This window comes from Vanellus vanellus, assembly GCF_965231255.1.
Source record: "Vanellus vanellus genome assembly, chromosome: 1".
NCBI lineage: Eukaryota > Metazoa > Chordata > Aves > Charadriiformes > Charadriidae > Vanellus > Vanellus vanellus.
The window spans coordinates 188,754,964-188,815,911 of record NC_138905.1 but is presented as its reverse complement, the minus strand read 5'-3'; the positions used below and the strand labels follow the sequence as shown (position 1 = coordinate 188,815,911).

The window sequence follows — 60,948 nt, the reverse complement described above, 5'->3', positions numbered from 1 at the left end:
GGTGCAGGGGACTATCCAGCAGCTCATCCCTTTGCAACACACAGCCAGTTGCACTCCAGAGTCTGTGCAAAATGATTCGTGTACAAATGAAGATCATCCCTGCTGCAGAGCATGTTAGGAGGGATCGTGGGAGGGAGAGAGCACTGATGCTGCCTTCATCGGGTAGCCCTAAGGAGGGAGATACGTGCTGCTGGATGTGGCAGCTCTTGGGGTCCCATACAGCACCCCAAGGAGCATCACGAAAACCAGGCAGTCTGTGGCTCTCCATGGCGTATTTTATCTTGCTACTTTCCCAGCATGTGTGGGGTGTGCCGTAAGACATAGACAATCTGGACAGTCAGGAAACCTGGCCACAAAGGCATCCCTTCAGCAGTATGGTTTTAGTGCAGCTTGAGCAGCTGAAGACAAAAAGTGACAGGATCTGCAGGTGTGGAGCTGAATTTCCCCAGCTCTGCTGCGTAAAGTTTGAGTAGCATTACTAGTGTTGGGGTTTTTTTCTTGGGTTAGGAGCTGCCAAACATCTTTATTTTACTAGTGATATTAAGAAGGTTGCTGGTTTTCCCCAGCCCTGCAGGTGCCACAGTACCGCTGGTTAGATGTCTTCACTGAAGGGATCTGCATTTTCACTTAAGAGGATCATGTATTTGTCTTCTATTCATCAGGTAGAATTAGGAAAGTCAAAGTAAAAGTTTTCTGATTGAGCAGAATTGAAAGGCAGAATTGGAGCTGTGCAGGACCATTGCCTTAGGATTTATCCAAGGGTTAGTTTTTAGTTTCACTTTCATCTTTGTACACTCCTGCAAAATAGAAACCAGCAAACCCCCCAGAGTTTGCCCCTCTGTTGTAGAAAAATTTGAAGTGCTGGGGTAAAATATTGTCAGAAATCTGGCTTTTGGCCAGACCTCACCGTGCTTATGCTGAAGCAGTCTATTCCAAGTCTGCACAAAGTGGTGTTGACTGTTTTATTAGTATAGATCAGATTTGCTGTCACCCCATGACTCCAGTCTGATGGGGTGTTGTGGCTGAGATGATCAAACTGAGCTTCAGCTGGAGGATGACTCAGAAAGCAGTGCATGTGTTTGTATGTCTTACAGCTGAGAGTCCAGTAGGGGCGGGTCTTACAGGGAATTGAAACCAATTACACTGAAATTGAAACCAGTTAAGAACTCTTTCCCTAGCCGCAATACTGTTTTCTGACAAGGCAAGGTACTCCTGAAGCAATGTCTGGGGTCCGAGGGTGGAGGGAGGGCAGCAGGTACAGGATGGCTGCTTCCTCCAGTACCCCATTTTCATGTCAAGGTTACCTCTGGGATGGCAACGATAAAAGAGAGGAGGCTGAAAACCCTCAGAAGCTGACAAGATCTGAAGAGGAACGAAGTGGCCAAACATCAGTCTACCAACAACAGCAAGAGCAGTAGTAAGTAGCAGAGAGTCTGGCTGAGATGGTTGTGCGTTATTGGGTGCCTGTTCTCCACCTTATGCGAGGTGTGCACTTTCAAAGGCAGAAATACTTTATACAGCGTCTGTGAATGGGACTGGGCACACAAACAGCTTGTCCTCGTCTTCTCAGAGCCACCTGAGGTCAGCCTGACGCCTACCTGTGAACAAAGCTTCCTCCGTGGGACCTGAGTTGTTCTGTAGGCTTTGTGATGGCATGGCTTACACCTCATGTCGTGGTAGTGGTTGGTTCTGTGTGTTTGATATTGCTGTATGTAGCATCGGTTTCTTACCATCTTTTTTCAAAGTGATATTTCAAATCTGTTTCTAGCTCCCTGTTTTCTGTCTCCTAATATTTCATCTTGGAAAGTCTAAAAATGCTTCTTTTGGCTTAAGAGGTGGGTACAGGCTGCATTCCAGCACTAAGCTGAATGCAGTCCAGGACACAGAAGAGCTTCCAACAACTTCATGCTGACAAAAGTAAAGCCACAGCTTCAGCCCTCAATTTTATTTTAGGCTTTATTGAGATCTATGCTCAGTCCACCTCTGGTTTTCCAGTGACAATTCTTAGATAGCTTGTATAAGCTCTAGTTTGCAGATATAACACAGAATAGAAACTGACAGTAGTGTGTGTATTTTATGCACATGTGCTTAATACATATATGCTTAGCTGACCAAAGAAATGGTTTACAGTCTTCTTCCCCAAATGTGCTTTTTCTGAGCTGTTAGTAACAGTGCATGTAATGCTATTATTATTATGTGCTGGGTTCTCTTATCTTGCTTTTTTTTTTTTTTTTTTCCTCCCTGCCTTTCAAAGTGCAGCTGAGGGAAACTGAAGGCTGTTTCAGTTTCTTTTCCCTTCTTTCTGGATGAAGAAGGTGGAGCCACGCTGTGAAAGAGGTGGCAGGCAGCTGATCACAAGCAGCAATCAGCAGCTTTCCATTGTAACCCATGAATGCTTGCCTACTAGGTAGTAATGATACAGGGACTATTAAGAGCTGGGTAGCTTTGAAATCCGGCAGCGCTTTAATGACTGACTTTCAGGAGAGCAAACAACCATTCCTGGGTTACAGTCTATCTTTATTTTCTGCCACTTCCAAACATGAAAGACCCTCTGTCTTGCCTGCCCTCACACTGGCTTGTATCCATAGTACAGCAGGAGCAGCCCCAGTTAGCTTTTGTATTTGTGCTATGTGCATTTCCCCCCCCCCCCCCCCCTTTTTTTTTTTTCTTTGAGGGGGGAATAGCGGGAGTTTTCCCATTGGTATGGTCTTTGCCTGGATTGAGTCTGGGATACAAACCCCCCAGTATACTTTAGGTTAATACTTAATCAGGTGGTTAATCTGAGCTCCCTGAGGCTAGAGCAAATATATCCACACTGATTCTGACCAGACGGTGGGATCCCCCATAAAACTCAGTAAGCTTTTGGGGAAGACTAATTTAAAGCCCTCTTCCCTTTTTCACTTTTACATGATGCGTGCAGAGAGAAAGCTGTTGTGCATCTACTGCAAGGACTGTGCGCTTAATATTTTTTGCTACATGATACAAAAGATTCTCTCTGTGTCTTCATAAAGCTGTAACAAAGAATTCATTCCTAAACATGGAGTGTACAATTTAAAGTCTGCAGTAGTGTGTAGTTAATGAGAAGGAGGAATGAGGGAAAGACAGGTTCAAACAAACCATGTAATATGAGTGAGAAACAAATACTCAAAAAAAAAAGAAGTGAACAAAACTGGGGTTTGCTCCCTTCCCTTGAGAAGGGGGATTGCTAGCCATCAGTTTGAAGGAGATGAAACCACTTAAACTGCAATTTCCTTGACTAACCCCAATTAAAGTGGTAGAAAGTATCCGAAATGCTGAAGCAGACAAGGGAAGATTTTTATTCCTAAAACAAAAATTAACTGTTACATTCATTGTTATATCTTTGATTTGTTATATCAAGTTACCTTCCAAGAAAGGTCTCAGATTAAGATACATTTCAGCAATGATAAAGCTGACACAGACTTTTGGCCATCAATCCTTTTTAACATGATCCTTAAAACTAATATACTAGGACACCTTAAGAACAGCCCAGGTTTTCAGGGTCTGGGATAACCAAGGGTTGAACAGAGCAGTTTGAGAGCTAAAGTCATAGGCTGTCAGTAGAAGAAAAAATGCACAGATTAGCGTTAACCTAGAAAGCTTTCTGGAATATGCATAGCAGAGGGAACATGAGGGGCCCAAGCAGGATACCTCTGTGCCAAGGAGTGGCTCTATTCCAACTTGTGTGCTGCTTGCTATTTTCTGGAAATAGCTGGGATATAGTTTTACTGCCAGCAAAGCGGGAGTCGGAATCTCTGTTGAAGCCTCTGAGTATGCATGTGAGTTGTTTCCACGCAAGCTCTGTATTTGGGCTGTGCTTCAGAGCAATTGGGAATGGGGAAACACCTTAGCGGCATCTTAGGGAGGGATCAGGTGACATTTCATGTAGACTGGGCACATTAAATGCGTGGGACGTGGTATGTTGTAGTCTTCTCCACTAGGCGATATTCAAACTTGACTATTAAAAAGTACAAGGTGGGCAACTGGTATTAGAGAGTAATTTTTCTCTTGCTTTGGAAAAGCCCTTATATGATATGTCAAAGCTAAGAAGTGATAATAAAATGATCCTAATTAAGTTAAGAAAAATACTTGTTCAAATGCAAAATTGAAATGAAACTTCTTGCATCCCCCTCCAGTTCAATATAAGATGTGGTTTCAGGCTGTGGAGAAAAATATCACCAGGATGACAAGTGCTTGAAACTACTTATAATACTAAGCTGGCATTTAAGTTACTTCACTTTGTCTGCTAAGTGCCATGAAATTAACTTGTAGAAAGTGATTTTCCAAATTGCCCCCGTTCTTGTCTATTCAGAAACAAAAGTGTGCACAGCAGAAAAGGTTGAGGAAAGTGGGGAAATTAAAGGCTGAACTATAGCTAGCACCTGAAAAAGAAAATGCTGCCCCCATTCAGTAGTCTGTCCTTGGCGCCTTTAAAGCTCGCAAAAATAATATTGGTTCTGGTAAAATCCACTAAAAGAAATCAAATACAAAATAATAAAATGTGAAGATATATTGTTGCACAGCTGGTAATGGTCCCTCATCATTTTGTGTGAAAGGAGAGCAGAGTTACTAGAATGCTCGACACTTGAAACTGTATTCTTTGACTGCCAGAGCCAAATCCAGGGCTTGCTTTCCTTCCTTTTCCAATCTTCATTCTGAATTAAAAAAAAATAAATGTGTATAGAGTTGTAAAAACCTCTCAGTCTTTTGCTATTAGAGTATACTTAGCAGTTCTTCTGAAAATTCTATTTTCTTTCATGATCTGAAATTTCTTTTTAAAAACACCAAATTAGTCTATGAAACTGGAGGCAGATGCTTAGCAAAGTGCTTGTTTTGCCCACTGCCCTGCCACTGGTGGGCATGCTCAAAGGGTAATCTGAATTATGGACAATCTGTTTAGAGATGAGCCCTGCATTTGCTGCACAGGAGAAATGGCCTAACTCTATTTTTCAGGCTGATGCACTAATCTTTACAGCCCAGCGCGGTGATTCAGAGATGCTTGGCTCTGCTGCGGTCAGCAGTCAGCCTTGTCTCCAGCCAAGTGTTTGGTGGCAGGGTCTATGTAAGAGGACAGCTACGCGGTAAGATTTCTGATAGTCTGGATGATGGGGGTTGCTCTGTTCCTTGTAACGTGTGTGTGGGGAAGGAAGTCCTTCCAGCTCCTGTATTAGAAGGTTTTCTTGGAAGAGCTTGACTTGCACGGGCCCCAACATGTTTCCTTGATGCATAGCTTGGTAAAGAGCTTTGTTGAGATAAGAAACATATGGGAGGATACGGTGTAGGATACTGTGTTTGGGCAAGGGCAATAATAGGACAACAAATACTGTGGTGCAGAGGAGGAAATACGTTGTTGAAAAGAAAGTGGGGGAAGCAGAGATGAATATGCCCATAGCTTAAGTCTTAATCTTCATGTGACACAGAGTCTGACCTGCACAGCTCTCCAGGAATGCTGGCAAGCCTGATTTGCAACACATGGATGTCTCTGCGAGGCTTAGCTCGGCTCAGTGCTGATGTTGCCAAGCTCAGTGCCTGGCCTGCCCATGTATGGATGCTCTGTGCCCCTCACGGCTGGTGATTCCCAGGTGCTCCAGCTGGCCCTGGCGTGCTTGCTGCATCCCTGGCACTGTGCTGCACTGAGGTAACTGCGCTGCTTTTGGACCTGGGGACAGCATAAACAGGGCCACATCTGACTTCATAGACTTTGTTGGGTCCAATGTTGATCTACCACACTGCCATGACAAACTCTCTCCCGTTGGTGTAGTCTGCCCACAAGCATATGCTGACTAGTGGCACGTTAGTGTTTTCAGGGAAGAAAGCAAGCTGTGCTGTGAGCTGAGTTTGGGCTGAGAGCTATCCTTTGGCTCCCTGATTTGGTCCATCACTGTGACAATTTCTTTGGAACTTTAGAGGGTGGTTAAGATCGTCTTCCAGCACTGTTCTTCCCACTGTGCTACGGCATGCTGAGCTCAAGCAACCTGCTGAATCTGAGCCCCATCTTAACTCTTGGAAATTCAGTTCTGAGTTTCAGGTTTACTCTTTGGACCAAATTTTAACTTCACGAATTTCTCTACAATTTTTTGGGTACTGGAGAATTGAGATTGGAGTGCCTGCAGAACTGCAGGTCTGTTTCTTTCCTGCTTGTTTCTCCTGGGCCCCTCTCTGCTGCTGTTTTCCTTCTTGTTCTTTTTCTGTGCAAGTTCACTTCTGCAGAACTTAACCCTTTGTTTTATCCCGAGGCCTCACTATGGCAAAAATGTTGACTGTTGTAATGAAAGTTTTAGCTAACCAGAGGGACCAGATACAGAAGTGAGTTACCCTGGCTTAATAAGCTTCCAGACATCAGCTGAACTGTGGTAATTAAGTGCACTCCTAGCCTGTGGCAAACACAGGACAAAATCCGTGAATGCAGACTTTTGATGATAAACATTTTCTGCTAATGCAGTTTTTCTCCCTCTCGTGTTAAAAGCACACTCGCAGCTAGGATTAATCAGGCAGTGTATAATGTTAAGCCCCAGTAATTCACTTTTGTCTCTGAGCTGTAAACTAGTAAGACAGTGCTGCTGATAAAGATGGAAAACCAGAGCCCCAAAGCTGCATGCAAGGCTTATACAGTCTCCCAGAGCTCTGCTTATGGCACCACCAGGGCACAGAGCATATTGCTCAACTGAGGTCTAGAACTGTGGCTGTCGGTTATCGTTAGCATCTGGCTGCGTGCGCACTGCAAAATAGAGATACCTACAGGACAGTTGTCCACTCGCTGGGTGGTAGAGCACTGGAACAGGCTGCCCAGGGAGGTGGTGGAGTCTCCATCTCTGGAGACATTCAAAACCCGCCTGGACATGTTCCTGTGCAACCTGCTCTAAGGTGGCCCTGCTCTGGCAGGGGGTTGGACTAGATGATCTCCAGAGGTCCCTTCCAACCCTATGATTCTATGATTTGGCATCTTGTAGCCCTCTGATTTGGCAGCTTCTGTGGTGCTTAGCAGCATATGGCAGCTCCATCCGGCATGGGAGCCTTGGTGAAAAAAATAGAATCATAGAATGCTTTAGGTTGGAAGGGACCTTGAAGATCATCAAGTTCCACCCCCCCACCCCCCCCCGCCATGGCGCCATGGGCAGGGACACCCACGAATACTTTGTGGTGGCGTGGACTTGACTGCTGCTAAAACAATTCCTGATAATTGAATGCAAAGCTCAGCATAGCCTATCTTTGAAGGAGGTTCGACAATTGTCTTTGGCAGTTTAATCCTTTTCTCTTTTAAATTCAGTCTTAACATATTATTGAATGCAGTATTTCACCTATGTCTTCCCTTGAGTCCTTCCTTCAGACGGAACCTGCCCAGGTCTTTCTCCCAAGCTTGTCATTTGTGTTGCTCTCCAACTACACTCTCCTTGGTTTCTGTCTCTTACAGAGAGCACATTGCCCAGCAGAGCGAAATATTTAGCTCTCAGCTTTGTGGCATTCATGTACCAATGCACTCGCAGTATAAAACACAGTGGAACTGGAAATAGTTTATAACAGCCATTACTTTTGTAACTCTTTAAACTATTTCACACTTCATTTGGAAGGCTCCCCAGTGGTAGATGGCTGGAGCAGGCTTGAGGAAAAACTGAAGGGCACAGCTCTGCAAAAAACATCATTGAATGGCAGTTCTTGTGTGTTTATTCAATTTTAGAAAGAAACTATTTTATATATGCAACCCAAAAAGAAAGTAGAACAAAGGTTTATACAGTCTGTACCCTGAAAGCATTGGAAACATGTCCTTGAGCAGTGCTAGTTAGATGAGCAGAGTTACACATAGGCTTAAGAATTTAAGATTGCAGATCTTTGCAGATTTTTATATGTCTGTATTGCATGCTTCTCCTAACTGAAATGTTTCTATATCTGTCTATTTAAATATATTTTTATATAGGTATGTATCTTCCCACTACTATGGTATTTGATGTCTATCTGAAAAATCATATGCTCAGTCTGCGTAATTAGTCAATACGTTCCCATTTTCTGTGGAGAAAATAAGCCAAAAAAGTCTCATCAAGATTAATATGATCTGTAAAGGTAGAAGACAATTTTTTTTCTGTATTTTGAAGAGCTATAACCTGGGTAAGATGCTATGCTTCCCACCCCCCCACCCCCCCCAGTGACTTCTGTATCTTTATTTATAAAACAACCCTACCTCAAAGATAGGCTTAAGTCATATAACAATAAGAATTATTATTAGGGAACTTGAAAAGTTAAATTCTTTATCACCTTTTCTGGTTGTGGATTTTGAAGCACTTCATATATTTGTATAAAGTACAAAAAGTCTGCACATCACCGATAGCTTCAAATCTTCACATTTCCTTAATTGCTACCCAGGTAAGTAGGATAATTTGCTCCAGACTTATGGCTACTGTGGCAACTCAAAAAGTGACTGGAATATTAAACTGACAGACTGTAGCGGGTTTTATAGGCTTTACTGGATCAGAGGTTTTGTCTGAACAAAGAAATGACATGCAATATCCTGCAAACTGGCTAAAACACAAGGTGAAAGCTGGTGGTGGGTTTTTGCGTTAACTTTCTTTCCTTCAAAAAAAAATCTCGATAAAATGAGGGATGCTAGGTGTGGATTTTAATTTTAGCATTAGAAGTGGTAGGGCAGATGGAGTCTTTCAGGTGACAGCTCATCTGGCTGTTCTCTTGCTGTAGGCTTGAAAAGCAAAGACCAATTCATACCCTGACTTTTACCAACCCCACAAGAAATTTAGCATGGGCTCTCTCTTCCTTCCCCCTGATTCCAGTACCCAAAGCTACACTCTTACATGTCTATCCTTCCAGAGACCAAAGTGAACATTATAAAATTAGATAAACTCACTAATGTTTGTTTGTGTTTTTGTTTTTTGTTTTTTTTTTTTTTTTGTTTTTTTTTTTTTTTAAAAAAGCAAAATTGGTCTAAACTAAAGTATGTAGTATAAGCACTAGGTAAAAGACAACCAAAAGTTGGTATTCTGTTTCCCTTTCTGTCCCCGACTGGAGACTTGAAATCCTCATTTTATTTTAACTTTGCCTTTATTTCAATAACATGGAAGCCAAATTGGCCTTTAAGTAAGCACTCTTTTAACCACAATGACTCTTACACTGTTTTTTTTGAAAACAGAGCTGAGTTTTCCCTGGTGGTAAGTGTAGCATCACCTCTACACCTTTCATAAACTGATGGATCTTTGCTGTATTTCATGTGCTGTCTTTCTGAGCTCCTGGATAACAGCCACGGTCAGATGTCAGAAGAGTGGCCCTCACCTGCCCTCCTGGCTTCAAAGTCTTGCAGCCAAAAAGCAAAAGCAGAGAAAGGAAATGATTCACAGCATAAGGGCTGGATTTGATATTGTGATTTCTCGTACGTGTGCAGACATGCGGAGGTCCCTGCTTTCTTTTTAATTTGATCGCTAATTTAAAAAAAAAAAAAAAAAAAACCACGACCAAACCCCAAAACTTAAGTCGTCAAAATACATCTGATGATATAAAAACTCTTCTGCCCTCTAGTGCTGTGAAGCAGTGGAATGGCTGAGATGCATGGGTGTTGTTTTGGGGGAAAGATATGTAGTCTTGCAACTTACAATTCCAGCCATTTTTTTCACTGGTAAAGGGGGGGGGGAGTGTAAAAGGTACTTAACAATTATTGTGTATGAACTTGAGAGAAACATGATCTTAATATCTGAAACAGCCAAGAAAAACTACTAAAACAAATTCTTGAAACTGTACAGCAGCTTCTCAAAGGCAATTTGGGATAAATTGTAAATGGTACTACGCAGTGAAATAAAAAATCTGAAAAAACATCAGTGATGGGGAACGTTATGCCATAAGCAAGATGGGTTGTCAACAGTTCTTTTAAGTAACTGTTGCACTTGTGCTGTGGATGCCAGAGGGGTGTTGGTGCTCTCTTACCTCCTGCCTTTGAGGATCTGGAATTCGGTGGAGGGGTGAAGAACAGTCTCACGGGCACCAGAATAAGCTGGCAGGAAGGGAAGGATCATATTAAATGGTACCATTAAAGCTCACAGCTCTATCTTTACAAGCTTAATCTCATAAATTTATCCACATCGGCCTAGAGTAAGTCTTCAAAGAGAAAGAGGTAATTGGATATAAATACTTTCCTTCCCAAACCCTGAATTACAGTGATACGGCAGCAGGCAGCTTTTTGCACTTTGATCTCTTTGCATGATTTTCATTCCCCTTTTTAGCCTTAGTCTTGAGCCTTATCCTCTCATTACTTTTCCACAGCCAACTGTGCTCTCTGTGCTTCCTAGCTTGTCCTCTGGCCACCCCCTGTGGCCCTTTCCTCTTTTAAGAGGCTCAGCCTTCGCCCTTTGTTATTCTCTGTTTTCTCCTTGGGCCTTTGCTGTGATGAAGTCAGATGAAATATTTGTGCCCATGCGTGCTGATAAAGCCCTGCCGAATGCTGCAGAGAGCTGTGAGCTTACTCTGATATGTGAAGCCAGCTGCTGCTTAGTGCATTTCTGGTGAACCTGCTCTCCTATGGTTTAGCTTCTGCTGAGCGGGAGCAGTGTAAACTCATACCCAGACAATACACCGTGTAGATAAACCCTTTGTTTTCTCCAAGTGGAACTGACATGTTTTCATCACTCTTTTGATCACCTCGAGTCTCTAAAACACTCTGAACCCTGTCCTGCTTCTTTGCTGTCATATTAGATTGATAGCTCCTTGAGACAGCTACTGCTTTTTGAATTAAGTCTAGCAAAACAGGGCCTTTGTCCTGATTCAGTGAGTCGGACCTTAGGCATGACAGCAAGATAAATATGCCCAAGGAATTCCCCGTGCCTGACAAATACAAGGCTGACAAGGAAACTGAGGCTCAGGCTGAGAGCAAGTCATATAATCATGGAATTGCTGAGGTTGGAAGGGACCTTCAAGATCATCAAGTTCAACCATTAACCTACCTTGACAAAACCACTTCTAAACCATGTCCCCAAGTACCACATCTACCCTTTTTTTAAACATCTCCAGGCATGGCGAATCCACCACCTCCCTGGACAGCCTATTCCAATGTTTAATAACCCTTTCAGTGAAAAAAAATGTTTCCTAATATCCAATCTAATCCTCCCCTGACATAACTTGAACCTATTTCCTCTCATCCTATCACTTGTCACCAGGGAGAAGAGGTCAGCCCCCACCTCTCTACAACTACCTGAAAGGAGGTTGTAGAGGGTGATAAGATCTCCCCTCTTCTCCAGGCTAAACAACCCCAGATCCCTCAGTTGTTCCTCATAAGATTTGTTCTCCAGACCCCTCACCAGCTTTGTAGACCTTCTCTGGACATGCTCCAACACCTCAATGTCCTTCTTAGTGAGGGGCCCAAAACTGAACACAGTACTCGAGGTGAGGCCTCACCAGTGCCGAGTACAGGGGGATGATCACTTCCCTAGTCCTGCTCACCACATTATTCCTGATACAGGCCAGGATGCTGTTGGTCTTCTTGGCCACCTGGGCACACTGCTGGGTCATATTCAGCTGGCTGTCCACCAATACCCCCAGATCTTTTTCTGCTGGGCAGCTTTCCATCCATTCCCCTGCAATCCTGTAGTGCTGCATGGGGTTGTAGTGACCCAAGTGCAGGACCCGGCACTTGGCCTTGTTGAACCTCATACCATTGGTATCAGTCCAGTCTGTCCAGATCCTTCTGCAGAGACAACCTACCCTCAAAAAGATCAACGAGCCCGCCTAGCTTAGTGTCATCTGCAAACTTACTGAGGGTGCACTTGATCCCCTCATCCAGATCATTGATAAAGATATTAAAGAGAATCAGCCCTAGCACCAAGGCCTGGGGGACACCACTTGTAACCGGACACCAACTGGATTTAACTCTATTCACCACCGCTCTCTGGGCACAGCCATCCAGCCAGTTATTTACCCAGCGAAGAGTACACCTGTCCAGGCCATGAGCAGCCAGTTTCTCCAGCAGAATGCTGTGGGAAACAATGTCAAAAGCTTTGCAAAAATCCAGGTAGATAACATCCACAGCTTTTCCCTCATCCACTAAGTGGGTCACCTTATCATAAAAGGAGATCAGATTTGTCAGGCATGACCTGCCTTTCACAAACCCATGCTGACTGGACCTGTTCTCTTGCATGTGCCATGTAATGCAACTGAGGATAATCTGTTCCATGACCTTCCCAGGCACCAAGGTCAGACTGACTGGTCTGTAGTTCCCTGGATCCTCCTTCTGGCCCTTCTTGTGGATGGGTGTCACATTTGCCAACCTCCAGTCAGCTGGGACCTCCCCGGTTATCCAGGACTGCTCATAAATGATGGAAAGTGGCCTGGTGAGCACTTCTGCTAGCTCCTTCAGTACCCTTGGGTGGATCCCATCTGGCCCCATAGATCTGTGCACCTCCAGGTGCTGAAGTAGGTCCCTCACTATTTCCCTTTGGATTACAGGGGCTTCATTCTGCTCCCCATCCCTGTCTTCTAGCTCAGGGGTCTGGGTACTCAGGGAACAACTGGTCCTACTGCTGAAGACTGAGGCAAAGATGGCATTAAGTACCTCAGCCTTTTCCTCATCCTTGGTCACTATGTTACTGGCCCCATCTACTAGAGGACAGAGATTATCCTTAGTCCTCTTTTTATTGCTAATATATTTATAGAAACTTTTTTTGTTGTCCTTGACAACAGAAGCCAGGTTTAGTTCTAGCTGGGCTTTGTCCCTCCTAATTTTTCCCTACATAGCCTCACTACCTCTTTGTAGTCCTCTTGAGTGGCCTGCCCTTCCTTCCAAAGGCCATAAATCCTCTTTTTTTCTCTAAGTTGCAACCCTAGCTCCCTTTTCAGCCAGGCCAGTCTTTTTCCCTGACGGCTTGTCTTTTGGCACACGGGGACAGCCTGTTCCTGCACCTTTAAGACTTCCTTCTTGAAAAACATCCAGGCTTCCTGGACTCCTTTGCCCTGGAGGACTGCCTCCCAGGGGACTTTGTCAACCAGGCTCCTGAGAAGCCCAAAGTCTGCCCTTCGGAAGTCCAAGGTAGCAGTTCTGCTGACCCCTCTCCTTGCTTCTCTCAGAATCGAAAACTCTGTCATTTCATGATCTCTGTTCCCAAGACAGCCTCCAACCGTCACATCCCCCACAAGCCCTTCCCTGTTTACAAACAACAGATCCAGCAGGGCACCTTCCCTAGTTGGGTCTCTCACCAGCTGTGTCAGGAAGTTATCCCCAGTACCTTCCAGGAACCTTCTAGACTGTTCCCTCCCTGCTGTATTGTATTCCCAGCAGATATCCGGCAAATTGAAGTCCCCCATGAGGACAAGAGCTCACGATCTTGAGCCTTCTCCCAGCTGTTTATAGAATATTTCATCTGCCTCCTTATCCTGGTTGGTCCATCATGAACAGTATGATTTTGTGCACTCCTTGGACAACTCTTGGGCAGATTGCTTAAATCTACAAGGTGCTTAGTGCCCTCAAGGTATGGGGTGGGACTGCCATCCCCAGTGATCTTCCCAGGTCTTCCTCTGTACATGAGCAAGCTGTGGAAGCAGTTGTCTACCATGTGGAACTGTATGATTCGAGGAAGTGGTTTGGTTTGAAATGGCTGAGATTTGAGGTCAGCAGTCTAGAGTGTGACTTAAATAAGAAAAGTGAAGATTAAGCTAAAAGTGTCTGAAAATATTATCCCTGGTATTTGCAGCCAATTCCAAATATAACAAGTATTTCTAGAGTATTTACCAAAATTCCTGAAGGGCTGAAGAAAAATAAATACTGGTTTTGATGTGAAGTTGTTTACTACAACAGCAGAAAACTGATTTTGCTGATTAATGAAACCCTTTCTAGTCCTGTCTTTCTGTAGACAAGAAAAATAAGAGTGTTCTCTTTCATTTTAGTGTCGGCCCTTATGTCTTGATAACGCCAAATGAAACCAGAAGAAACCAGTTGCAGCAAAGTAAGTTGAGTTTTCTAATATGGTAATACATTATTTCTACTTGAATAAGTTTAGGGGGTTGTGTGCTTTATCGCCCTTGCAACTTTTATCCTCATTTTTACAGTGCTTTTATATGTGCAGCTGTGACAGTAAAATCAGTGCGATGAGCATTCTCCATCATTGGGTAGGCTTTTCTTAAGATTAACTTCTCATCTGGCTAAACTTCATGCAGAATAAGTCTTGTTCAGGGAAAGGTTTTCGATAATTTGAGTGCTGGAGCTATTCTAGCTGGCTTCTACAAGACTCAGCTGGAACGAGCTCTATTGCACTTTTACAGGATTGAATTCAGATTGGTGAACCCAACTTTCAAAGCCCTCTGGGTTTAGGGGGAAGAAAAAGAAAAATATAAGTAAGAAATATAGTAAGAAATATAAGTAAGAAATGAAGTACTGTCACGTGGAGACGAAAGCAACTAGAACCGCTGTTGGTTCTTCAGTCTCCATTTAAGGATCTTTTAATGAAGATCTTGAAGCCCAGAAAGCCAATCGTATCCTGGGCTGCATCAGAAGAAGTGTGGCCAGCAGGTCAAAGGAGGTGATTCTGCCCCTCTACTCCACTCTTGTGAGACCCCATCTGGAGTACTGTGTCCAGCTCTGGAGCCCCCAGCATAAGATGGATGTGAACCAGTTGGAGCGGGTCCAGAGGAGGGCCACAAAGATGATCCGAGGGCTGGAGCACCTCTCCCATGAAGACAGGAGAAGAGAAGGCTCCGGGAAGATCTTATTGTGGCCTTCCAGTACCGAAAGGGGACCTCCAGGAGAGCTGGAGAAGGACTTTTTACTAGGGGATGTAGTGATGGGATGAGGGGGAATGGCTTTAAACTGGAAGAGGGTAGACTTAGATTAAATATTAGGAAGAAATTTTTCACTTTGAGGGTGGTAAGGCACTGGAACAGGACACCCAGAGAGGTTGTTGAGGCCCCATCCCTGGAGGTGTTCAAGGCCAGGCTGGACGTGGCCTTGGGCAACCTGGTCTAGTGGGAGGTGTCCCTGCCTATGGCAGGGGGGTTGGAACTCGATGATCTTCAAGGTCTCTTCCAACCTAAACCATTCTGTGATTCTATGGAGATGGGAGAGATCCTTTTAGATGGAAAATATCTTCACTTTTGCTTGGCTTCAAGTCTTGCTGGTGAAAGTAGCCAAGCAGGAACACCCTGAACCCTTACCAGAAGTATTAGATGTGTTAAAGAGCTTTCATTGCCAAAGGTGACAATAAAATGGCCAAGAAATCAATTGTGTATGCAGAGGTGACCAAGCACTGCAGTCCTGCGCTCGTTGTTTATTTGTGCAAGATATGAAAACTGAAGGAGTGTCAATCAGCTCTCCTCATGTTTTGAGACCTCAAGAAAACAGTGCAATAAAAACATTTCTTCTCAAACATTGTAAATTTGGCTGAAATACTTCACCAGCAGGCTAGTGTAAGGTTGGGTTACCTTTGGTGGCGAGAAAGAAAATGGACTTCTCCTGAACCAAACTGTGATCTTCTGGAAGGAGGAATAAAAGCAGATCATCATAGAGCTGACTCTGATGCTGACAGCAAAGGTGCTGCTCTAATAAAGGTCTACATTCACTTTGTGCCACCAGCAAGTAAGGTCTGAAGCATGCCAAGTATTTCTGCCTTGGATATGGGCTGAAATAGGGCCTCACCAAATCCAGTCTCTACCTAAGTGCTTGTTTTAAAGGTAAAATAACAAGCTGGTGTCTGTCTTGGGCCTCTTTGGAGACTTGCCCAGGAGCTGGCTTTATCTTGTTAGAGGACAGCTGGTGTTAGTGTCTGATAGCCGTAGCCTGTCATTACAAAATATGGTTCATGTTGGTTTTAGTAAGAGTGAATTGAGCTCTTTGAGCAACTGAGGTCCTACTCTAAAACACAGCCTCTCTTTCCATAGGCTTTGTGCACCTCACTATTGAAAGGAATTGGTTTTTTTTCCAGTGTCAGTTGATTTGAGAGAGCAGTTTAATCAACCAGCCATCCTAGAGCGTATGGCTGGCTCCCCTGGCTGTATTGACTGAACTTCCACTAACTACACTGTGAACTTGCCACCCATCCTCACATGTGGATACCTATGTTGAAGTGTCTTAATTTGAAGCTGAATCATGCATTCCTCCTGGTTTTACTTAGGGAGCATGAGGTTGGGAGGGAAAATTACTTATTCTTCATTTCCCTGCTGAGGAGCGTTACACCACAAGCATTTCCCTCCATGCAGCAATAGCATCTTAATGGTAACGTCTGCTTTACCCATAGGAGTGAATACCGTAGCATTTACCTACAGGTTCCCAGGGGTTAAAAAGCAGTCTATTAGCAGTCTAGCTGTTTTTTTGGTTTGCTTTTGGGGTTGAGTCCCAGGGTTTGCTTACCATACAGTGTCAAGTTAGGCAAAATGTTTGCCTTGTGAGCTGATCATTGCAGTGACTGTGTAACCTCCTGGGGGTTGTCTTCACCTCTTGAGAACAAGTTTGTCTCTTCTTGCATGGGTCTTCAGGGTTATATACAATTAACAATACTGTCTGCTTCATAGTACTGCCTCTAATTTACACGTATTTGTTTCTTTTTGTACCTGCTCAGTCGCTGAGAAAGAGCTAAATGACCTGGAGCGGTGGAAGGAAGAACACAGGCCAGGGCCAATTAAGTTGGTTCCACAGAGACTGGGTAAGACATGCAAATCAGCCTGTTTTCCAGGACATACGATGTTTTTCACTTTTTCTTATATGCTACTTATTTAAGAGATTCAGTGTCAACAAGGGTTAACACGAGCCTTCTGTGCTCTTTGGTCATAGCAATGAAGATGTTTCTGGAACAAAACTGCATAGGTTGTCACTCAAGAAATCTGTTGGGATCACTGCGGAAAATCTACACTAACATTTGGGAAAAAGAGGTGGATTATCCCTCCTGCTGGTGACAAAGTCTGTGGTTGATGTCTCTGAGGGGACGCACACTTAGCGTTAGCATGTAGATGGACAGCATGTGTCAGAGACCCTTCAGTTACACATAAAAAAACTCCTCTGTGTTAGGGGCCAGTACACGTGCTTTCCTGATGGCTGGCTTCTGAAGAGGCAGAAGTGATCCCTGCAGCTTCAAGCATTTGCAGGCTAAAAGTGCATGAGGCTCTGTATTACCAATTTTATAAATATAACAACAGAGGTAGGTAAATAAAGAACAGGATAAAAAGCTACAGGAACTTAAGTCACCCTGGACTGCACTGATGTGTTTAATAAGATAACCAACTTTTTCCCTAGACAGCTGAGAGAAACCATAGTATAATTCTTCAATTGTAATCACTATAAAGCATTTAATTTAGTGCTATTTGGAAGTTAGTTCAGAAAAAAAATTAAAAGACTGGAAAAAAATTTAAAAAACCCAACCCACTGCCAATCCTGTACAGAGAATAGGACTGCAGGTTGTGCTGAAGCAAAAGGAAGGTTATTAGAAGTGCTTTTCAAGTACGAGTCTTCAGACCTATCTTGTTTTAGTATCTTTCTTTAATGTCTTTGGCACAAAAGTAGGAGAGAGCTGATGAAACTTGCTGACAAGACAAAACTTGAAAGCATCATCTGTATAGAACACGATGAGGATACTGTGCAGTAAAAATGGGATGACCTTGAGGAACTGCACTAATAGAAATGAGACAAAATTCATTCTGACAAAGTGAATGATTATAATGATGCCTTTATTAGTTTTGTAAATCTAGAGGTCTTCTTCCTTCTCTTGGCTGTTGTAAGAGAATTTGGGGTGCACGGTGCATGCCATTGTCTGCCTTGACCTTGGAAATAAGTTCTTTCTTTGCTATGCTATACAAGGTAATTTGTGTATACACAAATTATTTTATACACAACTGTGTATAAAAACAGATACCAGGTGGGAGACAGAGGAATTTGAACTGACTCCGACCCAGATTTGGTTTTGTGGTCAAGGTGATATTGGTCCCACGTTTGTTTTGAACCTACCTTTGCAAGTTGGTGTAATGCCCTGTATTCCCACCACCATGTGCAGTCGTGTGGCCAGACACGCTCTTTGTGAGTTCCTACATACTAGCTGCTTCTTGCCTGTAAGCAGTTCCTGGAAGACATGCTTCTGTCCCAAGAGGACCACAAAGCTGTTTGTTGAAGAGAGTGAAATCTGAAAACCGAGATTTGGTGTGTGGTGTCTATGCAGAATGTGTGCAGGCTGGCTACGTGACTGGGGACATGGTGGCAAACCCGCAGTGACTGAGTGAGGGGAGTCTTAACTTCTCCTGGTCCCACTGCATTTAAAAACTTTCCTGGGAAAGAGGCAAATTAAGAGGGGGGGGGGGGGGAGGGGCAAGAAAAAGCTGAAAGAATTCAAGGAGGTTATATGAGCTCTTCAGTCACTGTCTAGCTGCCACTTAGAAAGACCCCTGGAGACTGACACACATGCTCTATGTTCAGTGCCTCTGAAAAGAGGTAAGGTGCGAAGATTATTAGATCTTATAATTCCCACAGGAACAAACTTGGAACAGAAGAGAGCTCAAGGAAGGAGAAAAAAATATAAGTGGCATCTCTAATTTCACAACTGTAGGTACTCATTAAGGTAAAAAAGTATCCTATGTTATTTTCTCAGAGTGATTTTAAGAGACTACACATCTAGTCCAAACCACCAGAGAATTCTTAAAGCTGAGGTTTCCTAACACTCATGCTTTCCATAGGGAAATAAGTATTCTGGATTTCAACTCTGTAATACTTGACTGGCAAACTTTCAGGTACCATAGAGAGATGAGAGCAATGAAGGATGCAAGTTCCACCCTCCTCCACAAACAACGAGTGTAGCAACAAAGCATGCCTGATAAATGTAATGGCCTCTCTTTTTATCATATTATATAAAGGCAGTCATGACATACTCTTGACTTCAGTGAAATATGCAACAAATTACAGCCAAGCAAACTTGAATGAATTAAACCTGGCTGAAAGGCTATAGGTAATGGCTAATAATGATCAGTAAAATACTTGTTTAGAGACGATGTCCAGCAGTACATACAGAAAAGTATAGTGAACACAAGTGTTAAATGTTGCCAATAAAAAGCTAGAAAGAAAGAAAGATGAAGCATCCAAAAGGTTTCAAAACTTGTTTAGTAGCGATTTTATTTCCTAGACTCGGGGAGGAGCCACTCTAGAATAACAGCTGTATGCTTATTGCTGCTGCAGACCTGTTGCTTGTATACTGTATGGCCAGTCCTTCTTGAGAGCTTAATCTCATGGAGTTATTTCTGTGCATAGAAATGTTTTCATGCTTAGGGGATTGGTCTTCCATTCACTGAACCTCACAAAGGCACCTAAAGAGTAGTTACCTTCCATTAGTAAGTGGAGAAAGCTACTTTTAGTGAAGTGTGATCCCCCCTGAAAGATCTAGTATAGCTATCTTACGTTTCAGGCACCTCAAGTAGCACAGATCAGTCTGGCTGTTTCTGTAGAATTTAACCGTCACATCGTGGGGAACTTCTTACAAAATCAGTGGGTGAAAATACAGCCCTCATCCTCAAAATGAGTTGGGGGCTGCTGCTGTTTTTCCAACAACCGATGGAATGAAGTATTGGCTTTCCCAAAGCAAGAAAATACTTTGGAAAATAGTAGAGCAGGATGATATAATCAAAACCACTGCCTCCATCCCTTAAGACCTATTACCACTTTGTGTTGTTGGCTTTTTGGCTTTTGTTTGTTTGTTTGTTTTTGTGTTGTGGGTTTTGTTGGTTTTTTGTTTGTTTTTTAATTGAAGGCTGAACATTATGGCCAGAGCTTTAGATGTTCTCAAAAGAGAGCCTGTGCCTTGGAAAGGGCACCTTCTGCTACCTGGATAAGAGTAAGAGGTCTGTGGGAAAAGGCTTTGATTTCCATTTCAGAAAGGTGTTTCTTCCTCGAGCCCCAAGACATTACTTAGAAGATATTCAAATGATAGCATCCTATTAGAGCTGGCAGAGACTGCAAGCTCCTAAATTTGACAAAAGAGAAACTTTCTGGCAATAAAATTTCTGACTCTGTGTGACAAACCAAGCAAAGGTGGGGATAGCTGGATCTGAAAATGAAGACTCATCTGCGAAGCGTGACTGATTTTCTGAAAATGGAATAGTTCCTCAGTAAACTCATTGTATACTGTAGGAAATATTTGCTGGCAGAGTGGATGATACAGTGGATGCTCTATAAATAACAAGCTACTGCATTTGACGGATGGATAAAATGATCAAAAAGGTCTCCTGTCTGTTTTCTTTAATGTCAGACAGCTACTGTAATTATGAAAAATTTCCTGTATATGCATACATCCAATGTGTTATATTGCTCTGTTCTGAAATGACTGGCATTTGAACTTAAAATGCTCATGCAAAATGCAATTTATACTTTTTTTTTTTTTAAGGTGGAAAGGAATCAGAGGCTCAAGCAAGGCAAAAACAACAAATGATGCTCATGCAATCTAAATACCAACAAAAGGTCAGGAAGAATAAATTTGTTTGTTTATTTTAAGAACTCAAAAAAAAAGCGCTTTTTGTGAAGTGTTTTATATGTCTATAAAATAAGCTCATAGCTGCTTGAAAACAGAAAGTCATGAAACCTGAAGGAAGCAGCAGAAAACTAGAAACAAATGTTCTGCACCAAAGAAAATGAGAAATCTGTCTATAAATATGTAGCAACACATATCACAGATCATATCTAAAATGATAACCAGTACAGTTGTAAAGCGACTTATACGCCTCGCTCTATCTTCCGGAATGTACATTTTGACTAATTGATCAATGTACCACCTCATTCAGTGCTTATACAGAAATGTTGTTCCTGTTATAAAAGGTATAAATGCTTGTATGTTATCAATCAGCTGTGTGATTCCTTGCATGGATGCCCATTTATCAGTCCTAGATTTCTCAGCCTTCATAAAGGCATACAAGTATCTAAAGGGTGGGTATTGTATTGGCATACAAGTATCTAAAGGGTGGGTTGAAGGAGGATGGAGCCAGGCTCTTTTCAATGGTTCCCAGTGACAGGACGAGGGGCAATGGGCACAAGTTAGAACACAGGAAGTTCCGTTCAAATACACGGAAACAGTTCTTTACGGTGAGGGTGACAGAGCACTGGAACAGGCTGCCCGGGGAGGTTGTGGAGTCCCCTTCCCTGGAGATTTTCAAGACCCGCCTGGATGCAGTCCTGAGTAATGTGCTCTGGGCAATCCTGCTTTAGCAGGGGAGTTGGACTAGATGATCTCTAGAGGTCCCTTCCAACTCTGATAATTCTGTGATTCTGTGATTCTGTGATAAAGCCAATATTGGAGTAGCTGGTGCACAGCCTGCTTTATTCAGTTCATCATTTTAAGAAAAAAGAAATCTGGAAATTTTCCCCAAACACACTTTAGGTTTGAAAGATGTACAGTACAGGAATCAAGTCAAGTTACCTTATGTGTGCTTTGTATACGTACATATGTAAAATAATTTTCTATGTTTATGTCATACAGCACAAGAGGGAAGAATATGTAAAAGCAAAAAAGGCAGCTGAAGAAGCTGAAATCCTGAAAAAGAAAGCAATTCAGAGAGAAAAGGTAAGCACAGTTATTGAAGAGTTGGAGCCATATAACAAAGTTCATGTCTTGATGCTTGATTTTGTTGAGCTACATGGAACAGTCTAATGAAATGAAATCGTAGCTCCAAATTGCATCAAGGAGTTAAGAAAACCAGTCATCCTCCTGTTTGTAGCTGACTGAAACGTGTCTCACCTGATGTTCTTTGGGGCTTGAGCGTTCCTTTGGCTCTTCAGGAACTCCAGCCTTTCAGTTGCATCCATCCTGAAGAGTTAGCAGAAAGGGAGAAGAGTGGGGTCAGGATTAATGTTGTGTATACAGGTTATATAGTTCACTTTGGCATGAGCTTTCTCTGTAAGATCGGATTGTGGCAGATGGCACAAAGACCTTACAGAAATCCATAATTGCCTGCTGTACACATGGGAAGAATACAAGAAAATCTAGCCTGTCGTGGTGGAAAAGGCATCCAAATCATAAAAAGGTCAGTGAAAATTCAGATGCCACTCCAGCTTCTCTGGGGGGGGCACACCTAGATGCATTGCTAATATGTAAGATCACTTTTCCTTCTAGTATTGGCCATGTATCGGCACTAATGATAGCTCATTTTCGAATCTTCAGTTTTATTTTGCATTTGCTCGTTTTATCTAGTAATTTTCACAATGCATCTTCTCATCCTGAGTGCTGCATAAACCTTTGTAAAAGTTCATTCATGTCTCCATGGTGGAAACCAAGTAGCACTCGGTTGAGAATGTAGCGTGAAATTTAAATGAAAAAAGAAAAGAGGGGCAGCATGACACTGATGTGCACAGTAGTAATGAGAGAAAGGAAGTTTTCAGGTTTGCAAGTTTTGTCTGCACAACAGTAAAAAGGATCTTCTGCACAGAAGCTGAATGCTGACAATTAAGAAATCATCACTGCTGGATGGCATACAAGGACATACATAAATAAAAACAGCCTTACTTGCCTCTAGGTAAGGGTTAGTCTGCTCCCAGTCTTTCAGTGGTTAGTGTTAGTTTTTGGGGATAAGCCCATACACGGTGGCTTACAGGGGCGATAGATATTATCATGTGAAAATGTCATTAACAGTTACCAGCTCATGTATGACTCCAGAAGCAGCGATGATAGCAACGGTAGGAAGGGGATTCATTATATTTTATTCACCTATTAAATATATGTTGTTTGCCCATGGGCATTGGACAAGAAAAATGTTGCAAGACTGCTATATTTTATAGTTACACCTAGAAAATATATCGATGTATCAGTTTTGTTTTCATTCTCTTTCATTTCCTTACCTTCACTCCCACAGATTATAAAATCTTTATAGGTGTTGTAGATAGTAAAACTGTAACTATCAGTTTCTTCTAAAGGAGAATACAACATGATGGCAAACATCTTTGCAAACAGACTGTTTAATTTGAATAAATAAACATATACCCACAAAGCAAACAAACAAAACAGAGGAGCATGAAAGGGAACCCTTAATTTGAATTTGTTTATTTGGGTTGTCTTCCACAATAGTGATTGAGCTGATGAAGATTTCTGCTTGGAAGATGTTTATATATTAAAAATTCAACTCTGTGTTTAAGAAAAGCATGCTGGAAAGCCACTAAAAGGTGTTGATTTGACTATCTCACTCTGCTTGCAGATGAAAGGCTCCCAAGAGCTAAGAATGATAGGAAAGGGATCCTAAAGAACTGGTACTGTACAACCAACGCTGGGCCCTGGTTACCCCAGGAGAGGAACTACTATTTTTTTTTTTAAGCGATAAATTTGTAGACAACCGCACCTACAGGGCATCAACTGAGAGCATATCTTTCTGCAAATTCACAAGCCGCCTTTTCTTGCTGGCCAGTCCTTCTTTTGCTCAAGGTTATTATTCATTCAATAAAAACCAAATTGTCTGACAGTCTGAAAGGAGATAATGGCTAGCCAGCTTTATCAGCAGGAGCCCTGAAACTTTCACAGCTGGAGAGCTACTTTGTCATCACATGTGGATGGTAAAGCCCTACAGACTGGTGCGCGATGACTAGAATGGGTGATGGTACTCAGCTCAGTTCTTCCTTGGTTGTGAGGATGATGTACCGTAAGCCAGTGCTGCTTATGGACATAGGTTCTGTTTGTGTTAGTGCTTCAATGCTGGTTTTGCAGAGAAAAGCAGTATGCACTCTTCTGTTATCTTTGTGACCAAGAGAAAACTGGGTGTCTGCCAAAGCAGAACCCAAATGTGGAAGGTCTGCCTCACCACCTGTATGAGTCCACCTGCCCCTGTCTCTGTCATTCTTTAATTAACCATGAGGGTAGGTACTGGAATGCCAATGCTCTTGCCATCTACTCTGTCTCTCTCCAGCTCCCAGAGAGAAAAATAGTGGATCTTTCCCCCTCATTCTGTGTTCCACAGGACCAGTTTATGTGAACTGGTACTTGAGTCTGAGTCTCCATGTGGAGCAGTGAACAGGATTTGGGATCCTGTGTGCTCCATGTTAGGCAGTTTGTCTTGGGACAGCTTTGATTTGTTCATGGAGTAACCCTGGGCTGCATGAGTTTGGCTGTTCTTCTGAGCTAGTGATCTCTGAGTGCTCACTGAAATAATTCTAAAGAGGCTTTGTAATATTAGCAGGGGAGTCCCTATTTCTGTATTTGTCTCTAGTGCTGAGATGTGTGTCTGATCTGCAGAAAGTTTGGGAGCACCTGGGAAGTAGCATTATTCTTATTTGCTTATTAGCAGCAAGCATCTGCAGTTGGGTATCTTTTGTGCAGCCCTTCACATCACAGATTTTGACCAGACCGAACCATAACTTCTTTTGTGTCTTTTGGGTGAAAGGGCTGTCAAAGTTCCCAATAAAATAAACAAGGGTCTGATATTTGGCTTCTTGGTTGTTTTTTTCTTCAGCTTTCTGCATTTGTACTGTACACAAAATAGCATAACTTCAATGCACAGGATATTCCTGTTTCTTGTTATTCAACCTCTGTTCCTGTTACCCTGCCTTTAGCCTTTCCCTGTATATTCTAAATCTTGACTAAATATTAAAACATCAAAAAGATTTTAAGCAAAAAGGCTCAGTGTAATTCTACTGTGTAAAACTTTCTTTTGCTCTTACATTGCATAGTAACAGTCCTGCCATCTTTAGAAACTGTCCTATTTAGAATAAGCCGTAATTTCATTTTATTCTTTATCAAATCATGTGCTCTTTAATTTGACTGTGTTAATCAGCATGAATGGCCTTTTTCGGGAATTTGTTAAAACCAGGCACTTTACAGACCTTCTGCTAATGCTTTTCAACATGTTTACCTTCAATATCACAGCTGTTCCACTCTTGGCTTTGTTTTTGAAGACCGTGCCAAATATAGAGTGCTTTGGCAATGTCTATTGATAGATTGTCATTAGTTAGAGAATGTCCCGGTCCCATTGTCTGTCATTTGTAAGTGTCCTAAGCAGGGGTCCCAGGGTAAATTTCCAGAGTAGAAAATACTCACACCAGCCACAAGTAAATAATTTCAATATGCTGGAGTTTTCTTCAGGTGCCATTCTGGTGGTAGAATAGCTGTAGGATGTTTCCTTCCTTTTTGTCTAAGGGGAGGCAGCGGTGATATTGAAGGATTGTACTTATCAAAGTTAATATCACTGTGTTGTTCTAGCTAGGAGCTAGACCACAGCAACTCCAGTGAGCTTTGGATTTGAACTTTCGGGAGCCTTGCAATATGAGGGTGGATCCCATGTCAAATGCTTTTTCAGAGGTGAAGGCATCAGCTTGCAGTGTTGAGCAGCGGTGGGGAAAAGCCTGGGAGCTATTACTGGTGTCTTGAGGGTATCAATGTCCCCTTTGACAATAATAGATGCTATCAGATTTCCTTCCTTCCTCTTTCCTTTTTTTCCCTGTAAATTTGCAAGTTGCACAGATGGGTGGGAGTCTTTTCCCTAAAAAAATCATCTATCTCTGCGTGGATGGGTAAGAAGCAAACAAGATATCCCTTGCACACTACCAAAATTTACCTATACTGTGGGGTGATATCCCTTACTTTAGTTTGATTATTTTTTTTTAATTGCATCAGTACTTCATACATTCTACCACTGTCTCAGCATGTCAAATAACTGAGCAACGGGACATCTTATTCAGAGATTCATCTTTCTCCTTTTGTTTATTTTCCCATTGCCTTTTTCCGAATATGAACTTCTAAGTCATTTGCCTTCCAACAGTTTATATTGCTACACAACATAGTGGCTCTTTTCCTATCTGCAGACATCTGACAGGATTTTTTTTCTTAATCCAATACATGCCAAGGAGGAATTTGCACTTGTTTTGCAAATCTCTTCCAGACGGTTGTTCTTTATCCAATTAAAAAATCCTACCCCAAAATCCTGAAATCACTGAAGGCAAAGTAATTGAGTAACTGCCAGTAGAACTGTAATTTTTCTGTAATGTTATTGATTGCAGGACAGGAAGTAAATGATGGCATGGGGGGGTTAGAGCCCTGTTCTTAAGACCACTTTCCCCCTTACACACCCACCCACCCTGTTCTACCTGGCCTTGCACAATACCTCCACCCAGGTACACTGCCCTCTCCCTGATTTGGAGCTCTGACCAAACGTGCTGTTCCCACCTACAGCTCTCTTATAATCTCCGCAAGGTATTGTCTGAAATTTCCAGGGCACTTCATTTAGAGCGATGTCTGGTTGCTGGGTTACCAAACGATTACTTTTTTTCAATTTGAGGGTGGGCGATGAGCAGTGTGACAGTCCGAGGTTGCAGTTTGCTCAACATGCAAGTCGGTGTGATCCTTGGGTGGGAGCTCTTGCTGGAGCATCCCCCCACCAACTGCAGTGTGGGGGCTCGTGCTCGAAATATAGCAGGGCTGAAATCCCGGTTTGGCACTTCTGATTTGTGCTTTTAATACATTCAACTGCCTTTTGACTGCCCTTCCCACTGGACCTACTTACAGCCTGCGTGTCAAAAAAGAAATTTGACTGGCCTCCTTTTGACTGGAATTTAGCTTGAGCTACATATTGCTGTTGCAGCAAGTTCTCTAGTTTCTGCTTTATTTTAATGTTTTAGTCTACTTGCTTTTGGGGTGTGGGGCAGCTTAGGTGACCCTTCCACTGGAAATTCTACGCAATTTTATATTAAAGAACGTAATCACTTGTGTGGTATCCAGATTTCCAGAGAAGTTTTGTGTGTCAAGGTTTTGGCTGATTCTTGTGCTGGTATCCGAGGCAGAATAACTCTGGTTAAGTACAAATGTCTCCCACTTTCATCTGTTCAACTGGCCAGCACCTAATGCTCCTGAAGGCCATAGGCCTATGTGCAGAGCTACATGTACTCGTACCACTGAACTTCCAGTACTACAAGAGTATCATCTGCTTTGGTCCAGTGGTTCACGTCTTCTGCTTCTTACTAGGACCAACCTTGCATCAGTTATACCGAGAGATGGCTCCAACAGCGCTGTGGCATGAGAACTATGAAGGCTCACGAGGCCCTTTGTGAGGACAGATCGGTGTGCCAGGAGCACAGGGTGGTTTTCTATTTCAGACTGGTCTCTTGACGAGGAACTGTTTGGTCATGTCTGAATACTTTTAAATTTGAGATTGGGTCACTTCTGCATCCAACTGCTGCTATAGTTCTCTTAAAAACTAGGATACTTGAATTGAAATAATCAATGTTTGGTTTCTGGCTTACCAGAAATCTCAAGTATGTTTTCTTGTTTTTAATGCTATAGGCGGAGAGACTTGAAGTTAAAAAAAGGCAGCAAGAAGTGCAAAGAAGAGAGTTGTTCTGTGAAGATCAATATTAGTAAGTAAAATTTGAAATTTACTACCTGTTTTGGGGTTTGGTTTGTTTTTGGTTTTCTTTTTTTTATTTGTTTGCTTTTGTCTAGTTTGGTGCTCGGGAAAGGTTTGGCTTCTGTTGCTGTTTTTCCACGTTTTGACTTGAAACTTTTGACTTCAGGGCTAGAGGCAATGGGCACAAACTGAAACACAGGGGGCTCCTCCTGAACATCGGGAAACACTTTTTTTACTGTGAGGGTGACTGAGCATGGGCACGGGTTGCCCGGGGAGGTTGTGGAGTCTCCATCCGTAGAGATATTCCAAAGTTCTGGGCTCTAGGTGGCCCTGCCCAGCAGGGGTTTGTACAAGGTGACCTCCAGAGGTCCCTTCCCACCTCAATCACTCTGTGATTCTGTGAAATATTCCAAGCCTCCTCCATACCTTATTCAGTGAGAAAATTGGTTCAGTAGATCTCTCTTAGCTTCTCAAAACATACACTTTGAAATGGAAACTGTGAATTTTAGGAGTTTGTGCTTTCTTTCTCTAATGGAATCAGTACGTGATCATTCAATCTAAGACTAATTATTGAAACGGGTTCTAAATTACATCTCCACCCATTTATTTTAGTGACTAGTAAAGAAATTTAACCCACATGGAAATAATGACAACTTCCTATATTTAGTACAGTCCTACAGCTTAAATGTAGAGACCTGCTGTGTAGACCTGTTTCTCAAGAATACGTCCTTAATGTCAGATTTAGATATGGTTTAACTCCTGACATAATTAATTCCATTGGCAGTAAAGTTCCTGCCTTGCAAGCTTATTCTACCCTATTTATTTATTTTTAACTGATCCAAACCAATTCTATCACATAATTAACACACAATGCTGTTTAGTCACCTTTACCTTTTTTATCTTTGGCTCATGAAATTACTCACCTGTGTTCTTAGCATGATTAATTGCTCTTTCCTCCTCTGTGACCTTTAAAGGAGTCACTTTTGTACTACGCTAGTAACTTCAGTTCCTTCAGCATAGACTCTGTTCTTGAATGTGTAGACATTTAGTGCTTTCTCACTGATCTCAGCCTTTCTTGTCTTTTTCCTTTTATTTCTTCCCATTTGGCCCAGGTACAGCTCTTTCCTTAAATACATTGCCAATGTTTGTCTCTAGGTATTGGTATTTTGCCTGATGTTTATCTTCTGTTTGTCCTGGTGTAGATTTCTCACAAGCTCCCCCCTCCCATTCCTCAGGATTTCTGAAGACCCTGCACAGCTTTACATCCCTGTCTGTTTCTGACAGACTACACAACTTCATGCTCTTTGAATTTAACAACAACCTCATTGGATCTTTTCGGTGCAGGGTTCTCAGTTATGGGACTTGCTTTTTCCTGCGGGGATTGTCAGAGTTCTTATCTTCCCATTTAATCTGATTGTTTAAGTCTTATTCAGTTATGAAGAGAGACATATCTCTTCCTTTCCCTCACCTTCCTTGTCTGTACCTTTTTTTACTTAGGGTGAAATGAATTCTGCTGATGAGAGCTTTTTCCATTAAAAACAAGCTTGGTTCTGTCAAAAGCAGGCCAAAACCCTCTGAAACACCTTCATGTGGGCAGCCAGTTAGTCTCCAGGTGGTGTGGGATCTCAGTCTGCCTGCACACAGAGAAGGAGGCTGGCTGGCAGCCGTTCTGCCCACTAATTTAGGAAACCAAACTGACTGATGCAACTGAAGGTAAAGATGGACTATCAAGCTCCATTGCTTGAGATTATGTTCGACCATCAGACGATTATTTGTATGTACTATGTATTGAACATACACTAGGAGATACTGTAGATACTGTACCTGGAGTACAGTATCACCTACAGTGAAGGCAATTTTGGTTAAGCAAAAAACTCCCATGCTGTACAGAGTGACACTAGTGCCTTTCCTGGTCTGAAGGAGTCCTCTGGTAGGCAGAGGAAGAGGACTCTTTACCACTGGATGTTACTGGGTTTGCATTTCTAAGATACATTGGCATTATGGAGGACAACATCCAGGAGTAATGGAAAGATACTGTGCGACATCTCAGATCTTTTAAAGTAACTACATTGAAGTACTGCCGGTTATTAGAGACATGCTCGCATAGACGTGCTTGGTATTTAGATGTGCTTTTGCCTACTATGCAAAAAAGAGTGACTCATTACTTCCATCATCTAAGACCCCATGTCTAGAGGCGAAGAGAACAAATATGAGGTTGTGCTCCTTTCCTTGCTTTCTCTGCTGGAGTATTTTGATCTCCTCCTCTGCTTGCTGGGAGAGCAGGGAAGGAAGGTCATGCACTGCACATAAAGCAGTGACCTCTGCAAAGTGATGGCCTGTGGAGCCATATCAAAAGATAAGCTGCCTTGTTAGTCTGTCCTCTGTAAGCATCTGTAGCTGCCACATCACAATTTTCCTGGGGAGATCAATGCCTGCCAGCAGTCTCATTAGCTGTGAAACCTTTTAAAATTGATCACCACCTCTAGCTATATCAGCCTCCATGGGGTACAACCCAATCAGTACCTCCCCCGTATAAAGTGCCGCTTCTATTTGGTAAGGAAAGGCACTTAAGATTCTCATGTTATTAGCATACTCTGACAATAAAGTATGATGCTGCCCAGAAGTTCGTTGTTTTGATTAAATTCCTGTCATGATTAAAAACAAGAACTTCTCACTGAAATCCCTTTTCCAAGGGTGTAATGTGAAGTAAGTGAATGCCAAAAGGAAAAATTTTCTGCAACCGTGTCCGCTGTCTGCAGAATATAGTTATTTCCTATCTCTTGAAAGCCTTGTTAGCTTCCTTGTGTATAACCGGACCTTGAAAGTCAGCTGTATCTTTTATCATAGTTGCTTGAGTATGTATTTATGTCTTGTGAGAGTGAGGTCTAGACACGCGTGCAGAGTGCTGTGGAAAAGTCTGCAAGCTTCTCTCTTTTGGGATCAGCAGCTTCTCTTTTGGGATCAGCAGCTCGTTTACCCAGGTGGACTCAAGCTCTATTAGGTGACTAAAGTGGGCAAAACTCACAAGGTATCTCCTGAAGTCGCTGTGTATAAAAAGCCTGAAGAGCACACGGGAGCAGACTTTGGGCTGGGGAAGTTGCTGCATGGCAGGATTGCTATGTTTTGTACTAACAGAGGAGAAGCAATTGAGGGATTTATTTGTGATAACATCGTTGTGGTTCTGCCTCTGCAGATGCCAGATCTAGAAACTAAGGGACTACATGTGCAGTCTTCTACTGAAAACTACTTACACATGAAATGGAGTCCTCCCTTCTGAGTAATGATGTTTTGGATGCATTTTACATTGATGGCCTGTGGTAGAGGCTGTGTTTCTGCCAGAGTGCATTAAAAAGTAATGAATGCTTTGCAATTGCTAATCCTTGTGAGGAAAGGACTGAGTTTCCATCTTTCCAAATGGGAACGAAGAAGAGGTTAGATGGCTGGCCCAGGACTTTTCAGGACATCCCTCTTTAGTTAGGACACAAAAATTGCCATTTAAACAGTTATGAGGGATGGCTACCTCATGACTTGCTTTTCTCTGTGGCTTGCTGTGCAGGCTGTATGAATCTGTGCCTGAACTGTAGTGCATCTCACCATATGGTTTTAGCCCAGCTCTCTAGGAAGGTGCTTTGGATTCGACTTCCCAGAAACTGCTGGATGTGGTCTGCTGCTTTTCTAATAGCTGTCTACCTATTTATGTAATGGGAAAAGCAGTCTAGCACATAGGGTTTATTTTTAATAGGACATAATGGCTGTTGTATCATTTCATCCTTCCCCTTGTTACATATTCGTGCCTCTGTTTTTGTGGAGGTTGTACTCCTGTAAAAATTCCTGGCACTGCTGCACTTGAGTACATGTGTGCACTCAATATATTCTGCTCAAAATTTGGAGCTGGAAATGGAATTTGCCAGAGTGCCTCTAAGTGCGTATTCCAAACACAATGCAAGAGGTTCACCAAACCAAGCTCATATACACTTGCCTGCCAAAGCAGTTCTCTCAAAAGTCATAAAATGCAAGAAAATAAAACCTGAATCAAAACAGATTTTTTATTTATTTGTCTATTTTTACAGGATAAATACTAGTGTCCTTGCCAGTTTTCAGTCCCCTATGATGTGTGGTTCAAACAGCAGGCTGGTAACAAATTTCCCCCACAGAAGTGCAAGTGTAAACCTGACCAGACTTTTAATATAGGTTGCTAGAGAGAATGAAAGAGGGCTCGCACAAAAAGGGTTTGCAGCCTTGAGAATCTTTTGTTTGCTTCTTTTCAACACAATGGTCTTCGTTTTGTTCATTTGCTCCTGATTATTTTAAGTGTTGTCAATTATTTAGCTAACAGGCAGAAAACTAGGCTTTTATAGACATCCAAAGGGACTCTCTTGAGTGTAATAATGAAGGCAGTTTATTGAACGCCTGTGAGGTTGCTTTCTAATTGTACGCATTAATCTGCCCATGCAAGCTGGCTGAAAATATAGAAGCAGATTGCACATGCAGATGGAGCACACAGAATGGAAGACCTATGCGATAGACTTATACAAAACTGCATTTTCCTTAAAACTGGATTTATGCTTATTACTTCAGATAATAAATGAAACTCGATGTCTAAAATAACTTCCGAGACTATTGGATGAGTTGGTGGGAGGAAAGAATAGCCTAGCTGTATTATTTCATGCAGTCAGGAAAACAAAAAAAAGCAAGTGGGTTGACAGGAAAGATTAGTTTTGAGTGTGGGTGGGAAGTGATGAAAATAATTCTGCTGAGAAAGTTGCCTTTTTTTTTTTAAACCTATTTTTAAACTTCCTTGAAGCCTTATACCTAAAATGAACTAGTGCCACATTTTTTGTTCTTATCCCCAAGAACAGGAACACATGCTCGTGAACTTGCAGACAAGAAAGCCTACCAGCCAAAGATAGCACAGTTTTGATCACTATCATTAGATTTGTCCAAGTCCTCCTTAGTATGCTCATGCATTACTCCCAGTGAAGTCTGTGAATATTGCATTGAGCTTGGTATGTGTCTACTGGAAGGATTTGTGCTGGAAAACAAGTGAACTAAATACCCAGAGGATGGTCTTTCTTCCCAGTAAAGGGCATTGCAGAAGAGCCATCAGCACCATACAGGAATTTAATGGGTTAATCTCATTGTAATTTTCATCTTATAGCTTCCAGCCAAAGATGAATCCCCCACCCACACACACACCAAAAAATGGACATTAGTTCATGCTGACAACTTTGCACACAGCTTATGTTTGTTTCTTTCTTCTTACCCAAAAGCAGACTCTGTCCTACAGGTGCGGATTGGAGTTGAGGTACAGGAGAACCAGAATTCATGTAGAGTTGGCAGCATGTTTATTGCTGACAGGCTGAGATGTTTTTACTACCTTGCCCATTGTCATCGTCCAGCTGTGGGACACATGCCAGTTGCTTGTAGCCTTCTGAACTTATTTAAACCTTGTAAACCTTGTAAACTTCTTGCTGTAGTAAATCTCTGCAAAGAGGAGGGGATGTGAGAGGACTGCATACTGGCAAAAGCCATTGGTGTCCCCACTCAGGCTACTTGCAACTTTCTTAATGGCTTAATTTTGAAATATGTACCTTTGGTGGCATTATTTTCACAAATGGTTTTATCACCCCACCAGCTTCATTCCCAATTTAGCAATGATTGTCATTAGTGAAAATCCCAACTACACCTCCCTTTGTAGTCTCTTTCTCCATCTCCCAACATAGAATCTATGGGAACCCTGCATAAATGGACAGCAATCTCGCTGACCTTTGTGTCAACTTCTAGAATGTCTTCTATTTTAACATTTGATTTTGTTAGGCCACATGGCAGCAGAGCAGCGATGGCCCTAGTACCAGCCAGCATAGCTTGTGGGTCATAGCAAGAGCCGGCAGAGCCCGCGCTGAGGAAGGAACAAGGACATCAGTAAGAATACATCCGCCATGGACCTTACTGAAACGAAGGGCAGCTTTTTTTGTGGGTAGGCTTTGGTAGAGTTAAGCAACTGATCTTAATTTCTGCAAAAGTTGGGAAAGTTGTTAGCCAATTTAATACATTGAAGTGGGGAGAAGTGTAGATATGCTTGCTGGTGCTGCAAAAAGATGTGTCTTGAATGAAGTTTGGGTTTGTTTTTGAGAGGGGGAGTCCTATTATTTAAAAACCATTGTGAAACTTCTGGGCAGATGTGTGAAACTAACATTATCTATGCATTATGCATGGTTCTTAGTTTGTCAGCTGAATTAGAAGAAAATCGTGAAATATCATTGCTTACTGGCAATGAACTTGGAAGCTGATATGTCCATGTCATTCAGCATTAGATGCTACTTCTGTTGTCTTAGCGACTACTCATATTGTCTTCTATCTGAACTTGCTATAATGATTTACCTGGCGTGGGATTCTTTAATGTTATTTCTTATTACCGTTTTTGAATGGCTCTTAGCATACTTCTGGACATTCATTTGAGCAGAATTGTAATGCTGGAGATCCTGCAGCTTGAGAGAACAAGGAGTTCAGGAGCTTTCTTGTTGTCGGTAGTAATAAGAGTGGCTATTATCTTTTAAAAATTGTCAAGAGAAATAAATAGATTTATGATCTATGCAAAAGTATTGTGCTGCTTTTTTTTCAAAAGCACTGGCATAAAAGCCAGTATATTTTTCTGTATCCTGGCATTTCAATATCCATCAATTAAAGCAAAAGAATTAACTGCCACTGGTTTCATTGGGAAGGAATAATGAAGATTACAAGAAGCCTTTTTAATTGATGCATTTTTAATGTTAGTCTGTAAAACAGACTTAAAACCAAGAACTTTATGTGTAGGCAGAAAAATTATTTTCTTTACGTCTTTGTTCTGAGAGGAATACAGTCTCAAATGGAAAGCTTAGCAAGCGGTGCTGTGCGAGTCTTGGGTGGAGGACAGTGCTGGGCCCTGTGTCCATATCCTTATGCGTGTCCCTAAGGATGAATCCTTTTCAGGACTGGCTCTTCTGTTTGCCTTGTAGATGTGACCAAATGACACACAAAGTTAAAGACCTTATTCTGCACAGGATTTTAGACCTCAGGTCCTGCAATGAGATCGGTTGTGGGTCTTCAGGTCTTCCAGAGTTGTATGCTGGCACCAACTGTGGCACTTTCTGCTTCTTGTCTATTGAGGCTGTTGACCCTGTTAGAGCACAGGAACTCCTACCTCGGCCAGAGGAACCTAGCTTTTATATCCACCCTCTTGTCTCACCCCTGTGGGAATGTGGGCAGTTACACGCATTTAGTCCCAAACAATAATAAATGCCTGTGGATTCCCTGATCTACAAGTATCTTGTGAGTGCAGGGTGCCAACTCTAAATCCCTAAATTGCACCATTTTCACTGGAACACCTAGCAAATTCACGTTTCCTCATTTTACATGTACTTGTTGAGGTTCAAGTGTATGTTTTTACGTAATAGCTTTTAAGCTGAAGAATAGTTGTGAAATGTAAAGCAGTAAATCTGAGGACTCACAGAAAGCATCTGCAACATGAACTGTCCGCTCCTGAATGATCGTGGCAGCAGAGTCAGTATTCTCCCATGACAGCTCTGAAGAGTTCTTCAGCCCACAAATCCAGTATTGTGCTTCACTCCCCCATGGCGGCATCTGTACTAATAAATTAAACACTGTCAATCACTGTCACTTTTGAGGCCAACAGGCCTGAGACTGCCTGCTTCCATTGCTAGCAAACCTTTCTACGTCCCAAAATGGGGTGGTTGCATCCAAAGTGCCTGTTGGGAGTTACTTGTGGTTGACAATCATTCCCAGACAGCAGCCAGGAGTTGTTTTGGAAAGTGCTATTTGGAACAGGTCAAATTTATTCCGGGAACTGTTACCACAACATAGATGGCTGAGTTCCCATACTGAGAGTATCACCTGGTACTATTAAATGCACCAGTATGGGAGTAGCCTATTTTAATTAGCAGAGCAAAAGGCTTGTTCCCAGCAGTGTAATGGGAAACAGGGCTACCAAGAAAGACAAAAAACCCTCATAAGATCGCTCCAGCTTAATCACAGAATCATACAATGGTTTAGGCTGGAAAGGACCTTGAAGATCATCGAGTTCCAACCCCCCTGCCATAGGCAGGGACACCTCCCACTAGACCAGGTTGCCCAAGGCCACATCCAGCCTGGCCTTGAACACCTCCAGGGATGGGGCCTCAACAACCTCTCTGGGCGTCCTGTTCCAGTGCCTCACCACCCTCAAAGTGAAAAATTTCTTCCTAATGTTTAATCTGAACCTGCCTTCTTCCAGTTTAAAGCCATTCCCCCTCGTCCTATCACTACACGCCCTAGTAAAAAGTCCTTCCCCAGCTCTCCCGTAGGCCCTCTTTAGGTACTGGAAGGCCTAAAGGATGTCTCTCTGGAAGGCTTCTGGATGTCTCTCTTCCCTTCAGCTTGGTGCTTAGGGGCAGTCAGAGCTCAGGTTTCCAGCTTGTTAGGAGGGTGCCATCTTCTTGGTTTGTCTAAATTTTGGATCTCCTTTGGCCTAGCTGTTTTTGAAGGCTATCAGGATACTGCTGTATTCAAATTAATTTCTTAAGCTCATGCTTTTCTTTCCTTAATATTAATTAGTTTGGAGGAACACATTTTATTAGCATCTTTGATTGCCCTTGAAATTTTAGAAAACGAGTGAGATGTTACTCCAACTGTCTGAATGTGGAACACCTATGGACACTTTGAAATGCTGATTTCCTTCTGGAGATAATGCTTTCCTCTCTGGAACATTAATTGAACTGTCATCTCTCCAACTTCCCCCTTTCCCTGCAGCATGGCTTATGCTGTGCTCTGCATTGTTATGACTTTAGGTTTAATATTATGAAAAAATACCATTCAGACAATATTTTGACAGTCTGGCAACTCCAGCTGCATTGCTGGGTTGCCATAGAGATGATACACAAGGAATTAACATATATGCCTGGATTGACTGCGTTTTTCTATAGTCGGGTTTGGAAACCTGAGTCCCTTTCTTATGATAGGGACATTTTATTAATGTATTATTTAATTTGGTGTAGTAGGGTTTTTCTGTATTCAAAGGCAGTACACGGTCTTGCTGAGAAATTTCATTTGCTTCCACTCTTGTAATCATCTTTTCTAATAGTGAAATGGAGTTAGCTTTTCATCTGTCAGTGTGCTGATCCGGGAAATACGGTGTCTTAACCCTCCACCCCATTTTTATGCAAATAGCAAGAACTTCCACATAACCCATGTCATTCTTTTGCCATCCATAAGGAATTAGGACATTCAGGTATACCCCTAAGTTGCCAGATATTTCTTTGCAGAGCTTCAACCTTCTCAAATATATTCCAGACTTTCTGTAGGAGTTCTTAGTCTTTCTGGTGTAGAAATAAATTGTTATTTTAGCAGTTTTAGCACAGGTAGAGAAACACAAAATCTGCAATTTAAAACTTCAAGTTCCCCAAATTATCCTGTGCAATCTCACCACTCAACCACTCATCTTTCATGGAAAAAATATGTGTGCTTAATGCTTGGATGAGAAGACTATTAATTTATTTAACCTTGATATACAGGTGCTTTGTAGATCAGGGAATCTTATGTTTCACTTGGTTCTTTCTGTATTGCACGTTGGCTGATGTCCGTGTTAACTGCCCAGGTAATGAAGGAAAGGGAGTGAACTGGGAATGCAGGGACTCTAAAAGCACGACTTGCTACAGCTTGAACAAGTACCCTGCACCTGAAGTGGTAACGTGGTTTTGTATTGTGTAGAGTAGCAGAGAAGAACTTGTGGGTTCTTGTTCTTTTTCCTCACTTCTCGTCAATTTACTCACTGACCAGCAGGACATTTTCCAAATATGCATCTACTCACTGTTTCAGATCGTGGAGTGAAAGACAAAAACGGACTTGTTAGTCTGTTTCACCAGTTAGTCATCATCACTCTTTGGCAGCCAAGGCTTTTTCTCCAAGGTTAAGTAGCTGTCTGTGGTAGCAGCATCTTCTCCCCCACAGAGCTAGCTGGCTGCCCTGTTAGCAGAGTAAATCTTTGTGTTGAATGCCTCTTGAAGCACTCTTTCCGCTCTCATTTCAGTACTTTCATGCTTTCCAAACCTGTACACAGAAATAAAATTGCCTCTTTCCACTAATTCTATTCTTTGAGCGAGCAAATACTTGAACAGATGTGCCTGGAACTGCAGGTTAGGAAACTGATTCCTGATCGCAGTATTATTCTTAACATTTGTTTATGTTGTTGCTTGTGACTTTGTTTAACTCTACTTGGTTGGAACTGTGAGCAAAGCGATGCTACTTTGAAAATCTGGCTTATAAAGGATGAAATTGGAAAAATAAAATTGTCCTTGCCAGAATAAGAAATCACGATGATGTGCAGTTCTTCAACTGAAGACAAGTATTTTTTTTTCAGTGTCACAGAATGCTTTGAAGTCTTTCTGCTTGATTAAGCAATCTGTTGTAAGGCTGCATTGTATTAACCATGAAGGAAAATTCTTTAAAATAATCTTTTAAATTACTTATCTGAGATTTATAAAGCTGGTAGAAGGATTTGCAACAATTCAGTGAAGCAGTTGCATCCTGATGAAGTCCAATGGTATGCAGGTCTGTGTTTTAGGAGCTTCACAATGAAGAAAGAAAGCATAGCCACTGCAGATCCCAAATATGCAAATGACAATAATTGTTTGCTTAAAAATTCCTCCCAGCAAACGTCTTATCCACAATATGGGTTCTTTATCCTCTGTCCCATTTCATTCTGCCTGTCTCCATAACCTTTTGTTTCACCTGTGATGTTTTCCAGCAGTCACATGATAAAACGTCTAGGCTAGATTCCAAGGGTGGAATAAAAAGCTGTATTTATTTTTATGAAGCACTAACAATTCTATTTGGATTGGATTTCTTTGTAGCAAAACCAATGAATTATTGAACAGATTGGACTTGGGTTTGCCAAAGAGTGGTTCCTGTCAGATTGCTAATCATGGCCCGGAATCTACAGCATGGGTAAGCAAAACCATGGCACGTGCTATATTTTCTGTCAGCTTTCCAGGTGCTGTCAATAGTGTAATATTAGAATATTCTAATTGAGCTTAATTGTCTCAACATAACTCAGTGAGTACCAAGGAGTCTTTCTGCTTGAATGAGATTGCCTACATTGTCTCTGTCATATTGGCAGAGTATCTTACATAGTAGGGGACTGCCCTTATTGCTCACAGATCTCTCTGATAAATGAGAGCCATATTCATATTCTAAGGTCAGACAAGAATCTTAAATGTGCTCTGTACCCATCCGTTGGTGGCAAGCTTTTATGAAATCTCAACTAGTTCATGTTAGTGGATGCTTTACTTCATTGAAAATCTAGTTAGAAGAGAAGCTTATTTCTCACTGCATCCTAAAAGTGATTCCATAGACTGCTTGGGGACTTTGTCCCAGTTTGAATGAGCCTGGTAAATACCAATGTAATTAGGAAACAGACAAAGTATTGCTTAAGTTTCATTTTCTAATTGCCTCAAAAAGGCTTTTCCACATATGATCAGTCTCTTCATGTCTAAACCAAGCTTTCCTACTGATGTAAAAATGCAGTGAGGAATATTAACCCTGGGACAGAAGTATTTCTCCTTTTGGGAGGTTTGTAATTGGGGGAAGACAGAGCAGGCACCCAAGTGGACAGAAATTGTTGTTACATTCCAAGCAGAAACTTGGAATTATCCAGTCTGGGCAGCCCTGTGTTGTATACAACTTTGAACACCAAGAGCTGTGTAAAGGCAGGGAAAGATTTACTTCCATATTTCCTTGGAAGCCTTGGAAATGTGCAAGACCCTCCCATTACAGAAATTGCTTCAAACAGAATATATGACAGCTCTGTCTTGTCTCTAGTATCTCTTCCTGGTTTTCATTGCATGAAAAGGGAAGGTGATACTGAAAATAGGCTCCTTTCCCCTTTGATTCCTCAGGTCTTTTTGTGTCTCTGAAAACCCTAAAGAAATCTTAAGTGTATGCAGGCAGATACATAGCCTGAAGGAGCCAACTTCCACCCAGCAACGCTGGGCAGGAGGTCATTTGCAGGAGAGTGGCTTTCAGACTGTCTTTTGTAGTCCTGGGTGGATAAGCAAGATGGATTATGGGAAGGGAAAAAAGATGTCTTGAAACCACTTCTACCTCCCTCTTGAAGCATCCGACGCTCTAAACAGTGGGAAGCTTTTTCTTTAGTAGGGAAGACCCAGCTCTGCAGCCTTTCATATAGTGTGAACATTGAACTGTGAAGACAAGTGAGCTCATGTCCCCAGGACTGGCTTGGATTTCAGCATTTAAGTGTGGTGTCTTCATACCTGTACAGAAGTGGGTGGATGTCTGAAGGAACACTGAATTCTTTCAGACATACAGGTCCTAATTTTAGCCTTTGCCTTCTACTTCACCTACCTATGTGTGCCTTTCTCGTTCCAGTTTTTCAGTGGTTTCTTAATAAGTTATGCCAAATTACATGCTAGAGTTCATCTTTGGCTCCACCAGCATCCAAGCAGGCAAAATACACAGTTTATCTGTACTGGGTTTTATTATTATCAGCTGATGTTATACATGTCTTTTGTGTGGCAACATTTCTATAGCTTTGTGAATCAATTCTTCACGTGCTTATAATGCAGCAAAGCAGTTAACAAAATGTCTTCCCAAGCAATTTGAATGAGGTACAATCTATAGGCACATGCACAGCCTCTGTGCTTTGTGTAAGGAATCTGAAGCACATAACCAATGAGTTGTTATCTAAATAAACTTGGCGTAGTACCAAAATGCTAAACCAGTGGGAAAACTTGAACTCTAATTTTGATGTTATCTTGGACCTGTGCTTTGTCTGGAGTAATTAAAAGATTCAGGAACAATGTATTTGAAATAGTGAAGTGTGATAAGCTTAGGAAGTGCCTGACATGCATGTTAAAAGGGGGCATATATAGATGTGATTTTTTTAAATTTAAAATTCATGTTCTCAAAAAAGTTTGGAACAATGTAATATTGATGAAATTATTTCCTTCACATAATTTCTTTGATAGTGATACTAATTTAGCACACCTAGTTCGAATGTCAGTGTCAAATATTACTTGATGTACGTGAACAAATTTAACTTCTTTGGAGTGACTCTGTCATTGATGACTTTTTTGGCTCACTTATTTAATCAAGCTCATAATTAATTTTAATCCTGTCTTTCAAAGTGTTACCAACCCTGTGTAGATTTTTACTGTCTTCCAACTTGATTAACATACACTCCACACAATTCTCCAAGCCATTACGGAGAGTAATGAATAATATTGGACACAGAATGAGTCTCCCTGGACACATGTAACAACTCCTCCCAACTCAAAATTGAGCTATTAATAATTGCTTTCTCTATTCAGTCTTTTCAGCAAATGATGTGCCTGTCGTTTTAATGGTGTCATTCTGTACGCATATATCAAGTTTCGAGAACATTGTGTAGACCTACAACAAATTCCTCACTAAAGTCAAGCCTGCACACTCCTTGTTTCAAATTATACTGGCTCATTATTTAGTGTGCTATGCCATGTACCTGCTCAAAGACTTTACAGTTAAGTTCCTACGTATAAGATCCTGAGGATCCTATAAGATCCTAATGGTAGCCTGGTTCTTTGATAACAACTACAACTTGTGAAAGACAGGGTTAGTTATTGTAATGAAAACCTACAGAGTTGAATACTTTATTCATTATGTGTAGATCAGATTTTAGGTTCTCTAGACCACAAATAATACAGCAGCCTTGATCTTTCAGCTTCTGTTGCCCTGTGGAAATACTCCTGTGGAAATACTACTGGGTTCCCCTCTATTACCACACTCCCTTCTGCTTTGTTATCTTGGTAATATTTTCAGTGCTTTTCTTTCTTCCCAGAATACCCCACCTCACTATCATATATCCTGATTGTGTTTTCTCACAAAACTCTCAGGGAATCTTTATGTTTGCCACTGGGACACAGAATAGCATGTGCTGTGGCTGCCTGGTTGTGATGAGCAGGTGGACATTCAGCCAAATCGAATGACTGAGAAGCATTAGACTACTTCTTGTTTAAATTCTAATCTTGAGACTAATCTGTTTTTTGAGTAACTGGAATCATTCAGCCATTTCTGTTTTGTTAATTACCTGTATAAAGATTAGGGAATAAGGTTTGGGATTTTGGTCCCCCCTTTCCCCACACCAATATGTTTGTATTCTTTGCTGAACAATAGTCTAGGAGCCATACTTATAAGCAAGCTCTTCAAGAGGATGAAAACAGAAGATTAGAGGAAATGAAGCAAGAACAACGGAGGAAGGTAATTGTACATAAATAGTTTGCATATTGTATCATTTTTGCATGCCGTGAAACCAATTAAATACATTGATTACTTGTGGCCTACACACCGAGTTTCTCTTTAGCAAAAGTGATTTAGTCACTGTTTTCAAATGTGAGAGAGATGAGCCAAGCTGTAAAATTTGGACACGGACAGCACAATTATCTTCTGGGTTCAAGGCTGTTTGCATCTGGATGACTAGCTCCTGCTCACCTCTCCATTTGAACAATTGCACAGAGCATTTTTTGACCATGGTACCCAATTTCATAGGCTAAGGAAACCAATTTCCTTTCTTTCAGGCAGAAGTAATCTCACTGAGATATTCGTGATGATCTCAGACTCTGAATAGTCTCCTTTTAGAGAATGGAGGCCCGTGGGCCCTGCCTCCCCAAATGGGGATGTGGAAGCACTCAGATTTGCTGTTAAGCCTGTTTGCTTCTCTGTTCCCTTGCTAACCACCTGAATGAAGAATTTTGAATTGTCTAAAAAGCAGGCATGCTGTAACTGCATGTTTGAACTCCATCTTCTGAAATGCATCTGAACCACTGTAGTCCCTGTGGCATGGATTTGTGTAACATATCCATATAAAAGTTCATCTACACAAGACAATAGCACTGCGTTGTGTTGTCTCTCTTGGCTCCAAGTCTGACTATGCAAGTATGGGGGGGGCAGCATTGACTGCAAATCATTTGAAAACATATTAGCAAATACTGAGCCTCTTGCTATGCCTCTGCTGTTACCAACATCCAAATTAACGTTAAACTACTTCCCAAGAAGCAGAATCTCAGCACAACAAATTCCATGCGGTGAGTTTCTACTAGAGCCAGACAAGTGGCTCACCCCCCACCCCACCCGGCATATCTTTCTTTAAGTTTTGGGGATAAGTGTCCTTATTTCATAGTATTCTAGAAGCCAGGATGCTGGAAACAAAAAGGTGGGGAAAAGGAGGCTCTTAATTGTAGGTTGTGGAGTCTCCGACTCTGGAGACATTCAACACCCACCTGGACGCCGTCCTGTGCAACCTGCTGTAGGTGACCCTGCTCTGGCAGAGGGGTTGGACTAGATGATCTCCAGAGGTCCCTTCCAACCCTGACCATTCTGTGATTCTGTAATTGCTTTCCCGTTAGGTATATGCTTATTCACGGGAACTAGACAGAAGAAAAGTCTTTGAAAGGTAGTCCTGATGGGTGTAAGGCTTGTAGCTGTTGTATTCTTTACATTTGTTCCTCCATAGAGAAAATAACTACAGATGTGAATTAGCATGCCCCTGCTTTATGAATGAATTTGATTTAAGGGACTCGAGCAGAGCTTTAGACTCTTTGCTGATTTCCACAGATTGCTAAGAAGGTGTTGGCTGTTTCTAATGCTGCTCTTTCTTGGTACACAGTTCCAAGCACTCCTTGCCTTCACAGTCACTGCTATCTATTGGGCAGAGTAATGCACTACTTACAAACCTACTGTAAATAATATGTATTTTAAAGGCTCCAATAATTGTCCCTCAGATATATGTTGGCTTGTTTCTACTTCAAACTGATATTTATTAAGGTAATTGTGAATTCTGTCTTGTGTGTACCTCCTAGCACAGTGTAGCTATAAAATGTATAGGTATTGTCAGTTCCTTTTTTTTTTCAGAACAGGTTTTAGTATGTATTGCTTGATTTAGAAATTTTCAGTACGCTTTGAACACTGCATCATATACACACGATATATTTCAGAACATTACTCCAAGAGAGGACTCAGCATATTGGAAAGTCAGATACCGGGTTTTAATTTTCAGGTTGAATAGTTATTTAAAACAGTGAAAATTAAGGTTGGCTTTTTTATTTCTTAATCCTGTTTCTTCTTTTAGGGCTAGACAAATATTGATACACAACACATTCTCACTTATTGATTTTCTTCATACATTTATTGCGTAGTTTTTATTTAATGTTCCACTTAAATTGATTTTTTTTAAAGAACTTTTGTGGTTCCATTCAGTTATTGAAGCTTTTATCTAACCGCATCATTTTATTTTAGTTCCTATTCCTACTGCTGCTCAGTTGCTATGGAAAATATGAAAGATGGGTTGGTTCCTATCCCTTCCCCCTCGCCCTAAAAGCCAAACTTTCTTTGCAGAAGAATCTGCATCTTCGATTTTTGGGTGCATTGCAGGGAGCAAGAGCCAGACAAACAAGCACACATGCAAAGCAGAGTCACACAGGCTGTGTTGCCTTCGCAGTCCCGGCTGAAACTGCATAAGCAAACTCTCCTCTGAAAAGAATTCCCTTTGAAACTGTTTATGTACTTTAACATTACGTAATGTGAGGATGGTAGGCTGCTGCAACGCTGGGAGCTTGCACACGCTTTCACCACACCAAGAGGTACCATTTGCTCTTCCCTCACCCTTGGGGGAGCCCCAGGGAGCTGGAGGTCACACACCCCACCATGTACTCTCGTTCTCATCTTCTCCTCTCCCTCCATGGAGGCAGGAGGCGAAGGGCATGACTCCTTTGTACCCTATGGACGTGATGGCTTTGTCTGCTCCTGCTAGATGACTTCAGCTGTCTTTCCCCTTGGACCCCCAGGGAAATTTCAACCTGTGGGTTGGGGCAAGGGGAAGCAGACTGGTGTATGGCACACAAACACCTTTAAGTGTAGGACTGTAAATCTCTAAATCTTCTAACTTCCCGGTTTTTAAGGCACAAACAAAACTCATGCAGTGCGAAGCTGAGCAGAAAAACGAACTCAGTTTTTAACATAGTGCTGTCACATAAATAAAATGCTGCTGAGAGAAGTTCTGGGAATGACATGTGGCTACAGCTGAAGTTAGCACCATGTGGAATTAATTGGGTTTGCAACATAGGTATGTTAATTAAAAGTAAGTTTGTTGGTTTGGTTGTGTTTTTTTTTTTTTTTTAACTTTTATCGTTCCCAGGCTGAATTAATGGAATTTAAACAAAAGCTGGAAGAGGAAGCCAGGACAAGAGCACATCAAAAGGAACAGAGGAGGTACGATGCAAAAATGCAGAATACACTTCAATTGAATTCCTATCTGGAAAGGCTCTCAAAATTGCAGGAATTCATGCTTTAGAACACAATTGCAATGAGGATCCCTGACCTTGCCTCTGGTTTAACTTTGCCTGCAAATGAGCCACTAATATCCATCATTACAGCTGCTCACTGTAATGCAGTATGATACAGAGTGCCCTTTTCACTTTATTTATCCTATCAGCGTAGGATAGAAACTATTAGTAGTTTCATGGGTAACTACTAATACAGTATTTTCAGCTGGGAAGCATTTTATTTATGTATGTATGTATCTATGTATTTAATTTTACTTTCTTTTAGAATGGGCTACTTTTGTCCATGCCACATTTTGTGGTTGACTGTCACTGAGGTTAACGGGCAGAGCTAAACATGGGATTTGATATCAATAGAGATAGAAGCTGCAGTGTAGCAAAGCCTTCTGCAGCTGCATTGCTGCGCGCCCCAGGCTGTGCCCCACTGCTGTGCTCTCTCTGCGTGCAGCAGTTCTAATCTTGCACTTCTGTCACTTAACTGACTTTCCATTATCTTGAAGCACAGCTTTATTCTCAGCTTTGTTTTCTGCTGGTAAAAAGAAACAACACTCAGGCTCAAAAATAAAAACACCATTTGTTTCTTTTTTTTATATCATTAGGGAAATATAAAAAAAATTACTTCTGTAGGCAACCACTCTCCGTACTGCTTTCATTTCTTTTTTTTTTTTCTCTAGCAAAGATATTGAGATAATTACCCATAGAAGTTAATGAAGGATTTTTGATTCAGTCCATCTCATGTCCCTGGATAGAAATAATCCAGTATCTTGCATTTTACATCATTCTTACCAATAGCATTGTAAAACATTAAAACAACAGTCATGTCTAAGCATGTGTGTCAGTCCTAAGCATTAATGGGGTTGAAAAAGAAACAGTTTTCAGAAGGTTTGAAAATATTTAAAACACATTGGGGAAAAGTGTGTTTGTACATGTGCATGCTTTCCAGATTGATAAAGTGGTACAAGAAAATACTAGAGTTGATTTCAGAGCTGGATGGTAGGGAAAGTTGTCAGCTACACAAATTGTCTCTATTAGTAACAAGCTTAAGTGGATTTTTTTCATTGGCATTAGGAAATCAGTACTTCTAGAAACCATCCTTGTGCACTGAAGGCTGAAAGACTACCTAAGGTGAACTGTCAAAATAGCTCATCTCCCTGATAACGTGGGTGGTGGTATGCAGGTCCTCTTTCTGCGGAGAATTTTGGTGCATTTCTCATAGCAGCCGAGGTATTCCTTTTAATCACAACGGACTGATCACAGGATAAGGATGCACCTAGTGAATTGAAAATTAAATCTACCCTATCTTATGCCAGTCCATGGTTATTCAGCACAGGCTTCAAAAAACATAGGAAGATAAGTATTGAACTGAGACTAGGGAAAGCCACTCGCAGAATGTTAAAATTCAAAAGCTTGTGAATTCCTCAGCTACCTTCAATGATCATTTCTTTGTTGTTGTTGTATTTTAAGGGTAAATAATGCTTTCCTGGACAGACTTCAGAACAAAACACAACCTAATAGTATCTACCAACCCGGATATTCTGGGAGTCTGGACTACCTCAGTAACGGCGCCTGGGTAAGCTTTTTGGGTGCAGAAGCTGAAAGCAATGGGATTGTTTAAAAGTTGACTTTTTCACCAGACACTATTATGTGTCTGTGTGCATTTAGCCTGCCTGACAGAACTTACAGTCCTGGCTGGCTGCCTACAATAGCTTTTAAGAAAAAATCCTGTCTTAAATCTATAAGCCGTTCAAATGGGAGGGACAACAGCTGCTCTTGCAACAGAACTTGGTTGCTTTGCATGCAAGGTACTTACTGCAAGGAACTGCATCCAGGTGCTCTCTTAAGTTCAGAACAAGGGTGGTGAAATCGTAAGGGATGTTTTGAAAGTCTTTAAATAAAAGGTGTTTGGAAATGCTGTGAATTGTGATGAAAATGATGAAAGTGGAGGGAAAAAATCCCATGAAAGGTACAGCTGTTCATCTTTTACCTGTATAAAATCGTGACAAAGAAGACCCAATTGTATCCAATTTAAATATACATAGTATATTTAAGGATTCTTTGAAGAAAATATATCTTGATTGTAGCCTATTAAACAGCCATTAAATCTTCTCAGCTGTCCTAATGAGGCATTAATGTGACTGTTATTTAGAATTGCACTTTTCAGTGTTAAAAAAAAAAAAAAAACACAACATATTCTGTAGCATTCCCATCATGGAAATTTCCATTAGGTTGAAATTCCACTGCTGAGAGGACCACAGTGCAAAAAAATGGAAGATTTACAAAGACTGAGCAGAAAAAGGATGACAGTCTAAGAGAATTTAGTGAATGTGCTAGTGTAGAGAAAGATGTTTAGCTGATAACCAGAAAAGCTTGAAAGGGATTAGTTGGGCTGTCTGGTGCGGATGTGTATCTTGGCAGACGGATGCCAGGAAGTCTTGGGTTCAAGCATCTACAAAATTAAGGCATGATAAAGAAGCAGATAGTCTTGATGCTGGAGTTTTCCAGATACTGGAACGGGAAAAAAAAGTGTCTTAATCACTACAAGCTTTGGGCAAGCTGTGGGCAATGGCAGAGGGCTCAGGAACCTCAGGCTGAGGCTGCCTTTGTGTGTAGCAATTCTCTTGGTCTTGCTGAGAGGAGGCAGGACCTGCCAGCTCAACCTCCCATAAGGTCTGTGGGCGGTTGCTTGGAGAACCAGCTGGTTAGGGGCTTTACTGGTAGGGCCTGTATCATGTGCCAGGAAATCCAGGAGCTGTCGGAAGCCAAACTACAGGTGTCCAGGCTAGTAAAAGAGTACAAGTAAGAGAGAACTCTGTGTGACAGGTCTGAACCATCTCCTGAAGGATGGCTTGTCTGCGGATAGCAGAATTAGAGACTTCAGGTAGGACAGAGCCAACTGATACCTAGTAAGAGGAAAAATGTAAAGTCTGCTAAATGGGGCCAGATTAACAAAGGCAGCAAGGGCAGAAATCATTCTTTTTATTTCACTTTGTGTCCTTTATCCCAATTTGTAAACTGTTTCCTGATAAACTCGAAAAAAGGCCGGTGTAACTGCCAAGTTACCCAGTATCTAAACTCAAGCATCTCCATCAGAGCGCCTGCTGTCACCACTGAAAACCTTGCCATTGTCCGCAGAGGGAGTGGGGTTTTGCCTTAAGCCAGATGCCATATGTCCTCTTCCACAAGGAAGGTGTTGGTACCACCAAACAAGTGCACTCAGCCCAGGCACAATTTTAACAACAGACGGCTCTGTGACATATGCAGCCAATCTATGCTTTTTTAAAAAATACATATATTCAAAGAATGCATCAACACAAATGCAATAAAACCCTGTGTGTAGAAGTGATAAATTTCCTACTCTGACGTTTACTTAATGGCTCCCAAGGAGCCTGCCTTCCGTTGGGTAATGCTAGATTATCCATTTTTCCTTGATGCTATGATGTGAGATTAGAAGACTAAACAAAGCGGAGAAAGAATAAACTATGAAAGGATATGTAATCATTGAAAGGAATTAGAAATTATTATTGGTAACAGGAGCAAGAAAGAAAAATATCTCTCAAAAGATAGGCTGGAGGCTGCAACCTCAGTGTCTTTGATTATACCAAGAATCTTCTCCCTTCCCTTGGGATTTTCAGCAAAAAAAGCTGAACTCCAGGTGGGGCTTACAAATCATGTAGTCTGCAGCATGGTGTTTTACATTACAAGGGAGCTAACCGAAGCAGGTCAGACTATATACTAAGATTAAAAGAAATGAAAAAGGTTTCCAAAGTTAAGACCTGCAGGTAATTTTTGAGCCTGCTCCTTCCGTGCTGTGGCACCGAAGAATAAATATTTGTTCTTTTAACGCTTCTTTTTTTCCTGTTTAAACTCTTTCCAGTCACAATGGCTTCACACTTAGAGAAACTGAACATCGCACCGTGTTATCGATCTATCTGCTGTATTTTTCATTATTATTTCTATTAGCCTGGTTTCCTAAGGAAATGAAGTTTGTATGATCATGGTGTCTGCGTACATGTAATAAGTTTTTCAGCCTGCTGGCCAATCTTAGCCCAATTTGAAAGGGAGTATAAGTCTCAATTAAGTTTGTATGCATTTCATGAAAAGCAATGGCTGGGCAGAGGAGAGACCCCTCTGAGGGACAGTGGGAAGGACCTGGGCTCTCCATGCATTGACAGGCTGCAGCCCTGCAGCCGATCAGCGTGGGCACAGCTCTCGAGCAGCTTCAGCTCTGCCCTGCTTTCCTGGGGGCTAGGAGAGACAAAAGGGGACATGGATATCCCAGGGGACATGGAGAGGAGGGCAGGAAGGCAAATTTATTGTTTATGTCTGGGCAGGGGAGAGGAAAGCAGATGTGTTGCCCAATTGTCCCCTAATAGTAGGAAACCACTTTCCATTAATTCGTCTGCCCTCCAGACATCTTGTGTTTTATTAGGAATATTTATAAGCTGTTATTTCAAGAAGTATCTTCATGAAAGTAATCTTTTCTCCATTTTTGGTTATAAATGCCAGGGTTCTCTCTGGGTGGTTGTGCGGTTTCCTTTTTTAATGGGAAGACAAATTAATGAATTTCCATTTCTCTCTGCAAGCGACTGCACCCTTGAGAGAACATCAAGTCTTGATGTATGCTATCAAGAAAATTTTGATGTCCTTTGGGCTGCCATTGTCTCTAACATAAGAATAAACCTTTTATGACAGGAGGGTAAAAAAATAACAGTTGTCATTTTGACATCAAAGTATAATCAGTAAGATTTAACCTTACTCAGCTGGGCTATGGCTGAGACAGTATCTGTTCACTGTAATGGCACAAATGATCAGTTTTATTTAAATATTAAGACATTTCTATTTTTACAAAATAATAACTTTAAAGCAGTTGCACATTTTTATATTCACTTGCTTATGAGACCTGCCCCATGTTCAAGTATGGAGGGATTTGCAGAGGCCAAGTGCTAATGCATGGCAAGACTGAAACAAAGCCCTTATTTATTTTTTGTGTGGAAATGGAGTGCTGTCAAGGACTGTTTTGTCTATTAATGGGGAGAGGTCATGTGGTGAATGGATGAAATTTATATGTCTACTCTTCTTTAATGAAATACTAGTTGTTTTGTTGAAACTCTCTGAGCTATAGTAGAGTGTGGAAGACAACATGACATATTACACCTTCCAGTTTCATGTCTCCATTACACCTGGTGTCATGCATAAGAATGAGAAATTCTCTCTTGGATGCTGACTCTGCTCTTTCAGTGGATGCATAATTCTAGATATTTATTGTGGGAAGCAACTATGCCCTGAATACACAGGTGCAGTGTGACAGGAAACCACATTCTTTTCCTTTCCCAGATGCAGAACAGGAACTCAAAGGATGCTGGATAAATCTGTTTTGAAAAAACAAGATTTATGGATAAAGCTATTTTAAATAAACATGGTTTGTGGGTTAGCACTTGGTTTGGTTCTTGCAGCATGATCCATGGGAATGTTTCTTTGGAGTCTCAACTCTCACTTGATTTATGCTATTTGCTACCAATTTGAGAGGGAGCATGTCATGAGGTTTACTGTTGCACAGCAAAGAACCATAGCTCAAAGGTCCCTGAAGTTAGAGGGCCAGCGTGCATGCTACAGTTTTCCATACAAAATCAGTCTTTAATGCAGACTTACGTGAACTTTTAGATGGATAAAGTTGCACTGAACGTGCTGGTTTCTCAGCACAAAGAAAAAGTTTTTATTTTACATGGGAGTATTGAGAGCAGAATATGTATATGAGAAGGTTCCAGGGTGCAATCCACAATGGTTATATTTGTTTTAATGAAGAATGTGGTTTGCTAAATTAGCTTTAACCTGGTTAGTCTACATACAATCTGACTTGGAAAGATTAATAATTTTTTTTCCTAAAACTGGTTGTTGCAGGTTTTTATATCGAGTAGTGTGCTTGTCTTTCCTGGAAGAAGGGTGGCAGGAAATAAATAAACTACTCAGCAGAAGTATCAGTGTCGATATTGGAACCTCAGATGAGTAGGTCTAGGCATGCTGTAGCTGAGTTTAATGACTTCCTTCTGACAAGGTAGTCAAACAGCATATGCAGATGTGTTCTGCTTGGCTTGACTTTGAGCTCAATCATGCTTTCCTTTGAAAATCTCATCCTAAAAGAGAATAGCAGGAGTCTGGGGAGGAGTGGAAGAAACTTTTCACTCTGTCAAATTGTGTGAGATCAAGAAAGGATTGAGGCATCTGAAGACATTGGGAACACTTCTAGATTGATTTTTTCCAGCAAAGACAAGATCTGTTTATCTCCTGAGTCAATACGCCCTGCTATTCATATTGAGTTCAAATCGAAGAAATATTTATTGCTAGAACTGGCATCTTGCAGAAGGGTTTACTTGTTATTTTAAGTGGTTTCAAAAGACAGCAAAGGGCACCGAGTAATCAAGAAAGTTCCACACAGCTGGATAACCATAATTCCTTGCATAGATATATGATTGTACTGTACATTGTACTGTACTAACGCATTTTTTTCTTTTATCCAGGAGTCAAACTACTTGGAATAAAGGAGGATAAAGGTAAGAATAATGAATTAGTTCATTCTTTTTTGTACCAATGCTGGTGTTAATTTAGCTTCACATTTGACATTTCGTTATGACAGCTTATGTGGTTTAATTCTCAACTGATATGAGAGAGGATCTTAAAATAAATGCTTTCTAACTCTGAGTTTGGGGCCAGGCAATGGCACGTACCTATTCTGAAACATGTTCTCATAAAGAACTGCAGAATGTGTATTTCAAGTCAGAGGAAGTGCTGATGGCATGGAAGGCATCTGTTGGGAGTGCCTTGATATTTAGTGCTAAAACCTCAATACGCTGTGTGTCGTGGACTGTGACTGGATAAACCTGGGCAGGTGAGGAATGTGGCTGGAAATGCAGGAGGCAACTCTGCAAATTTTTAGTGGTCTTAAGTGAAAGAGGATGACTTTGTCATGGGCTGCATTCTCCCTGCTATTTCCCATAGGCAAAAAGGGAGACTATTTGTATCAGTGGAGGCTGTCAGTAAAAGACCGCTATTGAATCAGAGGAATGAGGCCCCCTGTTTTCAAATTACCTTTTCATAAGGCTCACTGCACCTATGTTCTTTTCTGAAAGTGGTTCCCTGCCCTAATTCCCTGTTCCAATATAAAGATTTGTGCAAAGCCTTTACTTCTAGGCTTGAAGACTTTTGAAGCAAGTTCAGGTACTGACACACATTATTCTTGCCTTTGGAGATGGCTTTGACATAACTTTTTTTTTGAGGGCCAGGATCTTATGAAGAGGAATTTTAAAAAAATCAAACTTAATAAAGCCCCTTGCTTTAAACTTTTCTCCCACAAATGCAGATATTCTTCTGGGACTTTCTTCCTCATTTTCTGCTCCTACACATATTTTAGTATTTTTTTGCAGCAGGGTTGTATTCTGAAGACGGTATCTAAATAATATTATTGGCCTCCCATGAGTCATCTTTTCAGTTTTGTGAGGAATAAAACCATTATTAAAAATTAACTCATATTCACTAAAGAAATGACAATGAGTAGATAAAGGCAGTTCCCCCCAGGGGAAGAAATCACCATCTTTTGCAGCCCACAATATTATTAGGTTTTGTAAACTGTGGAGTTCAACACATTGGATTCTTTGTTGTTTTTCACAATATCTACAATACCAATAGTATGTTTGCATATGAACTGTACAAGAATTATGGATGGGTGTACTTTTTTAAGGCCTGTTTTACTGTTGTTTGGAAAGCACATTTCAGCTTGCTACATTAATATATTGTTCAAAGAGTTATTAATATGTCGGCAGATAATTAGGACATTTTGTGAATTAAATTTACAAAAAGATAGAAATCCCTTCATGAAGGCTTTACATAATTAACAGCTAAAACCTGTCGGAAGAAAAGAGAGACTTTATTTTCCAGTGGACTTAATCCTAGAGAAGCTGACTTTGATTTTTTGTTTTTGCTGCAAAAGATAATTTTTAATTCTGTTTTCTCCCTCTTGTTGCAGGGTATTGGAGAAATATTCACTTTTATCTGGCCTTGGCCAAATGACCTTGTAAAAGCTCCAAGAAAGCACTCTTTTATCATTGTGATTTTTTTTCTTACCCTGACTTTAGCTTCACACCCACTTCATGAGCTATCTGCAGAGACTGGTTTCTAGCTGTCATTATTCACGCATATTTGAAGCAGCTGATTATGAAAGACCTATTTAATTTTTAATAAGAAAATGTGTCATTTTTTTTCATAAATTGTTTTGCCTCTTGCAGAATGTAATTATCATAGTCTTTGGGATCTCAGAAAAAGAAGACGTTAGTGACTGCAGAAGCTGCAGTAATATCTGTGTTTACTTGCTGCTCTGTACCCAACCAAAAAAGTCACAGAGACTTGAACTAAAGAAGCATGTAGAGGGTTTTCTTTTGGGATGGGAAGGAAAAGTGTTTGTGGTTTGGGTGTTTTTGGTTGAAGAAACAGATGTGTGTGTTGTAGACAGGATCTTTTAAATATGTTCTTACAAAATACAACACATGAAAGAAATAAAACTTGAAATTACACTGATTTTTTTGTGATATGATACACCAGTTTTTTGCTTTGCATGTTTTACCTTGGTAACTTCTGTTACTTGAGTGGGGAAAACTACTGCAAGGTTAGCTTTAGTTTCTTGCTTTTCTTTTTCCCCCTAGTCTAATGGAATTTAATTTATATCTCACTGTTTCTGCAGATGGCAACATTTTAACGCTTTGCAAAAGTCAGATACATGACCGAGGTATTTCTAATGGAAAAGAAGGGTCCATAGTACATATTAGATAAACCACGGAGACAAGAGAAAGTATCGCGGCATTTACAAGTATGTCTTCAACAAAGTTAAAGGTTTCCTGAGTAGGTTTTTTTTCAGTTTGCAAGCATGCCACGATATTTTCCCATCACCCTTGCAATATGGAAACTTCATAATGGATCACCTGAAGTTTGCTTTTGAACTATGGATGTTGCTATATTTGCTTTCCCCTCTGGAACTCTCTGCAGTTGCCCTTGGCTCTCTTTGCCTCAGAGAATTACTCAAATCTCTCATACTACTACCTAGCTGATATTAATAGGAAATGCTGGAGATCTTGGTAATGCTTGGTGGTTTAGCCTTTTTTTAAGTATCTGACACTGGGAAAATTCCTTGGGAAGACTTTTGCATACCTACACAGTGACACTGTATTGCAAGTGGTACTTGGCTGTGCTGTCAGACTGCGGCTTTGGAAATTAAATTCACATCTCCCTCCAAGAACTCCCTCACCCAGTCTCCTTTAGTAGATATCAGGTCTGGGGCTAAACGTCTGCAGGGTGGGATATATGTCCATGCATGCACATACATTTTAAAGGAAATGTCATTGCTTTAATCAGATCCTTGTATTGTACTCTAATCAGACTCAGACTTGTAGGTGGTCTTTTTGAAGTAGTGAACCTGCAGCCTCTCTGTACTTGACATACAATACCCCTAGACCCCGCTGGCAGAAGCTGAGCGGGAAGGGAAGTCACCGTGGTCACTGACAAGTTAAAATTCAGTGTGATCATGTTGCTGTGTTTCTGTATCCAAAGAAAAAGAAGAACTTTTTATTAACCTGCTACTTTCACATTCAGTAACAGCGATGGCAAGTCACCTTGAGTAACCTCTTCCATTAAGCTTGTCTACTTTCTTTTGGCTGTCTTCAAAGATGAAACTTGATCACAATCTTCAAAGTGCTTCCCCTTATCCAGCATTTCAATCTCTTATTTGAAATGCTCTCTACAACCTATTTCAGACATTAACTATGCCAGCCTTTTTTAATGGTGAAGTATCTGAATTTTTCCTCTCCTATCTTTCTGAACAGAACAAACAAATCTATATGAACAGTGGCCCAGGAAGTGTCTTTGAGAGCCATAGCCTGCAATGGCAATGATAAGAAGTTACACGCATCCAGGAATTGATGTTAGTAGGATGTCTGGAAAATGCAGTTCTTGTTCTGTTGGAAAGCTTACGGTATCTCAGAACTACCACCTCGTCACACATACATCCTGCCAAAACTTCAAGCTGGAAAGCAAAGGGATGTTATGACATCTATTTAAAGGGGTTATAAGGAAATAAACTGGTGACAGACTGGGAAAATGGCTTCGTGTCTGTTGAGACTTAGGAACTAATAGTTGGGTGTGGTTGTTACCCACCTGGTAGAGTAAACCTTTGATAAAGCTTTCCAAATACAAATAGGTTCCTCTAGTTATAACCTACACCAATTAATTATCTGTTATGCAGTGGCATAAAACCAGATTTTATTACTATATAACAATAAATGGAGATTCGTTTTTTTGTTTTGAAAATTATTATTGTCTCAATATAATTTGCACTGATGATCTTGCTATTTCAGAAACAAAACTTCCAACAGAGAGTGGTATGGGGCTGGAAGTCACAAGAGGAAACTCCCTTGCTTTTTCATAAAATCATAGAATGGTCTAGGTTGGAAAGGACCTTGAAGATCATCGAGTTCCAACCCCCCTGCTATAGGCAGGGACACCTCCCACTACATCAGGTTGCCCAAGGCCACGTCCAGCCTGGCCTTGAACACCTCCAGGGATGGGGCCTCAACAACCTCTCTGGGCATCCTGTTCCAGTGCCTTACCACCCTGGTAAGGCACTGGTAAGGCCTTGTCTCATTGCTGAGACAAATTCATTTTAACAAACTGACTAAACCATTATGATCAGCTATTCTGAATTCGGATGCAACTTGACAGCAAGATTCCTATGTTTAGATTTTTTGGTCTGCCTAAATCAGAAAGTACCTTCCTATGAAGAAATGCAATGTTCGTTTAAGGACTTACAAGCTTGATTCTCCGTTATGTACCTAAAAGTTGTTCCCATGGTTTCACAGAATCACAGAATCACAGAATTATCAGAGTTGGAAGGGACCTCTAGAGATCATCTAGTCCAACTCCCCTGCTAAAGCAGGATTACCTACAGCACATTACTCAGGACTGCATCCAGGCGGGTCTTGAAAATCTCCAGAGAAGGGGACTCCACGACCTCCCTGGGCAGCCTGTTCCAGTGCTCTGTCACCCTCACTGTAAAGAAGTTTTTCCGTGTATTTGAATGGAACTTCCTGTGTTCTAACTTGTGCCCATTGCCCCTCGTCCTGTTACTTGGAACCATTGAAAAGAGCCTGGCTCCATCCTCCTTCAACCCACCCTTTAGATACTTGTAAGCATTAATAAGGTCTCCCCTCAGCCTTATCTTCTCCAGGCTAAAGAGTCCCAGCTCTCTCAGCCTTTCCTCATAAGGCGGATGCTCCAAGCCCCTAATCATCTTAGTTGCCCTTCACTGGACTCGCTCCAGCAGTTCCCTGTCCCTCTTGAACTGGGGAGCCCAAAACTGGACACAGTATTCCAGTTGTGGCCTCACCAGTGCAGAGTAGAGGGGGAGACTGACCTCCCTCGACCTACTGGCCACACTCTTCCCTATGCAGCCCAGGATTCCATTGGCCTTTTTGGCAACAAGGGCACATTGCTGGGTCATGGATAATTTACTGTCTACCACAACCCCCAGATCCTTCTCCTCCGAGCTACTTCCCAACAGGTCCGCCCCTAACCTGTACTGGTGCCTAGCATTCTTCATCCCCAGGTGCAGGACCTTGCACTTGCTTTTGTTGAACCTCATTAGGTTCTTCTCTGCCCAGCTCTCCAGCCTGTCCAGGTCACGCTGGATGGCAACACGGCCCTCTGGGGTGTTAGCCACCCCACCCAGTTTGGTATCATCAGCAAACTTGCTGAGGATACACTCTGTCCCCTCATCCAGGTCATTAATGAATATATTAAACAAAATTGGACGCAGTATTGACCCCTGGGGGACACCACTGGTTACAGGCCTCCAACTAGACTCTGTGCCGCTGATCACAACCCTCTGAGTTCTGTCCCGCAGCCAACTCTCAATCCACCTCACTGTCACCTCATCTAGCCCATACTTCCTCAGCTTCCTAATGAGGATGTCATGGGAGACAGTGTCAAAAGCCTTGCTAAAGTCAAGGTAGATGACATCCACGACTTTCCCCTCATCCAGCCAACCAGTTATAACATCATAGAAAGCTATCAGATTGGTCAAGCATGATTTACCCTTGGTAAATCCATGTTGACCACTTCCAATAACTTCGTGTTCCTCAACGTGTTTGGAGATGACATCCAGAATGAGTCGCTTTAACTGTCTGTGCTTTTAAAAATAACTGCCTGACTCCTACCTGCGAGTAGGAGGTTTTGAACTCAAACCTGCCAAGTTTCAGGTATCTGTTATTGAATTTTCTTAACTATTTGCATGGTAAATGAAAGAGTTTTCTGCTCTTGGGACTCTTATTTTTTTTTTCAGTGTGCATATTTGGACAGCTTCATTCAATTTGCAGTCCTTGTTCAGCTTTTCTTCTTAAAATTATCTCAGATTTACAGAAAGCTTTAGATGCAGTAGGATTCGGTATAAGTGTATCTTCTTTTTAGTATGTGCCCCGCTACCAGACACTGAGGCAGAATATTATTAGCTACTAGGAAGGGAGCTAATCCATAACTTACATTTTATGTTACTCATCCATGTTCAATTCATGCCTCTGCTTTAAGAAATCCAAATCCCTGTCTTGTGTCTTGGAGAATATCTTAACCACTGGGCTCTTTAGGGTAGATCTCAGCACACAGGCTGTGAAGGCTCTTCTGCTTTATGCAAAAGAAAAGAAATTCATGTGAAGTGAGAAGGCATATGGCTTTATCGAGCTCAAGAGCTGGATGTTCTTGCTGTGGCCCATGCCATGACTCTGCTCCCCATCAGAGTCTTCCCTAAGGGCTCCCTCACATAGCACACGCACTCGTTTACACTTCCAGATACTTGTTTTCTCTAGTCCTGCTCCTGGAGTACAGACTGTCTGGCAGAAATCCCTTTCGCTCCCTCTCTTAAGCATTCCTCCTCCTTTCCCTTCAGTCATAGAATCATAGAATTACAGAATCATAGAATTGTTGAGGTTGGAAGGGACCTTTAAGATCATCAAGTCCAACCATTAACCTAACCTGACAAAACCACTTCTAAACCATATCCCCCCATCGTGCCCCTTTTCTTGTTAAATTCCTCTGCTTCACCAGTTGAATTGAGTCAGGTGCCTGTAATCCATGGATTCCTCTTCCGCGCTCTTGACCGCTTCATCAACAGACTCTGTGATATCTTACAGAAGAACAAATGGACAAAATACTGTTGCTATTTGCTGCTTCATGTTAACTTTTCTCTTTTGCAATCATTTCTTTCTCCTTTCTGAGAGGCAGATGTGTTTTCCTAACTCCTCTTGATGTCATCTACTTATTCCATCCTTTCCCATCTTGATATGGGGCTGCATTAGGAAGAGCACTGCCAATGGGTCAAGGGACATGATTCTTCCCCTCTACTCAGCACTGGTGAGACACAAGGAGATTTCTGGGTCCAGTGCTGGGCTCCCCAGTACAAGAAAGACATGGACATACTGGAGAGGGTCCATCAAAAGGCCAAGAGGATGATGAAGGGACTGGATCATCTTTGATATGAGGACAGACTGAGGCAGCTGGAACTGTTCACCCTGGAGAATATAAAGCCCAGAGGGATCTTATCCATGTGAGTAAATATTGGAAGAGGGGAAGTAAAGGAGATGTCTTCATAGGAGAGGTGCTCCAGTCCTCTGATCATCTTTGTGGCCCTCCTCTGGACTCGCTCCAACAGGTCCATGTCCTTCTTATGTTGAGGGCCCCAGAGCTGGACACAGTACTCCAGGTGGGGTCTCACCAGAGCAGAATAGAGGAAGGGCAGAATCACCTCCCTCAACCTGCTGGCCACACTTTTTTTGATGCAGCCCAGGATGTGCTTGGCTTTCTGGGCTGCAAGCATGCATTGCTGGCTCATATATGAGCTTCTTATCAACCAACGGCCCCAAGTCCTTCTCCTCAGGGCTGCTCTCAATCCATTCTCCACCCAGCCTGTGGATTGGGATTGCCCTGACCCATGTGCCTTGAGGAACTTCATGAAGTTTGCACAGGCCCAACTCTCAAGCCTGTCCAGGTCCAACTCTCAAGCCTGTCCAGGTCCTTCTGGATGGCATTCCTCCCCTCCAGCTTGTCAACTATTCCACACAGCTTGGTGTCAACAGCAAACTTGCTGAAGGTGCACTCAATCCCAACATCCATGTCACCAACAAAGATGTTAAACAGCACCAGTCCCAGTACTGACACCTGAGGAACACCACTTATCACTGGTCTCCACTTGGACATCGAGCCATTGACAGCAACTCTTTGAGTGCAGCCATCCAGCCAGTTGCTTATTCACCAAGTGGTCCATCCGTCAAATCCATGTCTTTTCAATTTAGAGACAAGGCTGTCCCGTGGGACAGTGTAAAATGCCTTGCACGAGTCCAGGTAGATTATATCATTTGCTCTTCCCTCATCCACAAATGCTGTAATGCTGTCAATCTTGGAGTCAATGCTTTGTCTTCACCTTCCTTTCTTGTTAGCAACAGCCAGTCCTAGTCCTCTTGAGCTCTTCCCATCATGGCTCTCCTGCAGATCTCCGCTTGCGCCGTTGGGCAGCTCTGGATAGCTCTGCAGGACCCTGCATGCCAGCTGAGGTCTAAACTGCTTACTTCCCCCCTCCCTCACCTGTTGAGGAGAAAACTGTTAGTGTCTTATGTTATCTGGAATAAACGCTTTCTCTTGTCCTGGCCTTAAAGGATTCACCTCAGTTCCAGCAGTCATGGGCAGGCACTCAGCAGATTCTGACATTGTTAGTAGAGGGGAAGTGTTCGCTGTGACTGGGGCTGGGCAGAAATGTAAGCATGAAGATGAGAAAAAATTCACTTGAGCTTCTTCAGTCTCTCATTAAAGGCTTTCAAAATTTCAAAGCATTCTAGGGATCTCATCTGAACTCTCTCCAGTCTGCTCTCATTAAAAAAAGGTGGTTTTTTTCTTGCCAACATTAATTCATTTTTTATTTCCCTTACAGCCCACATTCCCTGTTCCTATCTGTTTGATCTTTGCACCTAGCTCTTTAATTAAAAGAAGGCAAGCCCAGATTTTCCTACTGTCGGGACCTCTCTCCAGAAGCTATCTTTATCTCTCATTCAGTTAGTGCCAACCATAGCCTTTACCACCAATTTCTCTTGCCTTCCCTCCCAATCCATGAACTCTCCTGAACTACATTTGGGTACGAAAACCCTACCAGAAATGTTATTTTTGAAAGATCATGCCATTTAGTATTTTCTTTTAATATCTCTCTAGTAAATTTTTTATTCGCTTACCTCGACTTTGAATAGTTTGTTTTTTTTTAAAGGAGAAAGTCGTGTGGCCTTATATAACTCTGCTCTTTTAAAAAATACACATTCTGTCAGACTGGTAATCCCACCAAAAATACAACTTATTTATCTTTAAAGTTTTATATTTCATTAAACTGTGTTGTCTGCTATTAATTATGCTCTTCTTAATTCTTTATTGACCATATCCTATGTTGCCTTCCTGAGATTTTGCCCTGGGTAAGCATTAAAGTGACAGACCTATAGTTACATTTTCAGCACATTATCCTTTGGAAATATTGAAAAATTTGTTTCCTGTCTTCTCTGTTCAATCTTTTGGACAGTCACCATATCTCAGAGGACTTACGCAGTATCCTACTTTGAAAACAGCAGTTTAACAACCTCATCAGTCAATACGTCTACAGCCAATGGTCCAAGTTTTCTGCTTTGTTGATATGTAGTAACCCACTCCTTTACTAAAGGAATAAAAAAAATATATATTTCCCTATTCTATACTGGAAATAGTTGTCTGTTTCCGAAAAATAAATAAAAATTTATTTTACTACCAGAAGTGAAGATTTTGCACTTCTGCCTCCTCTTTAGCACAGTGTTTGTAATTGAGCTAATCTGTGGGGGTGGCAGAGTTTCTCTCCTGGTGCTCCTTGTCTTAGATACTTTGGCCTCTGCCTGGAGTGGGGTGGTTCCCTGGAGGTAGACACGTAGTAGCATTAGCCCCCAAAAATGACCCTGGCCTCTTAACAGAAGACATGCACCAGTGCCAGTGATTCCCAAACGCCTCTTGGGTTATAGATGCTCTCAGAGGCTCTGTTTGCACAAGCCATAGTAGGTGACTGGTGACCGCTGGAGAAGCAAGGTATCTCATTTTTGTAAAATTTGATCCTCATAGCAGATAAGATTTAGCATCCAACCTCCACACTTACTCCACCAAGGAAAATATTAAATCTTGGATTACAAAGATGAAAACAAAGTTATAAAAAGAGGAAAATAACAAATGCAGTCTTGGTGTATCC

General features: G+C 41.7%; 1 protein-coding gene across 1 annotated transcript; it reads left to right on the top strand.

The window, feature by feature from the left end:
- Positions 1–1,220: 1,220 nt before the first annotated feature.
- Positions 1,221–53,258, top strand: EPSTI1 (epithelial stromal interaction 1; the record flags this gene model as incomplete). The annotated part of the gene is made up of 12 exons (XM_082492775.1): positions 1,221–1,417; positions 13,882–13,940; positions 16,545–16,628; positions 20,340–20,413; positions 21,426–21,509; positions 27,201–27,274; positions 38,148–38,241; positions 41,464–41,547; positions 44,480–44,553; positions 46,089–46,194; positions 51,140–51,172; positions 52,642–53,258. 11 exons carry the CDS (start codon positions 1,221–1,223, stop codon positions 51,158–51,160), a joined length of 951 nt encoding a protein of 316 aa, XP_082348901.1. The 3' UTR covers positions 51,161–51,172; positions 52,642–53,258.
- Positions 53,259–60,948: the final 7,690 nt, after the last annotated feature.